This window comes from Camelus ferus, chromosome 16, assembly GCF_009834535.1.
Source record: "Camelus ferus isolate YT-003-E chromosome 16, BCGSAC_Cfer_1.0, whole genome shotgun sequence".
NCBI lineage: Eukaryota > Metazoa > Chordata > Mammalia > Artiodactyla > Camelidae > Camelus > Camelus ferus.
Genome location: NC_045711.1, coordinates 7,891,147 through 7,963,235, shown reverse-complemented (window position 1 = coordinate 7,963,235; position 72,089 = coordinate 7,891,147). Strand labels below are relative to the sequence as shown.

Below are 72,089 nucleotides of genomic sequence, written 5' to 3'. Positions count from 1 at the left end.
CGTTTGGACTTTGGAGAGCAAAGTTGAACAGGATGGCGTAGTCAGCTCCGTGCATTGTCAGTAGTAGCTTGATTAGAGTACTGGGATGCATAGGAGTGATCTGGGGAGAGTCAAAACAGGGAAGGCAGAAAGCAGACCAGTTAGAAAACCTTTGTGATGGTCCAGGTGAGAGTGCCGGTGATCATGGGAAAGGAATAGAATCAACAAAACTTGGCAGTGAATTTCATGGGCTGCGGTTATCAAGGGAGAGGGGTCTGTAAGGTTTTTAAGCCTAGGTAATTAAGAGCTTATTGATATATCAGCAGAAGTAGAGGCAGAGCAAGGAGCAGGCATGGGGTGGAGGACTTAGTTAGCACTTAGTCTGGTTAGCATAGCTCTCCATTTCTCCAGCGGAGAGGCACGTGCCAGACCAAGTCGCATTGCTGCCTGACTACAAATTCGTGAAGCATTGTCTGAGTTTCCAAATAGTGCTGTCTTGGGCTCACAGATGAATGTTCCACTAGAATTATGATTGAATTTATAACTCACTTCATTTTATGCCAACACACAAAATTGCAGACACACAGGCAATATACAGACATGATTTGAGGTTGCTAACCTTCTGCCTAGAACAAGAAATAAATATTTTAAGAATTCTAATTGGAACCTTTAATAGGACTGACTATATGCAAATCACATATGGATTCAGTTTTAAAGGTCAATTTTAAACTCCTCAAAAACAAGAACATAACTATGCGATTATTTTTGTACAGTGCCTAGTATGGGAAAAATACCTCTGCGATGTTTTCTGGGAATGAAAGTGTTTTTTTCCTCCCATTAATCTCTACCCCAAAGTACTACTCACAGACAAAGGTACATACAGAAAGTTCCAGTCACTTCACATGTGGAGAAACGCCTTTGTCTTACCAAGAGCTAATTTTATATTGCCCTGTGAATTAAAGTTTTATTTGGTTTCTTTTTTTTTTTTTTAAGCAGTCCCACTCCAATTATGGATTTCTTTAGAAATGTCATGTTTTGGGCCTCGTGCAATATAAGCAAGGCTTCCCATTGGGGTTTTCCAAAACCATGTTGATTGGAATACCTCCCATAAATTCCCAAAGGATAATACCGGTAACTGTGCGTGTGTGTGTATGGAAAGTCTTTGCCAAATAAATGAACAAATAAATAAAGAATGACTCCACATTGAAATCAGATATAAGTTTTTATTTACTCGTTTATTCTGTTAAGTGCAGGTAAAGGGGATGGAACCCAGGACCTTGTGCGTGGTGAGCATGCCACCACTGAGCTATCCCCTCCCCACCGAAATCAGAGATAAATCTGAAAACTAAGATCATTATTCAAATGGAGTATTTCAAAGTGTCCACGTATTTAGTGCCAAGAGTACTAATTACCCAATTATGATTGATAATTACTCAACGATTATTGGCACTTTCCCAGTATTCTTTGGATGGTGCGTACCATGTAGACCCAACAACAGGCTCTATCTAATAAACAAATTTTTATTGAACACTTACTTTATGTGCTATAACTTTTATAGATTTATTATGTCACTTAATACTTGTAAATAATCCAGAGGTCAATATCAGATAGTTTCATTATAAAAATGGCGAGATTAAGGGACTTGTCTTGGGAAGTCACCATTTGGGAAATGGTGGTGCCCAGAACCAGAACCAAAGCCCGTTTGACTCCCAAGTTTACCTCCTAATCTCCGCGCGATATTGTGTCTGTGTTCAGATGATTTGCATTCTTTCTGTTGCTCATAAAGAGTTTACTCTCACCCCCACAATGAACTCTGGGGTTTTGAAAAAAACTATTTTGCCAGAAAAAACATGCAATCACCTTCCCACAGAGCCTCCATAGTGACCCGTTGATTGAGAGTAGGATCAACTTAAGAAACTGGAAACATTTTTATCCACTTAAAAAGTCTTTGATGCCCGCGATGTGGGTGGGTAGTGGGAAACAAAACCATTTGTCCAGCTGAACTGAGGTCAAAATAGAACTATTTATCTTGGGAACTTATGGAACAATGCAGAGAGCCAATTTCTGGCTTTCATTCTCTAGAGAGAAATTTTAAAGTCTTGCTTCACAAAGGAGATGGTACCTTGCTGTCTCCTTCTTGTTTACTTAAACAACTATACAGGAAACAGGCATTGTTGTCTTTGTAAAAGCAATTGTAAAACTTGGTAAAAGTAATGATCTCAAGACAGTGCATGGCCACAGAATGAGAACACGATGTTTCTTCCATCGTGTACACTGAAGTCATTAAGTCCATTCTGAATTCCAACTGGCCACTGTGCATGGTTAGTAAATCTGCCATTGATAACTTTGGATGACTTCCAATTTGAGGGGCTCAGTGGTCTCAGGGGAAACTCTCTCTTTCGACTTATTTCTTGCTATTTATATTCTAAGTTAAACTTAGTTTGGAAGACTTTCTTTACAGCTCTGATATGACTTGATCTTTCTTCCTGGGGTTACAGGGTAAGGTTTTGGATCACTTCCACAACAAAATGAACATTTCTGACTCTTCACTCTTGTGCAATGAAAATAACCATAAACTGGAAGTCAAGAAATTTGTGTTTAAATCTTTCTTTTCCTCTATGTGGACTTAGGCAAGACACCCAGCCTCTCAGGGTCCCATCTGTAGATCCTTTACTATTATTTCCTTTTATTCTATTTTAAAAATCCTACTTGGGCTCCTATAATTTCCTATATTATCATCAGAGAACATAGATAAAACAGTTTGGCAAAATAGCTAACACAACTATCCAAGCTACCAGGAAACCCCTTTTAAAAAAATATTCCCTGGGGCAGCATCTGTCAGCAAAGCCCTTGACCTCTTATTGTGGGCATTCCTCTGTTTCCCTGAGAGAAGAGCCACGGGCATCTGGCTCAGAGACTGATCACAGTGCAAAGGTTTCCTTCAGTTTGAATCAGAAATTCTTGGATTGCAGTGAGTGCACACTAATTTCCACTCTCGTTGACCCAAAGCTGATGCTGTAAGAAGTGTGGGGTGTCCAAGGAAATCAATAACGCAATACATGGCAAATTGAATTTGGAAGGCCAGAGCAGGGTCCAGAATTCCCTCTTTGGAGCCTTATTTTTCTATGGCTGATACGACAAGATCTAAGCTGGAGACCTCAGTTCACGGGGCCATGTGACAGGACACAGGAGCATCCAGCTTTAGGGAAGACTGATGGGAAAGCCCAAGGGTGAGTCCCTCCGGGAACAGGAAGCAGGTACCGCTGTACCAGGAAGGCTTTCAGACACAGAATCTTTCAAGTTTCGCAGAAGCAACTGGGCTCCCCAGAGGCTGTGAAGAGGGTGTCCCGTGGAGCATGCTTCTCCCCTTCCAGATCACAGAATCCAGAGAGGAGCAGCTGTGTTGCTACGTGACTCGAATTATCACAGTAGATTCCTGTATAAGCACCCAGCTCAGATTCTCATATCATAGATTAGAGCAGAGAAAAGGAGGAGTCTATATATTCCTCTCTTTCTGAAATTCCTTTTTGTTTTCTTTGTGGTGGGATCACAGTCTTATCACTATCAAATCTTTGGATTACCTGCATCAGAATAGCATAGGGTTCTCAAAAAATACAGATTTCTGGGCTCATTACATCATTGCATTAGGTATTTTGTGAGTGTGTGTGTGTATGCGTGTGTGTGTGTGTTGGTAGGTCAGGAATCTGCTTTTTTTTATCCATATCACAAATGAAGCTTGAGATCCTCTGCTTGACACTAATGTAGCAAGCTATTGAGTGCGTGAGCCCAACCACACTGCTCTCTAGTTAAAAACCATCAGTGATTCCCTTTTATTGAAGGGTCAGCTTCAGCTTAGATCAAATTACAAATGCAACACACTATTCCATGGTCCTCACGCCCACTGGTTTCCATTTTTAGATACTCAGGGTGATGCCTACTCACCGTCTGCTTCCCTGAAAAAGTCCTCCTCCATCTGTGGACCAGGCAGGCTTGAGTTTCCTTCCACTGTGTCCCTACACTGCTCTGTGCTAGGGTTTCTCAGCCTAGGCACTGTGACATTCGGGGCTGGATAAGTCTTTGCTGTGGGTGGCTGTCCTGTTCCTTGATGGATGTTAGCAGCATTCTTGGCTCCATCCACTAGATGCCAGTAGCAACCCCCGAGTTGTCAGAGCCAAAGATGTCTTCAGACATTGCCAAATGTCCCCTGGGGGGCAAAACTGTACCTAGTTGAGAATAGTGCTCTGAGCTTACAAATATCACAGCCCTCACCAAATCGTGTGGAATTGGTTTGCTTGTCTATCACCTCTGAGATTCTGGGAGTTTGCAAAAGCATATCCTTGTGCCAAAGCATAACACCTAATGCATAGTCAACATGTAATACACGTTTCCTTAGCAAAGGTACTTCACTGAGGTACTAGCTGTCAGCAGACCTAGATTTTGGCTAGTCTTGGCTGGATCTAGTGCTTAAAATGTGGTGACTGTGGACCAATCAATTAGCATCTCTGTTCCTCAGTTTCTCACATTTGGAAAATGAAGATAGTAAAGGAGACTCTCATGCCTTCGGGTTGTATGTGGACGGAATGCCACTGGGTATGTAAAATTGTAAAGTGCAGAAGGAAGCCTGGTTAAGGCGACGTGTCCTGACGGAGACGAGCTGCTGTCACATTTGCATCCTCTGGGCACAGAGTCAGGATAGGGCTGGAAGTTCAGGTCTACGCAAACAATACAACGCTCTATAGTAACACCTGGAGGATTCCTTTAATGTGGAGTATTCTACATATAAGAAACCTTGTTGAAATGATTGAACCTGCTGTTGGGAATGAGGCCACCTCAATTCCTAAGCATGCTGCTGTACAACGCACCGTGGAAACCCTAAAGGGCCAACGCTTGGCTCCCTGTCCCAGATCCTGAAAAAGACGCAGCCAGGCCTGACCCTTCTCGGCTCTAGGTCTGTCTGACGTTCTGCATCCTTAGGGGGCTGCCAAGCCGATTCTCTGAGTCCTATTCTGCTCTGTGCTGGGACTGTGGCTGCTTTGTCTCCTGAGATTTTTGTATTAGTGGAAGGAAATTAGCAGGTTTTGTATCTACAACTGCACAGAATGCTGGTGTTAGTAGGGAGTCAGTCTCATCCACTCTTCGTAGAGGTTCTTTTCTCCTCTAATGCACCCTACAGGATGCCTGTCCAGTTATTTATTACCTTCAAGAAGGCTCTTTCTCTCTGTTTCTCCCTCTGCTCACCTACTGTATGACGTCCTTTCACCCTGGGCGTTCCACTGCTGTTTCCTCTGTGTCTCCCAACACTGTGGTGGGCTGCTTTACATCTCGTCCCCCTCCTTTTTAGCAGAATTAATTAGTTTCCAGATTGAGTTCAGCTGAGAAAATGTGGGCTTGGAGACTTGTGTGTGTGTGTGTGTGTGTGTGTATGTGTGTGTGTGTCTGTTTACCACCAATCAACTCCCCTCCAGCTGCAGCCAGCCAGGGCATCCTTGTTAACCATTTCATGCCCCTAACATGTAGGCTTCAAGAGCACTTACAAAGTGTAAAATTCTATACAAAGAAGTCAAAAAGTCCCAATCACAGGTACTGTTAGGGCTGCAAGAGGGCTTGATAACCATCCAGTCTAGCTCTTCCATTTTAAATTTGAGAACACTGACCAGGTTATCCAACTCGTACCATTTTCTTTGGAGTTTCTGACCATCCCAAAAAGCCAATCTGAATCATTCTGTTACTTTTAAAATGCATCACAGCTCATCTCTATTTTCCAACTTTTTCTCTACTTTGTGATCCTCTCTTTAAGCTTAAAATAATAATTTCCTTTCAATATTGGGTTTGGGGATGTCTCCTCTGAAATAGGTGATAGAGTTTTTTTTTAAATAGTGGGTTTTGTGTATTTTTACAGTAGCACTTGGTTAAGAGCAATGAACAGGATTTCTCCTCTTCCCACTCAAGAGAACTACCTTTTTCCATACAAATTAAAAATAATACTATTCTGTTCCAAATTTTTTTTCTTACAATTTCTTTTAAAAATGTCTTAGGCAGATTACTGGGATTTGTTTGTAAAAAGACTGCTCTTGGGAAGGGATAAATTTGGGAGTTTGAGATTTGCAAATGTTAGCCACTATATAGAAAAATATATGAAAAAGCAAATTTATTCTGTATAGCACAGAGAACTATATTCAATATCTTGTAATAACCTTTAATGAAAAAGAATATGGAAACAAATATATGTATGTATACACATGACTGGGGCATTGTGCTATACACCAGAAATTGACACATTGTAACTGACTATATTTCAATTAAAAAAATTTTTTAATGACTGCTCTTAAGAAAATTTGCACTGCTCATTAGCCACTGCAATTTTTCTACTTGCTCTCCCCTCTCTGTTTGTCTAACTGCAGCACTCAGGGACAGTTTTACTGAGAAGCTTGGCAGTCTGCTGCAGCCTGAGAGTCCACGATTGTTCACTGCTGATCAAAACCAGGGTTTCCTTAGGAACTCAGATCAGTGGGGGAAAAATAAGTAAAATGAGGAAGGAGAGACTGATAGAGCATTTCAAAAAAAAATTTTGAGCACCTAACTTGAAGAACCAGGAAGCAACAGTCCCTCCTGCCACGCACACCATCCCTAATCCGTTCTACCTAAAATTCCTTTGCATTGTGGGCTTTCTTTTTCATTTTAATAATTGTATTTTAAATTAGACTACTAAGAAAGGAGGTGACATTTCTTATTCTTTTCAGAGTGGCCTGGGAAATGCTACATTGATGCACCTGAGGGGGGGGGGAAATAGGAGAACAAGATCTCTTGTCACTTTGTTTTGGAATCAATGCTCCAAATAATAACCAAAAGCAAAAATCCACTGGTGTGTCCGTGAACAGGATGCTGGGCCAGTCAGGTCAGCCAACAGCCCCCGAGATGTTCTCCTGTGGGCTCTACGCCGCAGCTGCAGGCCCCTAGAGCAATCGATAATGTAGGACAGAATGACCAGGACTATGATGGCAAAGAACATCAGAGTGAAAAGACCCAGCACTGTGGAGCCTTTGGCCAAGGGAGTCCTTGGATTCCAGGGAAATGCGAGCTGTGAGCAGGGCAGTTGCAGTCAGTGGAGAGAAATGGCTCCCTCTTCCCTCCACTGCTCAGCCCTCCTTTTCCCCTCCTCCTCCTACCAGGGCCTGAGACTCAGGGATGCTGCAGCTCCATCAGCAGCTTACTTCCCTCCTCCCCCTCCCTTCACAGCCAGCCAATCACAAAGCCCGGAGGAGGAGGTAACCAGGGAACTGCTTCCTTCAGATCAGGCAGAACTGAAGCTCAGTTACTCCCTAGGAAACCAATCCCATCCCTTGGCATCTAAATGGAATCTGCATTCTGATCTCTATCCAGATGCCTAAGGAATGAATCCTCCTGAGTGCCTTTCTTCTCCCTTTCCCCTCTCACACACCCTGGGCAAATTATCTCAGAAAAATGATGGTTGGGAATTGGACAGGCTGGCCACCTGCAAGTTATAACAGTCATGTCATGGAGGGACATGGACAACAGTCATGTGTGAGTCTCAGCTGGCATCTGGCAATGGAGCTAACACTCATGGGATTCCTAAACTGTCAGACATCACACATGTGGCGTAATTTTTTAGAACAATTCAATTTATTTAAAACAAAACAATTCACCCATCCTTCCACCCCAACCATCAATCTCTTCTCTGTATTTATGAGCTTGCTTGCTTTCACTGAGTAAGTACTTAAAAGAAAAAGCAAAAGACCCCCTGCGTCAAAACCCATGACTGTTTCCTAAAAGAAAGAGTACTTTAGGGCAAAAACAAAAAGAATACGATATAATCTCACCACATTGCTTTATGTTTCACGTTTTCAGTGTGTGTCTCTAAACTGACATGTGGAAATCACCAAATCTAGATTAATTTATCCAGGAACCAGAGATGTGAATTATAACGGCAAATCCCATTAAGAAAAAAATGGAGAACCAAAATTATTTGATTTGTATTGGATTTAGCTATTGTTCATATCGTGTGGCTCTTCCGTGGGGCCAAGGTGTTAGTTATTTATGAAAATTTCTAGATTATTAGAGAGACAGCATAGGAAATTAGGATGCCAGACACACAGGCCCGGCTAAGAGAATCTCTCATTTTACCACGTTCCATAAACCACTCAGCCTATTTGCTCCCTTATCCGTAAAAGAAGGATCTGTTTTACAGGATGCTGTATGAAATGAAATAATAAATCTGAAAGCATTTAATAAACTATAAGATGGTCTGCAGCTGTGAGATTTTATCAGTTTTGTGGACTTCTTCTCTAACCAAAATCCTACCAAAACTGTGTTAATCTGTTTACAATGTTTACAATGTTTACAATGTCTGGTGAAACACCCAAATGCGTTCCATGTAGGAGACTACCGTATATAATGAGGATGTCAGTGCCTGGCACAAAATGGGCACTCAGTTATTTTCAGTTCCCTTTACCTACTGCAAATACGTGCTTTGACGCTCTAGGTAACACATCACCAAACGTTTTGCCACATAAGTGATAACAAAACTGTAATTATGCTTCTATGAGCTTTTTGAAATTTTCTTGGATAAATGAATGGAAAGGAAATCAAAACAATCTTTATGTGATAAAAACTCTCGACCTACTCACACACTAGCTTTTCCCCTCACTTCCTTCTGTTTCTTCTTGCGCCCTCTACCGACTGCACATTTGTATTGATTTAGCAAATTGAACTGTTTTTCCCTCCAGTCTCTGACTGAAAGCCTGTGACTGTGATTAATATGTATGCTATTTTTCTCACAAAAAATGGGATCATGCTGCATCTAATTTTTACAAACTTGCTTTTAGCACTAACCATATATGGCAAACATCTTTGCATGTCAATAAATGGACCATCAATGGCTACATAGTGTTCCGTGGCAAGGATGTACCATAATATCTTTATGAGTGCACATGCAGTCGGCTTCAGCTTTTCTCATCGCTGGTTTTTGAGTTTCCTTATATGTCTCATGTTCTCCGTGAAGATGTGTTAGAAACTAGAGCCAACATTGATAACAATCCATAATTAATATTGGAGGCTAAAATGATACACTAGCATTCAAGATCATTATATACTATATTGTTAAATATTTCTCCTGCCCCTTTCGGCTCTCTGCACTGCTTATCCTTTTCTACTCAATCACATCAAGGTACATTTATCATAAAAGAAGTTGTGATATATTTTTACAATGGAATACTACTCAGTGATTTTAAAAAAAGAATAAAATAATACCATTTGCAGCAACATGGATGGACCTGGAGATCATCATTCTAAGAGAAGTAAGCCAGAAAGAGAAAGAAAGATACCATATGATACCACTTATATGTGGAATGTTGAAAAAAAAAAGAGAAGAAAAGAGAACACTAATGAACTCATCTACAAAACAGAAACAGACTCACAGACATAGTAAACAATCTTATGGTTACTGGGGGAAAGGGAGTGAGAAGGGATAAATTTGGGAGTTTCAGATTTGCAAATGATAACCACTATAAATAAAAATAGAGAAAAAACAAATTTCTTCTGTATAGCGCAGGGAACTATATTAAATATCTTGTAATAACCTTTAATGAAAAAGAATACGAAAACACATATATATATGCATGACTGGGACATTATGCCATGTACCAGAAACTGACACACTTTAACCGACTATACTTCAATTAAAAAATAAAAATTAAAAAGATACATTTATCATAAGAGCAATCACTTAAAATGATTTGAAATCTTGTTCTCAGTAAGACCCAAGAAGCTATTTCATCTCCCCAACGAGGGTTGGTAGTCATAAAGACGGACAAATCCGAGGTCTGGAAAGCCTGGGTGAAAATTAGAAATATGTTTGCCATGTTGAACCCCCAGTAAAAGAATGAATGTCCTATATTTTACTGAAAAAATTTCAATTAATGAAACTGAAGAAAAACTTGAAAGGTCTCTCAAGATTCATGGGGAAAAGAATAACTGAAAATAATGAAAGGGACAGAAAAGAAATAAGGAGTCCAAAAGGTATAGTTATGCAAAGCACGAATTCCAGAGCAGGAAATGAAACCAAGAGAACACAAACAAAACTTACACAACAACAGAAGAAGAAGTTTTTGAGTGAAAAATATTTAAGTTTGAAGCTCTAAAGAGGTTCACTAAAAATAAAGGAAACATATGCTTAGGTACACCCAAGCAAAATTCTTGATTGTAAAAGACAAATCAAACTTTCTACATGAATTGAGGCTTTTAAAACAAAAAATTGTATTTTCTAGAGAAGAACACAAGTCAAGCTATTCTCCCTAAAGCTAAATGCTAACCCTCACTGTTTACAGAATTTTGAGGCTGGGTCAAAATTAAGAACTCAAGAATAGTAAAGACATAGTTTAAAAGAACTAAATTGAACAATAAAAGCATGGCTTTGAAGCATTTTGCACGTGTGATAATACAATCCTTCAAAGAGGAGATGCATGTTATAAACCACAGCAGTAATAAATAATCTAGGTTATCATTCAATGATAGGCTTCAAAGGTTCATGAAAGGCAATACAAAATCACTATATTTTTTCTTTTTGATGAGATTAACATTTTTAATTGAAGTATAGTTGATGTACAATATTATGTAAGTTACAGATCTACAATATAGTGATTCACAATTTTTAAATGTTATAGTTCATTTATAATTATTATAAAATATTGGCTATATTCCCCATGTTGTACAATATATCCTTGTAGCTTATTTTATACCTAATAGTTTGTACCTCTTAATTCCCTACCCCTTTTTGCCCCTCCCCATTTCCCTCTTCTTCCCTGCTGGTAACCACTGGTTTGTTCTCTATATCTGCTAGTCTGCTTCTGTTTTGTTATATTCACTAGTTTAACTTATTCTGAAGATTTCATGTATAACTGATATCATACAGTATTTGTCTTTCTCTGTCTGACTTATTTCACTTAGCATAATGCCCTCCAAATCCATCCAGATTGCTGCAAATGGCAAATTTTCACTCTTTTTTATGGCTAAATAGTATTCAATTGTATATATATACCACATCTGCTTTATCCATTTATCTGTTGATGGAGACTTCCTTTTCACCCATAGGAAGTTTGTTTCCCTATCTTGGCAATTGTAAATAATGCTTCCATGATCATTGGGGTGGGGTGCTTGTGTCTTTTCAAATTAGTGCTTTGTTTTGTTTTGTTTTGTTTTTTCAAATATACACCAGGAGTAGAATTTCTTGGTCATATAGTAATTCTGTTTTTAGTTTTCTGAGAAACCTCCATACTGTTTCCACAGTGGCTGCACTGATTTACATTCCCACCAACAGTGTATAAGGGTTTGCTTTTCTCCACATCCTCGTCAACATTTGTTATTTGTGTTCTTTTGATATAGCCATTCTGACAGGTGTGAGGTTTTGATTTGCATTTCCTTGATGACTCACAACGTTGAGCATCTTCTCTTGAGCCTGCTGGCCATCTGCATTTCCTCTTTAGAAAAATATGTATTCTCCTCCTCTTCCCATTTTTCAATCAGGCTGTTTGTTCTTTTGATGTTGAGTTGTATGAGCTGTTTATATATGTTGGCTATTAATCCCTTGTCAGTCACATCATTTGCAAATATTTTCTCCTATTCAGTAGGTTGTCTTTTCATTTTGTCAACTTTTTTTTTTGTTCTTGATGCTAACACATATGATCTGTGTATTCAAAACCCTAGCCATTAGTAGAATGTTTTCTTCTATTTTTCCTTCTTTTGTAAGACAGGTAGGTGGATAGGATGTATGTCTTCTGTTTTAGTGATCTATGGGTGCTTAATGAACCACCCTGAATCTTGAAGGCCTAAAACAACAGCCATTATTCATTTTGCTTGTGTATCCGTAATTTAGGTAGGGCTCAGTGAGGACCACTCGCCTCTGCGATATGCTCAGAGGGACAGCTCAATGAAGCATGGAAAGGTTGGGCTACAGTATCTGCTTTCAAGATGACTCACGTGGCTGACAGGCTAGTGCTAACTGCCAGCTGGGAACTCAGCCAGGGCTGTGGGCCAGGGGTCTCAGAGCCCCTCCAAGGCGTTGTCTTCATAGGCTGCTAGGGCTTCCTCATGTCATGGTGTCTGGGTCCTGAGACAGATTTCCAAGGGAAAAGGAAGCTAGTACTATCTTCTATGATCTGCTCTCGGAACTCACAGAACGTCACTTCTGATGTGGTCAGAAGCTCACCCTGCTTCAGAGTGAGGGGGCACAGACTTTACCTCTTGGTGGTAGAAGCGTCAAAGTCACATCGTAAGAGATTACGTGGGATGAGAGATACTGTTGTAGCCATTATTTTTTTTTTTCAGAAAATACAATTGTCTACCTTCATATCACCAAAAGGGAAGGATATTTTAAAATCTCCACATACATGGCCTTATTTACCTTAGTAGGTATGAGAAATGGCTGGGCTCAGAAAGATCTGGATTTGAATCCTCACTGTGACATTTACTTTCTTTGCATCTGTGGACATTTCACTTAGCCTTTTAAAAAACTATTTGTTAAATGGAAATGTTGAGACACAGCTCACAGGGTTTGCAAGTGAGAAAACTGCTGAGCATAATCCCTGACTCATAAATAGCCAATACATGATCATTTAAACAAAGACAAGGGTGACGGTGACACCACTGTTTACATTGTTTCAGAAGTTCTAGTGCAGATCAACAGAATTTTTATGTTAATTCACTCAACTGGTATTTACATGCAGATGTATGTTCATAACTGGGGATGCAGTGGATAGGTCTCTGCAGCGAGTTTGTGCTCTGATGGAGAAGATAGATGTTCAGCTAAATATAGATCAAGACTGATGCTGGAAAGCAAATAGCATTTATTTATTTACTTTGTATTGTTTTCCTCCTGCCCCCACTGGGGCACACAGGTTCAATCCAAGTGGAAATACACTTTAAAAAGAAAAAAGAAATACACTTCATATAGCTAAAAAGCAAAGGGCTGAGATAGCAAATAAAAGAGACTGGGGAAGAGAGTCTGTGGAAGGAAGATTTCGGCTGCTACCCGAAGGTGGAGAATGAGTGAAGAGGGTGGGAGGAGTAGTTGAGGCAGAGAAAAGAGTGATGGCTATGTTTCCATGGAGATGGAGCTGCAGGAAGGGCCAATCAGATGGCAGAGGCCTCTGTAGGCCATGGGAAGAAGTTTGAATGTTATTTAATGTACTGTGAAGCCAGTGGATGATTGTAAGGAGGGGAGTGACAGGGTGACTCAGCATTTTAATACAGCTCTCTCTGTCTCTGTGTGGGGAGTGGACTCCAGTAGGGAGACCCATCAGAAGGTCACTGGGCACTCGATTGAACAGTGACGGTGGTGGCTTTGGCTAGGTGGGCAGTACAGTTAGAAAGAAGTGAACAAATCCAAGCTATGTGGGAAACAGAAATAGCAGAAACTGTTAACAAATTCTACCTGAGGTTTGAAGGAAAGAGAGGAGTATCACTAAGATTTTTAAACCTCCAAATAAATCTGATCTATCCTCAGTAGTGAGACAGCGAGTAGAAGGGACCCAGATGAGAGCATCGTCTACAATCCCAGAGAAAGAGAGTCAGGTGTTGGATCCAAATTTGAGAGCTCCACTATAAAAGAGGATTCCAGGGGTACAGAAAAAAAAAAGGCGTCGATATTTATGCAGACTAATACAAGAATGGGGATCACAACCCAAGTGAAACCCTAGACTCCTGGTCTCAAATGTCCAAGTCCTGAACTCGGATACCTGCAGTGATTGGTCAGGAAGGGACTTGTAATACAACACTTCCAGTTAGTCTCTGGAATCCCCTTACTGGAAGGAAGGTGCTTGATGACTTTATTCTCTGATCCCTTCCAGGATTCAAGCAAATCTCATTTTATGAACGATCATTTTCATTTAGTAAAGTTCACCCGACGTGTATGCTTTTAACAGACAAAACTATAAACTCATCTTTCCTAACACCTAATTTGCATGTTTTATTACATTTATATTAGCAGGCAAAATACACTAGGGACCCTTGGTCTGCATGGATGTGTGACATCATGATTTGACTAACTGGATAACCAAGTCATTATCTGAGTTATTACCTCTTTGTACCTCAATTTTCTCATCTATAAAATAAAAATGGTGGATTAGTTAATATACGGCATATACATCAAATACTATCCTGATTAATTGAGTTAATGTGGACAATAAGCTAAAGATGAGAATTTGCATGTCATTTTTCTGCCCTACTGTAGCTGTTACTGCCATAAAAGCATAAAATCTCATACTTAAGGAGGATTCAGATATTGTCTTTCATTTACTCTTTTATCTGTTAATGTAGTCATTTGTTTGATAAATATTGATCAATGTTCAGTAAATACCTATCAATAAATGAGTACATGAATAAATTAATAAAAGAATGAATTAAAGGTGATATCTAAATCCTGCTTACAGTATTAAATTTTATAGTTTTATGGCTATAACGGTTCATAGAGAGTCTTTTAGGAATGGGAATCTTTACAGATATAATTGGGTTAGAAGTAATGTTCACTGCTTCTTGTCTATAGATCCTACATCAGTAGTAGGTGACCTAGACATGAGAAAATGGGTTCTAGAATCCAACAGAACTGGCTCAAAACCTCAGTTCTGCCTTTGACCTACCCATGTGGCCTTGGACAAGTTCCTTTACTTCCCTAAGCTTCAGTTTCTTCATATAAAATCTAGGGATTATAATAGTACTGATTTCAAAACTGGTATTGTTGAAACAGAGCAGGGCCCTTTGGGGCCTTCCCAGGGCAGATCCCCCACCCATGTCCTCTGCCTGCCTCTTGTCTGGAGAGAAAGTTTGGCCAAAGAATAAGCTTAATCGGGAATAAGAAAATACAAATAAAGGGAAATAGGCAAGCAAAACAAAATAATAATAGTTTAGTCATTAAACAAAGTCAAGGACATTTAGTTCCTCCTCAAGGGCTATAGATAATATTCTGAGCTGTATCCTTTGAGCTGTTCTGTAGCTACTGAAACCCCTATCAGGTAGAAAAAGTTAACCACATAATGACCAGACTGTAGCCATGACAGAAGCTGCCACCATTCTGAGAAGTGGCCTCAAAGAAATGGAAACACACCAACCCTGGAACTGAAGATTAATGCACTTAAAATAGTCAAGATGGTACAGATCAGACCACCACGTGACTAACTTCAAGATGACAATCAGAGGACGATCAAGATGACCATGCTGTTCTGCATGTAGCCCCCTCCCTCTGCCTTCACATCCCTGAAACTCCCCTTGAAAAGCTCTTGCCACTGATCTGCAGTGGGGAGTTGGCCTTCGGACACAAGTCCACCTTCTCTCCCCCATCCTCTTCCCAAACCCATTGCCAATCTCTGGAATAAAGCAAACTTTTCCTTCTACCAGACTTGCCTTTCAAGGGCTGAGCAGCCAGACCTGAGTTTTGGTAACATTGTAAGGATTAAATGAAAACCCTTAGCATACTTTCAGTCATAATGAGCACTCCGCAGACTTAATCTATTATTAGCCAACTTATAGGTTACTATTTTATGAGCTTTGGAGCCTGGTATCAACGACATACCCCTCTTCTGCTTCTCCATTGCCCTATCAAGAGGGAACCCTGGAGCATTTTAATAGGAGCAGACAATCAACAGCACAAGTTGAGTAGAGTAGAGCTGCAGTGATTTGGATGGCCTTTGAAACAGATTAACAGCAGCTCAGACATAGAATTTCATGTTAAATATTGAGACAATGCACTTCCTAATGTTTACTTTCTCTTTACAGAGCACTTTCATTTGTACTATTATATTTACATCACTGTTAAGTAAACAGGTTTAAAAAATCAAAGTGATTTGCCTGGTCCTTAAAGTCACCAGAACCCAGATCTTTTGATTGCGAAGCTGGTTTCTGTGATCCAAGATAGACTTGGGAATCCACAAATGAAGTTAGTTCTGTCCTGTAAAAAACAACCCGAGTGAAAGGAATCAGTTCTGATCTTTACACAGATGTTTTATCTAGGGTACCCTATATTTCATTTTTCAGTTGCTTGGTGCCTAGCAACTTTTACTAGCAAGTAAGAACAGATATTCGTTTAGTCTCCAAATTAAAAACAAAAATAAAAACACTGATCAATCACAACAGATAATTCATGTGCTTCCTGTGCAAAGTTCAGCATTTGTGAATATTCAGCATTCATTCATTCATTCATCAGAGTATCCCAGAACAGTGTTTGGCTTTTTATTCCACTATTAATGGCAATTATAGTACTACACTTTTATTAGAATTATTTCTTGTATTTGTTTAAATTACACACATTTCAAGTATACAGAGAAAGGCAGAGAATATTATGACATTCACGAACCCACCACCTAGCACATACATTAATATTGTACCTTATTTGCTTCATAATTTTTTGAAGAAATAAAATGTTATACTGAAGTTAACAGGAATCCTCCCCACACACAGTCTCCGTTTTCAGAGCATATGTATGGTCCTTAAACATTATAAAATATCTTACTCTCTACTCCTTTTGCAACTTGCTCTCTTCACTTGTCAGTGTCTTCAAGATTTATTCATGATTTACAGGTAGATTCTTTTTTAATTTCAAAAACTGTGTAATAAATAAGCCACAATTTATTTATTTATTTTCTAGTTGGTGGATAGTCATGTTTTCCCCCTTTTTAGTTGACCCCTAAAACAATGCACATCCTTACACAATATTCGCAGCTCTCTCAGGCATACTGGTAGAAGTTGTGCCAGACAATGTGCACTCTCAAGTTGAACAGATCTTTTCAAGCTGTTTTTCAAACTGTCACTTACACTTTTTAACCAGAGTATTTTATGGAAGAGCTATCATTTCCCTGTAGAGTCACCAATGCCTAATTGTTAAGTTTTTGCCAATTTCATATAAATTTTGTGTAAGTTTATTTTGCATTTATCCACTTACTGTGGAAATTAAACAACTTTCCATGTGTTTTTTGTGCTATTTGGGTTTTCTCACTGTGCATATTTTCAAATGCGTTCTTTGAGTTTTTCTCACTGATGTCTAGGAGTTCTGTGTGTATTGCCCATATCGATCCTTGGTTGGTTTTGCGAGCATCAAATGTCTTCTACCAATCTCTGTGTTGGGTTTTAATTTGTTTATGGTATGTAGTTGAACAGGAATTCTTGCTTTTTTAATGTAGACAAGAATTAATCTTTCCTTGTATGGTTTGTGCTGCTTTATGTCTTTAAAAAGGTTTTAAACTCAAGTCACAAAGGTTTACTCCTATATTATCTCCTAAAAATTCCAACATTCACCTTACACAGTTCTTTTACAGTTCTTTTATACATCTGGAATTGATGTTTGTGTCTGATATGATACAGTAATCTCATTTTTGTATAACGCCAGTCCATCTTTTCGAACACCATTTTTCAAGTTGTCCATTTTCTTTCACATGCTAACTTTCAATAGGCATGTGGATTTGTTTCTAGGTGAAAGTTGTTTCATTGTTTTATGATTATTTTCTTAGATTTGGGTCCATATCACACTATTTTCTGCATTATTCTAATATTTGATCAGGGATGTTTCCTCTCTCCCCTCCCCCACTTTAAAAAACTGCTTTCCTACTTTTTCAAATTGCTTGATCCCTATCCCTTTCCTAGAAAAGAGTCTTCAGATGTTCCACTATGATTATGAACTTGCTAATTTCTCCTTGTACAGCCTTTCATGTCTATGGGTTCTGAATCCTTGATTTCAATCAACCACAAATTGAAAAAAATTCCAGAAAGTTCCAAAAAGCAAAACTTGATTTGCCACACACAGGCAACTCTTTACATAGCATTTATACTGTATTAGTTGTTGTAAGTAATCTAGTGATGATTTAAAGTATTTGGGAGGATGTGCATAGGGTATTTGCAAATATTATGCCATTTCACACAGGGGATGTGAGCACCTGTGGATTTTGGTATCCTTGGGGGTCATGGAACCAATCCCCAGAGATACTGAGGGAAGACTGTGTTGGTGACAATTTTTGCCTTACTAACGCTGAGATTATGTTGTGAAATGAAAATAAATTTTAAGCATTCAGAATTCCTGAAGAATTGTGTCTTTGTCCTTTAACTCATGAACTTCTTTCTACTAATTTTTTTCTTGCCCTGACGTCTATTTTGTCTGATATTTTTAGAGTCACATCAGCTTTCTTCTGTTTAAGGCTTGCTTGTGTATGTTTTCCCTGTATACCTCTGCATTTTCTATGTTATTATATTTTAGTTATTGTCTCATGTAAACATATATAGCTGGGTTTTCTCAGAATTTCTATTTTGAATAGTTTCAAATATGCAGAAAATTTGAAGGAATAGAACAGAAAGTATTGCTACCCTTACCTAAAATCATCAGTTACTTATATTTTATCACTTTTGCATTTCTCTATGTAAATTACACAATTTTTTAATTGAACAATTTGAATGTACATTGCAGGTGTTATGTTACTTTGCTCTTAAAGTGAATGACTTATTCTAAATTGCATGCATTACATTATATATGTGTGTGTGTGTATATAAACACATACATGTGGACACACATTCATATACACACATTTTAATCATTTAAATGTTTATTGCCAAGTAGCACTTCATTGATGGATACATCACAACTTGTTTTATCAGTTCACCCATTGAAAGACATTTGGGTTGTTTCCAGTTTTTGGCTATTACAAATTAAGATGCTATGAACATTTGTATATATAAGGGCAATGATATATTTTTTTCCTCTTGGGTAAATACCTAGGAATGGAATGGTTAGATTGTGTGGTATGTGTATGTTTAACTTTTAAAGAAATTGTTAAGCAGTTTTCCAAAGTGTTTGTACCATTTCCATTCCTGTCAGCAAGGCATAGGGTTCCACTTTTTCCATAACCTTGCTGAAGCTTGTTTTGGTCAATCTTTTGAATCTTAGCCATCTAATAGGTGCATATTGGTACTTCATTGTGATTTTAATTTACATTACTTAATGACTAATAATGTTGAGTATCTTTTCATGTTCTTGTTAGCCATCAGTATATATTCTTTGGTGAAATGTCTGTTTAAACCTTTGCCCATTTTCATTGGTTTGTCTGTTTTCTTAATGAGTTTTAAGAATTCATTTCATTACATTTTAACATGCAAAGGAGACTAAATTAATCAGTATCTCTTAACAATTTTCTACACAAAACTCTGGCTTTGCCCTGTTTGTTTGTTTGTTTGTTTGTTTTTTGTGTTTTTTTTGCTGTTTAGAATTTTAGTCCCACTTTATCTATCTCCTCCTCACTCATCCACCTCACCACCTAACCTTTCTGTTCTCTTCCTGTGGAACTCCAGTTAGAAATGCTTCACCTTTTCAATATCACTTACTTCACTGTTCATGATTTTACTTCTTTTCCTCTCTGTGTTCCTCTCTTGGAATTTCCTCGTGGCCACCTTCTTATTCCTTCTCTTGAACTTGAATAGTTGTGGCAGGACAACCATTTTACCTTCTCTTTTAAGTTTCTAATTTTAGCAACTATTACAGTTTTCATTTGCAGAAGGTGGTCTGGTTTTTTATATTCTTTTTCAAAGTCATTTTTCGTGTATGTGTGTGTGTGTGTTTGTGTGTTCCATTTCTAGACTTTCTTTTACTTCTTTAATTATCACAAATACATACTGAATAATTTCTGTCACATTGGTCTGTTATCTATCGTTCTTTGCTTCTGACAGTTCTGTCTGCACATTTTCTACCTCTCTCCCATAGAGACTCACTTCCTCGGGTCTTTGTAATTCACTTTTGATACATGCATCTGCTGTGAGTGTTGTTTCCTCTTGCATAATTCCATGTGTCCTAGTTGTGAGAGTGTCACTGGTTTTGATTCTGGCAGGGTCCCAGGGGTTTCAATGGTCCTGAATCAGCTTTCATGTTAATTTATCTCCTTGCAGCTCCCATACAGTGCAGAAAATATAAATTTGAATTCCATCTCTGGCACAGGCATAAGGTGTGGTTTCTTTCAGTTGCCTTTTTCTTTCTTTCTACCTAAGTCTTTAGGAAAAGCATGAACTGCCTTGAGGGCTCCATGGTCTACTGGCTGGGACTTTTCTGGTTTCCTTAGAATGGAAGGGGCAGCTCTTAGAGGATCTATGAAGGAGTACCCTGGTCCAGCTTCTCACCAGCAATGGCCCAGCACCACATTTTTAGTCCATTTGTGAGTATTCATGAAACCAATCTCAGCTCTTAGAGCTTCTATCAGTTAGGATTTTAGGAAGCCTCAAGTATATTATTCCTCTCTTCGCCACCTGCAATGTTGCTGGAGAGAGCATTTTTCACAAAGGACAGAGGCTGGCCTATTATAATAGACAGGTCTTTCTAGACCACTTTCCAATCCTTTTCCAGACTTTTGCCACAAAATAAAAATTATTCCCTGATGTAGCTTTTTCCCCCATTAGCTGTAATAAAGTAAACATGGTTGTAAATCTCAAAATACCCCAATAAATATACATTTACCTTCTGAATTTAGTAGGTAAATATACTTCTAAACATGTGTCATAAATATAATTTAAATTTCATGCTTTATATTTTATATCTTGCATAATGCCATTTATACTTTAATGCTTATCTTCATGAATCCATTGCTATATAGTGATAAAGGTGCAGCTTCATTAAAGCACCCCTTTAAAATGGGATTCCTTGGCGATATTTGAAAATGCATCATAGCAAATGGTTTTGATGAAATTCCTTTTTTTAAGTGATTGAATCTTAGTTTAAATATTTTTTGTAAGGATGAAAGAACTTAAAAGGCATTATAAAAAACAGTAGTCTTTAATGTCTTGTGTATTTTGTCTATGGATATACCACATCCCTCTTCCCATCCTCATGAAACAGAACAGAACCAGCGTTGAATAGAATAAAGCAGAAACTTATCTATGTTGCCACGTCTGATCTCTTATTGGAAACTGGCATCAGTGTAGGTTTGCCATCAACTTCAAGGCTTGCTTGCAAGTGCAGAAGAAGAAACATTTCAATATAGTAATGTAAAACAAGGGGAAAGTTTTATGAACATTTACTTCAATAAGCACTGTGCAAACATGTTCTGTGTTTATTTTATGTGGTCACCTCCTCCATGATAACTGGTTGCACAATTCTTTCCCTATTTTACAGATTAGGAAACATGGGTTGCCAGAGTTTACTGGCACCCATGTGCTGTTACATTGATTTGATGTTTAAACTGTCTGCTTTATTCAAACCAAAGTACAGTCTGGTGGTGAGAAATACAGTAATACCAAAGGGACGTGAGGGAACAAAAAGATTAGTTGCAAGACACCTAAGTTACGCAAGCTGCAGAAATCCTGGAGGGAAGGCACATAACTTTTAGATCATCTTTCACAACCAGTTGGCAAATCACCATCACGGATTAGTTCCCTAATCCTTTTCGTGCTATGGTCCCCTTTGGCCTTCGGGGAATCCCATGGACCCCCACTTAGAAAAAATGCTTTAAAGTGCAAAACAGAAAGAATGGAAATTTTATTGAAATATGGGTCTAGCATTTGACCCCTGAGATTTTCAAACATTTCTGCTTTGTCCATCTCACCTCCCAAGTCTACCAAAACGCTCGGAGACTTTCCATAACCTTCTTCAGAGAAGGTAAAGGAGAGACATCCAAGCAGACTGGGGAGGGTCTGGGATTGGGGGGGAGTGCGAAATGGGTTACAGACATGTTTCTGAGATGACATGCGTGTCTTCCTTTTCCCATTTAGGAGCCTCCCCGTTTCCTAGCCCCTTCATCCTTTCCCTAGATCAAGTCCAGTGTTTCTCTGGATTTACTTCTTTTCCACCCTCTTTACTTCTGCTCAGCCCAGTCCACTTCTCCAGGCCCGCCCCCTCACTGGCCCAGCCTCCCTTAGGCTCCTCCCCCAAGTCTCGCCTTCTCCCAGTCTCTTTTCGGTTACCTGCCAATCTTGCTGGGCCAGCCTCTCTCCCCGCCCCCGACAACACACCAAGCCGGTCTCCGGCCTCCCCTGCGGGCGGTGGAGCTGCGGCTGCGGAAGGATGGCCACTGGGTCCGGGGTCTTCTCCCAGGAGCAGTTCTGGCCGACCTGCGCGGAGCTCCAGCAGCCTGCAGTTGCCGGGGGCGACTGGGAGCTGCTGTTGGAGACCTTGGGCCTCAGCGTGTACCGGCTAATGGACCAGGTAGCGGTCCGCCCGCTGGTGGACTGCGGGGCGGCGGCGCGCCGGGGTGCCCCCTGCCCGCGGGGAGTGCGGGGCTGCAGCCCGAAGTCCGGGCCCCACGGGTCTCCTGGAGCCGGGAGGAGCGAGCGCTCGGGCGGTGCCTCCAGCTGACTTTGCCCCCTGCGGGTCGCGGGGAGTGGGGAGGTCATCCAAATTTAGTCTCAGGTCTGAGGCCCAAAGTAGGAAGTGCTTTGTTACAAGTTAATGATCCGGTTAACAGGCAGGTCGGTGGAATCTTAGCCCCATTCAGTTGACTGCAAGAGACTGGGAGCCCCCATCCCCGGTGGATGCTAGTCCTGTGTGCGGCCTGGGGCGGGGGAGGTGGGCTGGGGGGCGGGGGAGCGTAGTACGGATTATCCCCAGATTGAATGGATGTTGAAAAGAGACTGAACGTTTCAGAGAGTGGATGTGCAGGGTGACTAGCGTGGGGGGAAGAGTGTTGTTGAGAAAGGACCTACTGTCATTTCTAGTAATTTTAGTAACTTGCTTGCTTTGGCGGCTGCGCCCTTATCGCACTTCATAACTTTAGTCTGAAGCTTCTGGGAGAAAGTTTAACTGAAAGGCTAGGAGGAATGGAGTTGGGGGCGTGTCTGGAGGCCTTTGGAGCCAGGTAGCCAGCCAGGTGGATTGATGGCTGGTCATCTGTTGCTCCCTGCGCCAGAGTAGCTGCCTGGCAAGTAGGTGAAAAGTCTCCTCTACAAAAAGTAGGTGAAGTGGAGGTTTCCTGGCAGAGGACCAGTGTTGCAGTGCCAGTGAAGGGAGGGGCTCTGCATGTCTGTGTGTGCCAGGGCCACTGGCTACAGCAGCATAAGCACAAGCTCAGAGTCTAGAGCAGGTAGAATTCATTTCCGAGTGTCATTTCAGCAGTTACCTTGGTGCAAAAGTGGACATGTGTTCAGACAACATCCGTTCACCTTCTGACCATTCGTTTTCCACACCAAACACATCAGGCATTTGCCAAGTGTTGTCAATTCACTGCTCAGATGTATCTGATGTCTGGCCCGTTTCCCTTCCTTTTTTCCCCTTGACCTTTGCCACTTTGGGTGACACCTCTCACCTAGAATTGCACTGACCTCTTAACTAGCTTCTTGGCCTTCCTGCTCCCTGATTCCTTCCAGCCTACGCATTACCCTATTGATAGCAGAACTAAAAATAATAGTAACTACTGTAATAGCTGACGCATTGCAGGCTTTCTTAGGCTCCAGGCACTATTTAAGTGCTTTGCAGGCATTGACTTACTCAATCCTCGCATCAACCCTAATGTAATGCACTGTGATTGTCACCTTTTTACCTCCATGGAAAAGAAATTTACTTCCACGGAAAAGGCTAAGTTGATTGCTCAAGACTGGCTTGGCTGTCTAGCTCCAGACCTGTGCCGTAAACGCCCTCCTGCACTGACTCTCTGTAAGGGGGCAGACACTGCCAGGTGGGCTATGCATGCAGAACTAGAGTGGTCCCAACTCACATTTCCAGCTTTATCTCCCACGGCTCATCCACACACCTCCTGTCCTCCAGTCAAGCCAGACCTCTCACCCCACGTTCCCCTATGGGCTTGTGCTCTTTTGATTTTGCGCCTTTCATCCCACAACATCCACTGCCTGAGCTGAGACTGGCTTTGTCTTGTGTATTGTTTCCATTGTGTTTTGTCATGTAGCGGACCCACCTCCCTGCTGCAGAGAGGATGGGAGTGGTATTCAGCATAGTTCCTATCCCCACCAACCATATTGTAAGATATGTCTGTTTCCACCTGTTCTGGGCAAGAGGGCAGTCATGGCACATTGATGTAAGTTACAGGTCTTCCCAGAGAACTTCCATGAGTTTGGAGGCCATGCGATTCCCATAGGTGTGCCTTTGAGTCTCACCAGCTAGGTTGGAGGGCAACTGCCCCATGGCCACTTTGTTTCCATCTGTATTAAATGTCAAGAGACCCTGCTGGGTCAGGTACAAGCCCTTTCCTTGAACCATCAGTCCATATCCAGCATTAGATGCTGCCTGACCCACTTTGCTAGAGCCTCGTTTTCTTTCCAGGTTGACTCCCATCCTTTATTTTCCTTCTGGAAGAGAATTCCCTCTAATCTCCAGTTGGTAAATCTTGTCTTCTGAGTACCACTCCACATCAGAAGTGAATTCGGCTTGTCCCACACTCTTCCTAGACCTCCACTCCTCTCCCCTAAAGCCCTTTGCCCTCTTCTGTCTTGCGGGTCAGTGCTGTTTCATCACCGTGCACGTTGATGCCATTACATGCGTCTTCCTCCTCCACCACCCACTTCCCTGCCCTGGCCCCTTTACCAACACCTGTGCTTATGGCCTTGAGCCTCCTGGTCCCTGACTGGAAATCAGACCAGAAGACCCAGGCCCTTCTGTCAGTCTTCACCTCGATAATACACCTGACTATTGTCCCAGGTGATTCCAGGTCAGGTTTTTCATTGCAGTCTTTGCCTTCTGGCTTTTTAAATTCCTCCGACTGAGGTACATAGAGTGGACTTGTTTGGGGCCCCGTAATGTTGAGGGACCAGCAGGGGGTCCTACTGATCTACCCAACTTTTGATAGTGCTGCATTAAGACCTTTACTTCAATCCCATCAATATTCATTTTATTTATCATATTTCTTATCTTAATAACCATCTAAGGATTTCTAGTCTTCTGGAATGTGCCCCTTGATTCTACCTATCTACCCCCATTTTCCTAATAATTACTCTGATTTTCTTGGCATCAGTAAGACCCATAAAGAGACACTGAGCCAGGTAATCTGATTAGGCTTCTTGGAGTGCTCGATTTTGCATCAGTAAGGTTACATGCGGTACCCAGGCAAAAGGGACCCTCTTGATCAGTTTTTGCCAAAATTTTGCTAGGCAAGGGGCATATTCATTGGATGAATGCCTTGATCATGACAGAGGAAGTCCAATATAGCTTGCATACAAAGTGTTTAAGCTACTTCATCAAGGGTGTACCAGTTGGATTTTATAGGATAGGACGAATTAGTCCCCCCTTTAGGACTTTACAGTGGTTTTTATCCATTGGAATCAGGCTGGCTTTTCCCTCAGGAATAACCTGCTGTGTGTCTGGATCATGTGTAACCATCGCTGATTGTTCAAGAAGCCACAGACATCTGTGATCATAATTGAAATGAAGCTGTAACAAAGTTACTAGTACATGTTTTGTAAAGACTGAAATGAGTATAGAGGTCTTGAAAGACTTTGCAATGTAACAAATAAATTATATTTAAAAATAAAAGATGGTGGCTTAGTTTAGTACACAAATAATTCTGAATCTTGTTCTTGGACAAATGGCTACTTTTGATAATCAACATTTTGATACTTTTTCATTTTCTCTTTTTCTATTAAATCACATAATTCCAGATTTAGAAAGTTTCTTTGAAACCATTCTGTCCAACACCATCATCCTTTCCTTTACTTGTTTTTTTCTACTTTGCTGACTCTTTTTCTTTGTTGTCATCTATTCTTTTTCCTCTCCATGTTGCAATAGTAATAAATAATCTTCACATGGTGCTTTAATATACAAAATGCTGTTACATGTAAGTTTTCATTAATCCCTCTCAACAAATCAAATAGGCAGAGACAGGCTATTTTCCTATTTTATAGGCAGCAGTAAGACCCAGAGCTGTTAAGTTTGTCATGCAAGACTTCATAACGAGTAACTAGAAAAGATCCAGTCTACTCTGATAAACTCAGTACCAAATACACAGCATGCTTCAATTCAGAACTACATTTTCTGGAAGCTAAGCAAAACTAGTACAGAGCTGCCACGTGCTATCCCGCATGGTACTGTGAGAAGAGCTTAGGTCTGGGGGCAGACAGTCCTGAGTTAAAATCTCTGCTCTGCCCCACTATCATTCATTTATTCATTCGGATATTGATCGAATGCCTCCCGTTGTGGTACTGCCCTCACAGGGACTAGGCACAAGTAGGGAATAGGAAATTGGAGCTGCTGTTTCAATGAATGAGCTTCTTGAGGAATGAACCATATTCACTAATGAGAATAAACCCATAGTATATAATGAAATAGGAGGTGGAAATGCTACAAAGAAAGTAAGGGGGATAGAGGGAAAGAGAGATGGCATGGCATGGGGAGTATCCAGGGGTGATGCGATTCAGTTTAGTTAAAGGGACTCTGGAAAGCTCCTCTGCCCAGAGGTAACATTGGAGTGGAGATAGAAGTGAAACGACAGACTGCGTCCAGCAAATATCTGGAGGAGAAATGTACCAGAGAGTGTTCTCGAAGCTCAGTCACTTTCGAACCACCTGGGGAGCTCTGAGGACATCACCAAGTCCTACCCTAGAGTCTCAGATTTAATTGAGCTGGGGTTAGGCGGGGCTTGCGGGGTCCTTTTGAAAAGCTCCCCTTTCATACAGAGGTTGATTTTTCTGGCCTTTTTACTTCTGAGTATGTTTGAAATGCGTCATAATAAACTGTTTTTGCTATTGTTTTAATAGTAAAGTTTCCCAGGTTAACAAACATACTGGGTTTTAAACCCCTGAAGTAGAGGGAACACTGCGTGCTCGGTCCCCAAGCTGAACTAGGCTTGCCTTGTCTTCTGGGAAGAGCCAGAGGGCCACAGGACTGGGGTGAGGCTGGGACTGGGCAATGGCCAGGGGCCAGGCCCCACTTACTAGCTGGATATTATTGGCCTTTTTTTTTTTTTTTTTCATTTTGAAATCTCAGCTTCCTGATTTGCAAAACAGGTATAATACTTACTTTTCAGTCAAATATTAAATGAAACAACATAGGGCAGAGTGGTACCCGACCTTGAGCACGCACCAGAATCACCTGCAGGGCCTCTTAAAAATCACCGTCAAAACCTCACTCCATTTCTGATTCAGTGGGTCTGGGTGGGGCATGAGAGTTGGCATTATATTTCTTTAATTCTTTTTTTTTTTTTCTTTGCAATCTGTTTTAACCAGTTGCCAAGTAATGCTGAAACTCCTGGTCCAGGGACCACACTTTGAGCACCACTGGTGGGGAGCATCGAGCATGGTGCTCAGGGGGTTCTGCCATTAAGAGAGAGGAGGGGGCCCTAGTGATGAGAAGCAGTGGGAATTGAAAGGTAAGAGTGAGAAAACAGAATATCTTAAGACAAAAGCAATGTCTACTTTAAGGCTGACTCTTCCTTTTTAAATTAGTGACCACTCGGGAGTCATTGTGGTCCCCTGAACAGTGCTGAGAAGTCCCCCTGACAGAGGAGGGCTCTGGGTCACTTACAAAAGCTTTCCCAGTGATCTGCAGTCAGGTCTCGTGGGAGCCTTAGGCTGGTCACCTTGCCAGTAGCCACCGTGACGTGACAAGAGATGGCGTGAAACCAGGGTGCAGAGGCTCACAGCAGATTTAGACCAAGAAAATGTTGGACTGAAAAGATCTGGCTGATGGCTGGACTTCTTCCATTTTTAAACTAAGTGTCTGGCACTGTGAGAAGGGCCTGCCTTTGTCCTTTCATACGTCTTCTAATCAATGCGTTTGTGAGGAACAGACAGAGCTCTGCCATGGACTGTTCTTTCCTGTGCTGTTGACCTATTAAAATACAGCAACTTTTTCAGGGGGGCCAAGAGGAAGTTTGGCTCTTGGGAGGGAAGCAGAGATCTGACTGCCCTGAGAACAGATTCACCTTGACGGTGGAGAAGCTTCCTCTCCCATTCCCCAGGTGGGGTCGCAGTCTGATTTGCATCCTGGGCTTCTTTACTTCTGGATGACAGGACTAGTCTGCTCCCTTCTGCCTCTCCCCTAGGGAAGGAGTAGGTACCAGCATGACTGATGGAACATTTGTTGCACCCAGGACACCTGTGCAGCCGTATTTACCAGTGGGTAGGGCCACCGTGTCTTAAAGCTGAGCACCCACGTGTGGCAACTTCCTGCCACTGCTTGAGGTCACCTATCTCTCTCTTCCATCCTTCCTAGGCATAGAACTGGATAGACATGTCAGAGCCTCAGTTCTCCCTCTCTTCACTTCATCTCGGGATAAGACTGTGGTATGAGGCAGTGTGAGGATGCTGGCCCCAAGGCTTAGATGGGGAGCATGAAGGGAGAGGGACGAGTAGGATCCCTCACTTCTGTCTCCAGGTGTAACCCTCTCTTTCCCCAGGTCCCTGCATGAGGTTTACGGGAGTGGGCTATTAATAAACCGAAACTTTGATTTTCATTGGGCTTTGGGAACCCTAGCGAGGAGAGGTGACTTATAGGAAGGATTTGGACATTCTAGATCCTTGGACATAATCCTGTACCAATGCCTGGGAGGTTCAGGGGCTGGACTGGGGTAACTCCAGGTGGAGGTCGCTTTCTGCTTGGCCTTCTAACTTGCTGTTAACATCAGAGTGTGGGCAGAAGGAGAATTCTAGCTGGCTCTCCAGTGGGAGTACTTTGGTACTTCACAAGCTCACCACTCCCCAATGTTATTTTGGAAGACTATTTTACCCTCCCTGGGAATTAGGCCAATGAATATATTTTTGTCAGAAATCCATATAAATATAAACTTTGAACTTTAGCCTGGGACTTTTAATGTGTTATTAAGACACCAAAAAAGACCACCTTATCTTGCCGTTTAGTTTAGGAAAGACACCTTTCCATAGCTGCCTTTGGGTTGTCTGCATCTACCCCAAGGAGAAGAAAGCTCCAGGATACAGGTTCATGACCCATCCAAGCAGTCTTTCAGGACCTATCATGTGCCTGCATTGTGCTAAGCCCTGGTGATACCTGACAAAGTTCATACCTTCCAGAACCTGTATTTACAGCAATAAAATCGGCACTTTTATGTTATATAGATCAGATTTCCTGACTATGATTTTTTTTTTCTCCTTGAAAAACTCCTTTTAACATTTCTTCCAGAGCAGGTCTGCTGAACTCTCTCAGGTTTTATTTGTCTGAAAAAAGTTTTTATTTTTTCTTCATTTTTGGAGGACAGTTTCATTGGAGATAGAATTCTGGTGGCTTATTTCTTTGAAAACATCACATTTCCACTCCGCTTTCTTTGGGCAGGGTGGTTTCTGACTCAGTTTTGGTGGGGTATTGATCCTGTATGGTGTGCTCAGGATGGTCAGATTTACTCTGAAAGATGGTCTGAACTTAAATCGTAAATCCCCGTGTGATTCAAAATAAATATATTTGGGGCTTATGACACTAAGATTCCTTTCTTACATGTGTAACTGCAATACGACTTTATAGTAAATCGGAGCTTCCCTGGGTTGTATGTTTTGGAAATGGTGGTGGCAATGGTCTAAGACAGGCACTGCCAATTTTTTTTTTCTGTAAAGATCCAAACAGAAATTATTTTAGGCTTTAATAGGCAAAATGGAGGTTATTTATTACTTAAATAACTACTTGAAATGTATAAAACATTCTCAGCTTGTGGACTGTTTAGAAATGGCCAGCATGACAGACTTGTCAACCCCTGGTCTAAAGTATTGTTTTGATGCCCAGTTGCTCTGTGATGTTAGATTTTATGAACCTAAGACCCTAGCTGAGTCTCTGCTTCCCCGTCTATAAACGAGATAATTCCTGCTCTGCCAAATTGTGCAGAGAGGATGCATTTTGAAGCACCTAGTAAATTAAATGGTGTCTGTGAGCCACGGCAGGGTGACCTTGTGTCCCGGTATTACCCACCACAGCCTGGTTCACACTTGCCCTGGTGAGACATTTTACAACACGCCTTTCATTCAGAAGTGTTCTGCTTGGAGCGACGTGGTCACCACAGCTGCAGCTACATGCACTCCGAGGGCTTATAATTTACCTAATAAATAAAGGTTGAGGGGTCAGCGACAATTTGGAGGCTGTATCACAGACCTTGAAATCTGCTGTCACATCGTTGGCATCAGGTTCAGGTTCTGTGGCAACTAATGACTTCAAGTCAAGTTCATTATGTGTCTGACCTTGGGTGAATTTCATAACGTCTTTTACAAAAAGTTTTAACAGCTTTATTGAAGTGTCATTTACGTACCATAAAAGTGACTCACATTAAGTGTACGGTTCAATGATTATGGAGTCATGCAACCTTCCCCACAGCCTAATTTTGGGGCATTGGTGTTACCCCCAAAGAAACCTCTTGCCCATTTGCAGTCACTCCCTGTTCCCATTCCCGATGCCAGACAGCCACCAAGCTACCTCCTGTCTCTACAGGTTTACCTTTTCTAGAAATTTCTCAGAACTTCTTTAAACCTCAGTTCCCTTGTCTGAATCAATGAGTTTATCGATGGTCCGTACCTCATATTGTCATTGCCTGGATTAAGTGGGATGAACCCTGCAAAGCACTCAGCCCAGGGCCTGGTATTCAGTAAGCACTCAGTCAGCATCAGTTATCAGCACTACTTTACCTAACTCTCTGCAGTCCTTCTGGAGTAAACCTACCATGTGTTCTCAGAGAGATCTCAAATATATTTTGTGTGTGTATGTGTTTTTATTACATCTCATTTTTTTAACTGAAGTGTAGTCAGTTCGCAACATGTCAATTTCTGGTGTACAGCATAATGTTTCAGTCATCCATATAAATACGCATATTCATCTTCGTATTTTTTTCATCATAGGTTACTACAAGGTATTGAATATAGTTCCCTGTGCTCTACAGAAGAAAGTTGTTGTTTATCTGTTTTATATATAGTAGTTAGTATCTACAATTCTCAAAGTCTCAGTTGATTCCTTCCCACCCCTCTTTTCCTCCTGGTAACCATAAGTTTGTTTACTATGTCTGTGAGTCTGTTTCTGTTTTGCAGAGATCTCAAATACTAAATCAGATTTAGTCAGCTGTCTTTCTTCATAGGATCTTGGTACACACTTCCCAGCGGCAGCTGCAGCTTTGACACCTGCCGTTAGGAGTGATTCTCGTTGGTGAAAAATGCTAACTTCTCACACCATCTGAGGCTGTTACTTGCCACAGAGAGCTGGAGTCGGACAGCTTCCTCAGTGGTAGATTGGGAAGGCTTCCTGGCCCTTGAGGGGTGGAAATGAGCCCTTCCATGAGACAGAAAGAGATTTCAGTGCACACTTGACAGCACATTTACAGGATTAGAGAGATGTGATTCATCAAGGCTGTCTTGTAATTAGTGATGTAAACACCATAATTGAAGAAAATGAGTGATGCCTCTCTCCAGGTCAAGTGGCAGCGTGTGGGACACTGGGGATTACTAATCACTCCTCCGTGGGGGTTCCTCCCTGTGTGGGACCTGCAGCACTGTGACATTTTGACATTTCTCATATGTACACACATTTGCTTTTACAGAATGTATTCTGCTTAGGCCAAGTAAGTGTCCTATTGGCAGCAATGTTTTTCTAAATATTTTAACCCAATGAATGCAAATGAAAAAACTGCAGTTTTTGGATGTAATTTCGGTAAGAAAAACCACCATTGGGAAGAAAAATAACAACTTGATTTTTAAACAAGTTAGCCAGAATGACAAAACATCTCAAAAGTTAGTGATGACAGTAGCAAATTGCTAAAGTATGTATCTGTATCCCCTCCATGTCTTCACTGGTAAAGTGGAGTTCATGAGATGCTTAGTTCTCAGGATTACATTGAGTATTAATCTCTAAGCACAGTGACCAGCTTAGAGCAGGTACCCTATTTGTGCTAGTTTCCCCCTAAATGTGCAGTGTGTAACAGCTCTGAATCATTAGATCTTTAATCTGGTAGAAGGAGATCATTATTACACCTACCTCAGTGAAAATGGTGTCTAATACTGACTAACTACTTTTGTACCAGGCACCCCAGGAAGAACTTTAGGTGGATTATCTAATTTAATCCTCAGAATCATTCCCTTAGGTAGAAACTCTCATTAGACCCACTTTGCAGCTGAGGAAGGCAAGTACGTGGAACAGTTTAGACGGCACCTGGGCTGTGACCCCCAAGCCCATGTCATAACCAGCACGCAGTATTTTCTGGCTATGGGATTTTTGAGATGACTCTGGGGTAATACATGGAAAGACAGCACAGCCACAGTTCACAGAAGGAGATAACATTCATCCTTTCTCCATTCCTGCCTTTTCCTTGATTCTTGTCTCAAGACCCCAGCAGCAGTGTCTAAAAAATTCCTCTTCTGGCTGTTGGATGTCTATTGGACAAACAAGCCAGGCTCAGGGACTCAGGGGAGTGTCTCAGTGTGAGGTCCATTCTGGGTGGTCTGGGACAGGAACAGTGTCTTGGGGACTGGAAAGAACAGGTCTCCATCCAGGTGTAGCCACCAACAGTTTCTTCAGCTGACTCCTGGCGAGTCAATGACATCTTTTACGTAAGAGTCTAAGTCTCCCTCCAGCTCTAAGATTCTTTGTCATCTTTACTGTAATCATTAGCTTGTGGTTTAGAACAGCGGCTTGGAGAAAATGTGCAGAGACAGTAGAATTAAATTAGGAGACATTGTGGTGGGGGGAGAGTGTTGCGTTCTTTCTGGCTGTCCCAAGTGCTGACTGTTGTGCTCAGGCAAGTAATGTAGCCTCTCTGAGTTTCACTTCCTCATATAAAGGTGGAGACCACACCAGTGTCCCTGTCGATATCACAGGGCTTCGTTAAAGATTATACGAGATAATGAATGTGAAACTGGAAACTGCACTGTATTTAGAGAAACAAATACTAGCATTATTGAAAGAATTTATAGCAGGTCGACGAGACTGGAAGACTTCCAATCTGTTGCGATGACTGCTGACAGATCACCAAGGGAAGTACCAGCTGAAAAGCCAAGTACCAGCCTATGCCTGATGTTTCCTCAAGGCCAAGAACACAGTGGGTCCCAGGAAGTCCATAAATTTTTTTCTGAGTTACATAGTAGAAGGAGTTGGTACTTTCTGTTATAGAATATGTGCATTTCAAACACTCTGTGCAAAATTAAATATGCTTCAATTTAATGTCCATTAATAGTGCCCATTATCCCTTACTTCTCTTCTTTGACAATACATTTTAGTAATGTTTATGTAAGTCTGTACTATTTTAATGAATTTAACACAGAATCCTATTTCCTTGTAAATGTTCATAAGTCTTACCAGCACTATTTTTTCATCCTACTTTTCTACTTTAAAGTGATGTCAAATAAGAAACAAATCTAGACTTGGTAAGCAAGGATTTTTATTCAAGAGGATTATTGCCAAGGTTGGGGTTGTTATAATAGGAAGAATACTTTGACCATAAGCTCCATGAGTGTCTCAGGAATGAGGCAGGAAGGTCTTTCTTTTATAGAGAGCAGTTAGCAAGGTGGAAGCCATGTGTGGGGAAGGGAGATGAAGGTGGCCTGGCTGGAGACTAGAAAAGAGAGTGTTTTACCCAGAGGCCAGTCTGTTCTCAGGAGGAGCTGGCTACTGGTTCAGCCTGAGGGTGGGCCAAAGTTTAGAGTCCTGAAGGGGAGAGAGATGCTTAACCAGTTTGGTTAACAAGCACTTTATTCTGATTGATCCTTGGAATAAGCAGTTTAGCCAATCATTGATGGGTCAATGAAAGGGAATGTAGAGGTGCTGAGTCTGGCCTTGTGATAGCTTAACAAGGGGTGCGTCTGTGAGTCTCATCTAAGTCATGGGGGAAAGTGGGTCTTTTGTGATAATCTGTTTGCTGGAACACAAAGGGTGAGGGTGTTTTTTAACCTCTCCTCTTCTCCAGGATCACAGGAATCAAGTAAAATTCATTGTCAGTTAAGTACCACTTGTAATCATTAGGATTGCTTTTAGCTGCAAGTAACAGAAAACTGGACTTAAACAAAGCGGGGTTTTATTTTTCTCACCTAAGAAGGAGTTCAAAGGTCAGCAGTTGCTGGCATTGGTTTAGATGATCAAGGATACCAGTAAAGCTCTTTGTCTTTTTTACTCTGCCTTCCCATGTTTGTTGCCTCTTAGTCCCAAAATAGCTGCTGTAGCTCCAGACATCCTATTCATACTCAAAACAGGAAGGAGGCGTCTTATAGTATCTCTGTCTGCACAGAAGACCAAGAAAGTTATCATAGGCCATAGGGGTTCTCTAAGCAGGAAAGAGAGCATATGCTATAACACATCTTCTGTTTCTTCTGGTAATTATATTCTACACGTGATATTGACTGATTCTCTACCATTGAGTAATTCTTTTACTGTCTGAAATGCAGGAAATTAAATATCCTATAAATGAGCATTAGAAAAGTATGCAGCATGTTTTACTTTAGATAAAAAATTGAGCCTTTCTTAGAAGTGGTTTTCGGGGGGAGCTTCAGGAAAAGCCTCTTGAGTAAGCTTGTTTATTGAAATGGTAGTAAACTTGCAGACATATCAGCAACAAACGTTGCAAAGAGTTTATCTCTCTAATTTAAAGGAGACTTACATATCAGTAGTAAAAACATTGCCCAAATAAATGCACAACTTGTTGTTTTTTTTTTTTTTTCCTATTAATTTGATTGTGAAAACAGTGGAATCCAGTCCTCATGATGGGCTCCTTTGCTACTAGTGAAAGTGTAAACAGGTAAAAACTTTCGTAACAATTTGTAAAAAGTATAACAAACCTTAAAATGTTAATGTCCTTTACCCTGAAATTTATTCCCAAGGAAGTACCATCCTCCTTTTCCTAATGAAAATGTTAGAATTATGGACCAAGTTGGTCCGTATGGAATAATTGTTTCAGTAAGATTCGTATTTGTCAGACTACATGGAAACGTATATAACTTACAAGAATAATTAACTTAGGTGTGATCTCTCCACAGCTTCATGCTCTTCACTGCATGTTGTTAAAAGTAAGAATGCAAGCTCTTTATACCGTATTACTCCCATTTTGTTACATATAGAATTATTATTCACTCAAAAGTAATACATCAGATATTACCATTAGGCATTTATGGATTATGGGGTACATGCCATTTTAAATTTCTTTATTCTCTTTGGCATTTTCTAATTGTCCTTAATGCATATGAATTATTTTTATAATTATTAACAGTTCCCTTAATTTTTTTTTCAGAGACATAATACAAACATGAGTTCATTTGCTGAGATCTTCTAAAATAAATGATAGGTGACAAAGTGCTTTGATCCAAGAATTTGGGTGAGGCTCCTCAGTGCCTAGAAAGAATACTTTATTGATAGACTAGGGAAGGTGTCACCAAGCATTTTGTCCTCTAGTGTCTGGCATCTCTCGGTTCTGCTAGGAAGGGAGTATTTAAAGGGAGCTATCACAATAGTTCTTTCTCCGGTAATCATGTAAATCACTTTGTTCTATTCTTCTCTTCCTAGAAGGCTTTCTGTTTTTCACTTCTGTGATATGTGCAGGACTGAGGTCACTAAGGGCCGAATCTACATTCAGGAGGGGAGGGGAACCAGTTCAAGGAAACAGTGTGTCTTCATTCATCCAGATATCCAAAGTTAACTCATGTGAAATTGGAGAGATTATCTCAATACATAATTATCCCTTTTGCTCAGTATGTGTAGAAAACGGGGCCCCACTCTTCCTGAACAGAAGCTAATTGTCTCCCTTCCAAGGCTGATCAAAACATGTGGATGTAGGTGTGTGGTATGTGTAAACCCTCACCATCTTCCCATCTGTGAGGGGAGGGAGGGGACAGGAGGGGATGAAGATGTTTCTCCCGAGTCCTGCCCTTCCTGTGGGACAACCATGGCACAGCACGTAAGGGAGTCAGATCTACCAGTCTGTCATTTGCTGGTTGGAAACCCTTGTTCTAAAGCCACATATTTGTAGAGCTGAAACATCCTTATGACTTCAGTTTCCGTTTTACCTTCCACTTCCTGCCAGGTATTCTTAAATACATCTGAGATCCCTAAACTGGGATGTGCTTATCCCTGGGTTATGCCAGGAGACCCTTGAAGCCTCAGGATCTCTAGAAAGATTCACCGTGTTTACCCCTTGACTTCATGTAAGTCCCTGGAAAGGTGTTTTAAAAGATAGTTTCATTCATGTTCCATTAGCCAATGACATTGCGTTAGCAGGTAGAAGAGTGAGTTTCTGAAAGTTTCATTTTTGTGTGTTTGTTTTGTTTGCTTTTGAATTGAAATTAATCTAAAGGCCATCAGTTTAATCTTAACCATAGAGCCTTTAGGCAAGGGGAGGGTAAGAATTGTTAGTTACCAACGTGCAGAGAGTGAAGCGTGTGGTCATCCGACCCCAGCCCAGAACCCTCACAGACAGATACGGAGGATACAGCTCAACGTGAAAACAAGGGCATTCTCTTGTACTTAGGAACCTAGAAATGGGCTTTTTCTGACTAGAAGGGACCAATATGATTTGAAGCTGGTGTTTCTTTCCCCCTTTCATTCTTTCATACACGAGTTGTTCATAGAAAAAAAGAAACAGTTGTTGAAAAAGTCTGTCTTTAAGTTGGTACAACAAAGTGTTGGGTTTCTTTACACCCTGTGGGTATCCAGAATAGTGGTCTGAATCTTGAGCGCTAGCTGCCTATGTGACGCCCCCACCTGGATGTTTGATAAGCATCTCAAACTCTACTTGCCCAAAGTAGAACTCTTGGTTATTCCACAGTTATAAATCACCTCTTCTGTAAGTTTTCTCTGTCTTAGAAAGTGGGGCTCCCTTCTACCTGGTTGTCTAAGCAAAAGGTTCTAAGTGTTATCCTCAATTCTTTGTTTTCTCTGTCCCCACAGCCAATCTGTCAGCAATTCCTGTTGACATTACTTCCAAAGTATGTTCCTAAATCACTGACTTCTGCCCATCACTGTTGTTTCCTCCCTGTCCGATCACCATCATCTTCTATCTGGACCATCGCACTGGTCTTCTGACCCAGCTCCTTGCTCCCTTATGATCTACTTTCTACCAGGTGGCAAGAGTCATCTTTTAAATGTCACTCCCCTGTTTTGTTGGTTTTCCATAGTAGTTAGGAAAGAATCTTTGCCCCTTTCCCCTGGTTTATAGAGTCCTTTGGGCCCAGCCCCAGCTCCCCTCTCTGACCTCAGCTCCTGCTGCTCTCCCACACCACAGTTCTCTGGACCCCCTGCTTTCTGTTCTCTCAGCAAGCCAATCCACCCACCTGGGGGCCCTCTCCCAACCAGGAATGGGCTTTCTCTTCTTCCCACAGCCGGTTCCTTCTAATAGTGAGAACAATCTTCTCTGATAACTCCCTCATAGAGGCATTTCCTGGACACCTGATAATATAGGACCCTCCACCAGCCCTCCAAAACCAGGCGCCATTTGTCATATAACCCTTCTTTTATCCCCTTAATTACCTGGATAGCATATAGCTCTCACCACCAAGAGTGCCTAAGGCCAAATATAAGACCCCCGAGAGCAGAATCCACATCAGCTTTTACACCACTGTGTCCCCAAGACCACAGAGCAGATGCTCAATAATGGTGCTGCACAAACAGCTGTTTTTCATGTGCTGTGTCATCGCCACGTGGGAATCAATAGGTTGTCCCTGCTGTTCTGTTTCTACAGCAGACTGGACTTTATGAGTATAAGGTCTTTGGCGTTCTGGAGGATTGCCCACCAGCTGTACTGGCAGACGTCTATATGGACTTAGACTACAGAAAACAGTGGGACCAATATGTTAAAGGTGAGTGACAACAACAAATTAGAAAGTAGAGTCTATTAGTATTTGTTCTAGTCATTAGAAAGCGATAGGCTTAATTTCTACTGTGTTATGTTTCATTTTTAATTTTGGCATAAACATTTTAAAGTGCCAGGCTCAAATGTGACTTTGCTATTCCTAGGACCTGCTCCTGGCATACTCTTAGATTCGCTCTCTATTTTGCTCTGAGGGCTACTTTGCTCTTACTGTAAATTCATCATCATCCTTTGTACCTAGGGGAAGCCATGGAAGGCTTCTTGGAGGAGGTGGTGTCTGAGTTTTGTTTGTTTATTGAAGTATAGTCAGTTATGATGTCAGTTACAGTGCCAATTTCTGATGAATTTCTGGCACAATGTCCCAGTCATGCATATACATACATATATTCATTTTCCTATTCTTTTTCATTAAAATTTATTACAAGATATTGAATATAGTTCCCTGTGCTATACAGAAGAAATTTGTTTTTCAAGCTTTGTTTTACAAGTGGAGTCAAAGTTTTAGAGACAACAAGAATACATATATGTGAGGGGGTGAGAGAGTGAGGGGGAGAGTGGTTTAAGGGCATTTATGTTGCAAGGAGCAGCATGAGTTGAGTGAGAAACAGCATGAGTAGAGTGAGGAAGACATGAGTAACAGCACGAAACATTAAAAAAATGGGAGTCCTCAGGTGCTGTTGGGTTGTCAGGGTAGCAGAATCTGGAACGAGAATGGGAGAAGGGTCCACATCCCCAAGGGCCTAAACTGGCCACCAGGCTGCAGTTCTTAGATTTTTACCCTGTAACTGATGGAGGTTACAAGAGGCATTAGCTAGGGGATCCTCCTGCCCCCAGAGCAGGGAGCAGCCTCTGCTGTCCCAGTCACAGTGGAACAGGTACGCAGATAGCCCAGGGGCACTGAAGCCCTGACAGACCCTCACTGTGGTCAGGACTCTGGGTTGCAAGTAACCAAAAGCTAACGAGTGCCAGTGTCAGAAAAGGAAAAAGTGTTCATTGGTTCATGGCATTGAAAATCCATGGGTATCTGGCTTCCCAGACAGCTGCATCCAGTACTTCATTTCTGCGTCTTGACTCTGTTTTCTCCAGTGTTGACCTAATTCTCGGGCAGATTCTTATGTCCTGGCTGAGATGGCCATCAGGAGATGCAGGCTTACACTCTAACCACATACACAGCCCCAGGGGAAGAGGAACTTCCCTGACGGCTGCCGGAGCCCCAGACTTACCCTTAGCACCTCAGCATGGACCACATGCTTGTTTCCTGGGAATGTTTGTCATGGTTCTGGGTCTCTTAGTGTTTTCAAATACTCTTCCAATCTACGGGAATTGTGATACCCTCCTATCCAAGGGAGAAGGCAGATGTTCTCTGTCCATCTCCTGAGCAGCTGAGATCCAGTCATGTGCTCCAGACCTAGGCAGAGCCTCTGATGTTTGTTCCTTGGCGTCAGCAGCGCCTGCTATGGAGTATGGTCCAGAGGCAGCATCCGTTTAGCTTCTCAGGAACAATCCTGAGGTTCTAAACCTAACTCTGGTCCTCCCAGATCTTCTGTGATCTACCTCAGAGCCTTTATTAAACCACTTTTTGGTGTAAACTTGCTAGAGCTAAGCTAAGACTCTGACCAGAGGTACCATCCTTGAACCAATCCCTGTGGCCATGGCTGGCTCAATTTCCCAGTCCTGATATTAATGCTGAGTCAGTCCTGCTTAAAACACATCATGGAGAAGAGGGGAGGGGTGATGCCCTGCAGGAGACTGAGATACGGGTCCAGGAGGAGGGGAGTCAAAGCTGAGCAGCAAAAGCAATAGATGTCCACCCCTCCCTTCCTTTCAAGGGCGTCCTCAGCCTCTTGTCCCGATGGGCTGGCAAGCTCTTTACTCCATGGTCTACTTCCAATAGGGTTTCTTTCTTTCAAGAGCTGAATTAAATAACACATTTCCTCAGTCAGCATCTCCTCAAGGGCCTCCCTTGGTTTCTTCAGCAGCCTTGGCTTGGCTCCTTCTCTAAAGGGTCAGTTAGAAGCTTTCTGCACAGCTTGGGGGCAGAGGCTCTGTATGCCCTCGAATTCCTTTGCTATCTCCCTGCAGGAGCTGCTGCTCATTGCACTCAGTAGCATGGTGGATATCAAGGAGATTTGGTCACTGTAGCTGTGATTTAAAACGACATGGGAGAGAGGCAAGAAACTTCAGGTTAATCACATTTATGCCACTTTCTAGCAGTTGAGGAATGACACTGAATTTTCTGGAACCTTCATTTCCCAGCTGAGCTCACTAGACTGGGTGACTCAATCCCAGGCTACCTGTCAATAAACCTGAAGTGGGGAGAAAGGGCTTAACAGTAAAACTCTTGGTGCTCTAGCGACATCTGGTGGTTACTATGATTTTTTTTTTTAAATTGAAGTATAGTTGATTTACAATATTGTTAGTTTCTGGTGTAAAGCATAGTGCTTCAGTTACACAAATATATATATATATATATATTCCTTTTCATATTATTTTTCATTATAGATTATTACAAGATGTTGAATATGGCTCCCTGTGCTGAACAGTAGGGCCTTATTGTTTATCTAGTTTATATATGGTTGTTAGTAACTGCAAATCTCGAGCTCCCAATTTATCCCTCCTCCCTCCTGGCCCCCGGTAACCATAACTTTCTCTTCTATGTCTGTGAGTCTGCTTGTATATTGTAAACCTGAAACTATTCTTGGATGCCAAATGTTGTCTCGTTGCATTGTATTTGAGAATGTTGTTTATGTTACATGATGAACAAGTTTTGTTGGGTTCTTTTACTTTTACTGTGTTTTTATATCTACTAGACTCTGCCACTGGGCAAAAAGCTTTTAGTGGTAATGAATCTATCTGACTTTTTGTAGAACTCTATGCCTTATGAGTTAGTGGTTTATCATTCCCTACAAAGTCATCATGTCAAACCTTCTTGTTAATTGAAGCCTAAGGGGCTTCCAGATGCGGTAACTTCTTTTGTTTTTGTTTTTGTTTTTTTAGAACTCTATGAAAAGGAATGCAATGGACAGGCAGTGGTCTACTGGCAAGTGAAGTACCCTTTCCCCCTTTCCGACAGAGATGTATCCTTTCCAAAGACACACCATTACTCAGCTTTCCAAGTGTTTCTGTGCCCCATGGCCATCACCCAGTGGTCTTATGTCCAGCAGGTGTGGACATCATCTTTGATTCTTGCAGAGGCATCTGCTGCTAAAGCTGCTGCTTCCCGTGTGTCTTTCAGAGACCTCCGAGTGTGATTTCTGAGCCTGACCACGTGGAACATCTGTGGTCACAGGAGGGTAGCTCATTCTTTCCTGAGAAGTTTTCTAGGGCTTGAAATTATTGGGCCGCAGAATTGGGGACCTGAAAACAACTTTTCATAAAGAGTATTCAATACACTCCCTCAATCTATAGAGAGGAAGTAGGGACCCAGAGAGGTAAATAGATGGAGGCACACGGACAGGTGCCTAGAGGCAGAGTGGGGGCTGGAACTCGGCACCACATTCCCGACTCTATCCGCCTCCCGTTTTGATGCCCCCACGGTGTTCCCTCTTTGACCACTGGATCTGGACACTGGGTATATGTTTCTTCCTCTCAGTTTCCATACTATATTATGAAACATTTGAGTGGGATGTGGGGAGTTTTAGCTAACACTCCAAGGTTCCAAGAAGCCCCCTTAGGACCAGCCTGGAGGGTTCGATGGACGTTCATTTGTGGGGATGGCGGAGGTAGAATGTAGGTGTGGACAGATGAGATTTTGGCTCCACTGTCTTCTTCAATTATCGCAGCTGAGTGTTTTACACTGAATTTCCATGGAGGATCCTTTTAGCAAAGGGTCTCAGGGATTTAACAAAAAAAACAAAAAAAAAAAAAACTCTTAGAAACCACTGAATTGGTTGATCCCTGGGCTTTTCTAGACCTAACATTCTGTAAGTGTGCATGTCCCTAAATAATTGTTCTCTAGAAAGAGAGGCGTTGGGGGTGTGCTCGTGGGTATTGTTCGTGTGTGTTTTGTGTGCACGTGTCTACCCCGACCCCAGGGAGATTATAAACTCCATAAGGGTTTATTTCTGGCATGATTCCCACAGACAGCTAGATAGTTGGTGCACTGCTGGTAGGTAATTGAACAATCACGTTTTCTGAATCCCTTAGGTTTTATGTGGCTTCCTGTCATCCTGTGGACAACTGTGCAAGGTTGGCGCAATCATCCCCATCAGACGGTGAAGGAAACTGACGCAAAAGGAGGCTCAGAACTCTGCTCAGTTTCTCATCAGGTTCCCCCCACTAGTAGGCACAGGTCTAGCTGTCTCCAGGGAAGGTGATCTGGATCAGGACAGCCCCACCTCTCTGAGCTCACAGGGACACTGCAGGCAGGAAGGACGGGGAAGTATTCTCAGGAGTGGACACTGGGGGCTCCTTGAAGTTCTGTTGCCTTGGCCTTCCAATGCCACACAATCCCATAATGAGTATCTTAGTCTATGTGTGTACACATATGTCTCTCCAATAAGAGCTGTTCAGTTGTTGAGAATAGAGAACAGTGTAGTGGAAAAGGACATCAGTTTTAGAGGAAAAGGCCCCAGATTAAGTGTGAGTTCATTTCATCATTTGCTGTGTGACCTTGGAAAAAGCCATTCACTTCTCTGGGCCTTCTCAGTGAACTGATAGTTCTCAAGTCGTAGGCTGTGTGGCATGCTGGACCTTCCAGCCCTTCAAAGACCTCTGCCAAATTGTAAGCAATACATCAAGTTAGTTTTTCCTCAGTGGGGTGTCAGGCGATGTCCATCACACGAGCTGAGCAAGTTGTGGGACAGAATTTGCCGTGAGGAAAGGAGAAGGCTTGGGAGAGAGGAAAGCCAGAGTCAAAGCTACATCATTTCTTCTCTAAAACATTTAAGAACTTGACTCATCAGATGTAGAGAGTGGGGACAGTAGACCCCCTTGTTGGGTGCCTGGGTGAGGTGCAGACAACACTGTGTGCTCTTGAGGCACCAAAGTGGCGTGGGGCAGCAGTCAGGACTATTGTGCTAAGTGTTACTGTGGACTGTCTGGATTGCTTGCAGCTTTTAATTCCTTCAATTTTGATACCTGAAATCCTGCCTTTGGAAAGTCTAATGAACACATTAATGTGCAGCTATGAAAATCTCTCCAGATCTTGTAGCCTATCTGGGTTCAAATTCAGATTCCATCACTTCAGCTGGGCTGTGGGACCTTCGATAAGTTTCTTTACTTCTCTGAGCCTCAGTTTCATCATCTGTAAGATGGGGATACTCAGGATGGGGCTACTTATGCCGAGCTCACAGGGACTGTCTCAGGATCAGAGCTGGTGCTGTATGTGAGATCCATGATGTTTGTGTAAGGTGAGGTCTCAGTACGTAGTGACTTCTGCTGTTTTAGAATTGAATTGTATTCCCTCTCACAGCTCCATAGACAGAGTGGTTGTTCTGTGAGTGTTTATTGAGATGAAGCGGCTTTGTGATTTTTGATGAACCAGACCCAGGGAGGACATCTGCCTAATAAACAGTCATGTATTCACGTGTCTTCCTATGATCAACAGGTGTAAGCAACCTTGCCTGACCATTCTCTGTGCACAAGTCAGTGATTAGGGCTTAGTGGGAGGACAAACAGCAATGGCCCCATTGTTTCTTGAGTGCTTATCCTGCTCCAGTCTCTCTCCAATGCCCCCACCAAGCCTGCCTGCTGGGCAGCATTACCCACTTTCCCTGCGTAGGGAAACTGCATCTTAGAGATGTTGAGTAAGCAACCCATGATCACACAGCTGATAACTGACCAATCCTGATACCTTGTAGTAGTGCCTTCTTGGAGAAAGGAGGACTAGGTACCCCACATAATTAAAAGCAGCAAAGAATCATTCACAGGAGGGTAATATATGCTCTGAAATGAGAACACCAGGTGGGAGGAGCCAGAGTTTTGCAGGGCAGGGAGGGAGGTAACAGTGCAAGGGAGCAAAGGCCAAGTGGAGGAACAGAAGCACCCCCCTTTGCTTCGGGCTGGCGGGCTTTCCTCCCGCACATCTGAGATGCTGGCCTGGATGTCGAGCCTTGACTGGGGGTGCAGTATGTCTACCTGCGGCAGCGACAAGAGCTGGACTTTGAAGGGCAGAAGGTGCACGTCATCCTGGCCCAGAGCACCTCTGTGCCTCAGTTTCCCGAGAAGTCGGGTGTGATCCGGGTGAAGCAGTACAAGCAGAGGCTGGCAATCCAGAGCGATGGCAAGAGAGGGAGCAAAGGTAAAAGAGGGCATGTCCTGGTGCACCGGCCGCGGCCCCCATGTGAAGGCCACACTGACTGCCAGGCACGCAAGATGCACGGTGCTTATTCCCCGAGGTCAGAGACTGGACACGGGTGCCAGAGAAATAAGGGGGCCTCAGTTCACCCCAGGAACGTGGCTAGAGTGCCGGGGGGTGTTTAATTCTGACTCAGTCCCTTCTTTACTGACTCGCATTGTCCAGGTGAAACCAGAACATCCGCGTGGACCAGAGGTTTGGAAAGTTACTTCAGATCGGTTCCGCACATACACACGTGGAGCCTGGGTGGGCAGGAGGGCCGGCAGGACGGTCTCTGAGGACGCAGCGCCTGCTCAGCAAAACCCCAGGGACTCAGGACCTGCCTGCCTTGAGCTCCAGCCACAGGAGAGCAGCTGCGTGGGGCCGTGCTGCCACCTGCTGGAGCCTGGCTGGAACAGCCTTGGCCCTGCTGCTGTGGCAACATCTGAATTCAGTTCTGATGAGTGTTAGATCTGTCACCTAGGACACCTCAGCTCACTCTTCTGAGTCTCCATTAAACTGAGGTTTAATTCCATCAACTCCTTAGGATTAAGACAATTAATGAGAGGAATAATCAAATGAAAGATTATATTCAAGTGTCTGGCACTTGCCAGGCTTTTAGTAAATAGCAGCAAACTGTGCCTTGGCGGTTTTCCAACATGTTTATATATAAGCCTCCCTTAAGGCAAGGCAGAGAGTGGGTCCACCTGAATTCCCTGTTACCCGCCTCTTTACTTTCTGGACCTGAATGTAAGGGGGGCAGGTTTGCAGGGTTTGTTGATGTATCTTGCTAACATGCTTCCTCCTTCTGAATTGTCCTCTTTCCCTCTCTAGTTTTCATGTATTACTTCGATAACCCAGGTGGCCAAATTCCGTCCTGGCTCGTTAACTGGGCTGCCAAGGTGAGATCTCAGGAGGCAGAGGAGTGTCTTTGAAGTGTGTTTGACAAATACTGACATCGCCCAGGGGGCTGTCAGGCAGAAGGGACACCCTGTCTCAGGCCTGACCAGGCTCTTCTACGAAGCGGCTTGGTTGAGTGACTATGGTTAGGACAGGGGTTGTCAAACTTCAGGATGGAGGCTGGGACAAAATACAAAGAATCTTTAGCTGGAATGGCAGCCCCTCCCTGCTTTGCAGCGAGACCCACCAGGATCACTCTCTGGAACCTCCGGACAGTAAGATGCTCCTTGTAGGAACCATGGTGCCTGTGGGCCCTGTATCTGCTGATGGAGGAGTTAGGCTGACCCGACTCTGGAGACAACCAGATGTGTCCAAGCCTGGGCAAAGCCTCTTGTTTTGTTCCTGTTGTTTAGTTCTGAGGAGAGGGAACCACAGTGGTACTGCCCAAAACTGTGATAACCATTCAGCCTGCTTTGCAAGGTCCTACTTACTGGCTGGAGGGCTCACCAGAGTCCCTGGGAGAGTGAAAAAGCCCAGAGGCTTTGAGTCAAACACACGGTGTTTTGAGTCCTGGCCCAGCTTCTGACTGTGTAATCGAGGGAAGCCATTGATATCTTCCCTTTGGAGATGGGTATTCCCACCCTGCAGAGAAGGAGTAAGTAAGACAACATTTGGGAAAGTCTTGGGCGATGCTCACCACCCAAGGATGACGTATCTTGTCTTCTGCCCCTGATCCTTACCATTCTCTAATTCTGTAAAGCAAGTCTTTGCTGTCATTTCTTTAGAGAATCTCACTGCCCAGCCCAATGGTGTCCCAGAAATATCTCAGTTTTTTACTAGAAAAAGCCAAAATATACGACAGTGGCTTCCAACAGTGGCCCCTGCCGGCTAGTATTGCCTGTGACCTTGTCATCATCTGTGGTGACGTTCTGTTGAAATGTGGTCAGGGGCCCTATTGTCATATGTATTATTCCCAAAGCCTTTGCCTCTGCCACATCTCAAAGAATCAGAGTCATCACTGTGACGACATAAAAGTGACAGTCTCCTTTCCTTTGCAGAATGGAGTTCCTAACTTCTTAAAAGATATGTCAAAAGCTTGTCAGAACTATCCCAAGAAAACCTAAGAGATGGAATTGGGAGCCTTGTGCCCATGAAATGATGTCTCCAGAAGTGCCACAACTACTGACGCTCAGCCTGCCTGTCACTGTTCCATCCTCAGAGGCCCGCACACCCTCCAGCACGTTGTCCCCAAGCGTGTTTGCCTGATGCCTGGTTTCCATTCCTCCCCCACCCCAGGATGGGCTGTTAAATTTGGGTCAGATTAGGGAAACCTTTGCTTGTTTATTCTTAAAAAGGGAATTGCTCACTAGGGAACACAGTCATTCCATTGTGCCACTGTAGGGGGATGGTGGGTGGAGGACTGACAACACCACCTAAGATTGAAAGATCTCAGCATATGGTCCATTCTGTATGTGATCTCTTGCAACCCCAAAGGGGCTGCCAGAAGTTGCATCTCCTTCAGAGTTGACGCTGCACCAAGACTGGATGTCACATGTGGATGTCCATTTGCCTTATGCTTTGCTGACTTGATCTGGCTGGAGGTGATAATCCACTAGGTCTCTCCCCAGTCCCACTTGTGGGGGATCATGAGCTGTTTTGATCTCAGACCATTTTGAAAAGCATTGCAGGCCTGACCAAGCACATAGTGTGATAACAATTTTTTCCCATAATCCACGTCTAAGTTTTTCTCTTTCCCACATGCCACTGGGGAAGGGCTGTCCATCCCTCCCTCGTCCTGCATTTTACTGGAAACTGAGGCATCAGGACAGTTAGCAGAAGCCAACCTGCTTTGCACACAGCATTGAGATAAAGTGTCTTTATATGCAATAAATGAATTTCCTTCTAGAACATTTGGAGCTGTTGAAGGGATAAGAGTTCACAGCCAGGGAAAGATTAATTAGTGGTGTGATGTCCCTACACCTTTTTCTCAGGAATTCTATCTAAGTTATCTGCCTCTTCCACCACCAGAAGTCTCCTAGTTTCCTCCTTTTCTCCTGAATTTTGGAGGAAAAATTATTCTGTGACTAAAGGCACAGCCTTATGATCTCAGGGAAAAATTTTACCCACTGTGTGTGATGGTACTGAACCTTGATTAATAGACACAGAAATTCTGGATGTAAAGCTGGAAGCAGGGGATTTATTAAATGGGATACCTCAAACTGTATGTTTTCTCTCTGGAAAGGAAAGTGTATTGAACACCAAGTAAATACAGAGTGTCTTACTTTTGTCTTGTCTGCAGTTTCCTTCCTATCTTGTTTCTCCTGTGGGTATGAATCAGTTAGGTCTCTTCAGTTTGCAAGTAAGTCACGTCCAACCTAACTCATGGACTTGAACATAAAAAGGAATTTTAGGCTCACTTATATGCAGGGCCAAGTGTAGAGAATCCTTAGGTGGGGGTTGATACAGGAGCTCAAACTGACGTTAGATATCAGCTCTGTTCTTCAAACTGTCACTGATGTTGGGCTGGTTTGGTGGAAGGATTGCTGCTAACAGCAAAAAGTAGGCCTGCATCTTCCCAGGCTCATGCTGCTTCAGAAAAAGGCAGCAATTACTTCCAGTCGATCCCAAACCATCCCATGATTTCCTCTAAACCATGTGTCAATCCCTGCCCTAGTCATTGTGGTCATATGTCAAGAATTATGCAAATAAGAAAAGATTTCATATTTATCAGCAAGATATCACTATTAGCAATGTAGCTGGAATTTAATTTAGGGAAACTAAATCTAAATTTTCCATGTAAAAGAGGCCAAGTTGACATTTTACATGTAGAGTCATTGAAACACAAGCACTAGGATTTAAATCGGCATGAAATAGTGTCATAAAAACCATACATTTAACAGTGTCCAGTAGTTTGCTGAGAATGCTGAGAACACTAAGAATACTGAGTTTATAGGTGAGGCAGGTAAAAACAGTCACAAAGCTTGCTGTAATCAATAGAGTTAAGACCTTTTGGTATTCATGTTCGCTAAATCGGAAAATACAGTCTTACACAGCATTGATATCCGAGATTACCTGGGGGACTGAGAACCCCTGAGCTGAGAATAAATGCCAGAGGCCCCCCTGCAAAATGTGAAGGTTGTACTGGATTCTTCAGGGTCTACCTCTCCGCAGGGGCTGAAAGTATCGTTTGGAATTTGAAACTCATAAATATGTTGTTATTCCACTAGCTCCTTGTTTCTCTCGTTTTACCCATGTCTGTCTCTGAATGGACAATAAGATCTTTGTGGATAGAAACGGTTTTTTCACTTTGATGACTGGCCCCTAGGAAAGTGTGTCAGAGGCAGTCAAATGGTAACTAAACAAGTGACGTCAATAATTTGGAGAAGATTGACCAAATGACACGTATCCAGAAGGCTAAAACCATCCAGATACAGAGGTTTGATATGATTACAGTAAATCTTCCTTTAATATTTAATAATTTAATTCAAGCCTAATTATTTCCTCCAAGTCATCATTTTAAGCGTTCTAGATTTCTCAGGTTCCCATTGGACCCACCTTGAAAGCACTCATGTTCTTTGTTTGCTAACAAGTGGCTTTGCTGGTGTGGCTTTGCTGGTGTGGCTAGAGGTTACACTTGAATGTTACAGAAATGGCGCCGTCCACACTGAGCCCAGCTGAGATTAGTCACGACGTCTGGATTTTACTGATGAAAGTAGCACGACGGTCAGTGCTAAATTTTTTCCATAAGCGAATTATTCACACTGCACAGCAGTTCAAAGTTAATGACCGCCTTGGAACGGAGGAGTTCCAGCCGAGGGTCACTTCCCTTGAAAATGTTCCCATTTCTCAGTGAGGGTCCTGGCTTGGCTTCCTGGCTGGGATGGATGCCTCACCCAGAATCCCCATCCCTACTGCCTGCCCTTCAAAACTCCTGCTTCCCAGCTGGATTTGAAAGACAGAAAGCAGGAAGAGACCATTCGGTTCTCATGTTTCCGGGAGCACCACCCAGGTGGCTCAGAGAATTGTCTTTAAAAGCTATGAGGTGTGTGTTCACTTAACAGATATTTCTCAATGGTCTGCTGTCCCTCTGGCAAGGGGACAGGCATGGCAGTTCCTGGGATGACTGAGACAGGCTTGGCTTCTTCCCTCAAGGAGCTTATGATCTAGTGAATAAGACACTGTGGACAATCTGTTGAGAGGGAGGTGAGTTGTGAGAAAGGGCAAGTAAAGGGTGCTAGAGTCTAAATTTGGGGACAGTAACCACATTTGAGGGTCAGGGAAGAACAGGTTGGAGTTGGCTGGATGAAAGGTGGACAAGAAAACTGTACCACGTGGAAGGAACTATTTGCACAAAACTCCTCGGATGGGAGAGCCAGTTACATCTGAGGAACTACCAAAGGCCAGTAGTTCTGGAGCAATGAAAGGGGAGGCAGGCATCTCACATGTGGCTGGAGGAGGACAGTCAAGTGTGCAAGATCCCGAGTGCCAGGTAAGGATTTTGGATTTCACAGCCAGAACACCAGTAAGGTCTGAAGGATTTTAGACTGAAGAGCGACTTATTAAGATGTATTCCTTCCAAACAGCTGCTCATTTCCCCTCAGGGTTCTCCACCATCTCCAACATCCCTCCAACACCATCATGGGGGTGCCCTCCAAGGTGCCCCAAGCCTTGTCACTCTGAATCCTCCCCACTGTCCGGCAGCATTCTGAGTAGCCCACCCCAAACCTACTTTCCAACGGGGAGCATCAGACTCTGGAGTTTAATCAGAGAAAACAGGGGGCAGGGAACACCCATGCCCATGGCCCTGACTCTCCTGGCCCTTGTATTAGGCAGTTAGATAAGTAGGGGCACCAGACAGATAAGGCAGAGGGGAGGGAGGATGGTCCAGAAGATGGCGATATGCCTCCCTGCAGTATAAGGGGCTTTACTTCCTCTAAATGAGTGACAGCAAGGATCTGCTTGGGACCAGACAGCCATGATTGCGTGGTAGTGACAAGGACCTAACTGGACGTGATCCAGTCCTCATTGTAATACAATTAGCATTCTGGTTTAGCACCTCCCCCCACCACCGTGGGCTTTTCTGTGCAAATCATGAGTAAGGACATGCGCAGAAGGGGACAGACATACCTGAGCTCTCCGGGGGGCAAGAGCTGTCAATCAATCAAGAGACTGCCTCTAAGCAAAGGTATAAGACAGAAAACCAAGAAAGACTGGGATGGCCATCCTTTTTTGGATCAGCTCACCTTCTGCTCTGGGAGGTATTTTCGTTTTGCCAATAAAATCTTTAAAATCTTGACTACACAGTGCTTTTGTCTCCCATCTGAATTCTTCTCTTTCAGGCAAGACAAGAACCAAAGCCTTCCCGTCTTAGGGTAACACTGGCAGTTGTGAACATGCCCTCCAGTGTGACTGCATCATGCTGCCCATCAGAGCAAAGCCCCCGCAGGAGCCAGAAGTGGCAGAGAAAAACATAAGCAGGTCTGCTTTCCCCAAAGTATCTTTTCCCATACTCCTCCCCAACTACAAGGAAAAATATAACTATAAAACTATATATATATATATATATAGTTTTTTTTGCTAAAGAACCCAGAAACACCTTCTTTGTTTAGGTTGGTTTGTTTAGAACCAACAAAATGGGAGGCCTTCAGAAAAATTCTTTATATTGCTAATCTATGAATATTTTTGTGTACATCTGCTTGCATACGAATGTGCTCCATTCCCTAAGATATGATAATGCACAACAACTAAGCAGCATTTATGTGAGTGTCAGTGCAAGTTCCCTACCTGATGTGCTGGGTTCAGTGCTGGCAGTGGCGTTCATAAAGGGGGACAAAGTCTTCCGTGAGAGAATTAGCAGTATACAGAAGTCAGGGAATCTGTGCGTAGTTTATGATAGTGAGAGAATGTGATCACCGCCCTACGGAAAGAAAACGTGGTATTTTAAGAGTCCATCACTAACTGCAATTAAAAACAAGGCCACGGGCCCCAAACGGAGTCACTTATGCTAAGCCTCATGTCCCAACTGAGCCTTCATTACAGTTTCAGCTCCCCTAGAAATGGAACCTCAGATCAGTCAGTCAGGAATGGCTTGATCAGCACTAGTCAATTTGCCATCCCCTAAAGATAGTAACCTTGCAATTACCAATCTGCTTTTTTCCTAATATATCTTCCTTTTTCTTCCTCCTTTCTGCCTGTAAAATTCTCTCAGTCTGTACAGCCCCTTGGAGCTCCTTTCTATTTGTTAGTTTGGATGGAATTTTTTTTTAAGCAGTTCTGTGGTCAGAAGTTGACCACATTGGAAGCTGATATTCAGAGCTTGATAGGGACTTTTTTAGGCCTTCTCCTCTATGCTAAAATGAAGCTGTGTACCTGGGGCGGGGGGGGACTCTGAGGCCTTTGTGGAAGGATTTACTAACACATGCCATAGACGCACAGCTCTAAGTCTAGAACATAGGACTCTTCTGATTTGCATGTTAGTTGAAGACCATCTTCCTGATGTAAGAAGGGAATTGAGGATAGTGTAGTTGGATGGATGGGTCACCACCCACATCATCCAGGTTGCCACTCGATTCTTTGAGGAACTAAGGACAACCCCACTTGTCTTACAAATCAAGCCTTTGTAAGAACAGAAGTGTATTTCTAGAAATAATTTAAAGCCCATTTATCCTTTTTACCAATCCTCATATGTCACCTTTTCCTCTCAAAAGGCTTGCAGATATTGGAAAAACCTGAACTCAGGGAACAAAAGTCCTTCTTGGTGGAACATGCATTCATTTATTGTGCTTTTGAGATGTAAATATTCTATGTGGTCTTCTCTAGGAAGCAAAGTAATTCTTATCAGAAGGATAAAAAAAGGCTATTTTGAAAATTAGGCCTATGAAAACTCTTAAAAGTCTGTTTTATAAATATTAATAAAAAGCTCTCTAAGCAGGGAACCTTAACTTATTCCATATGCCAGAAACACAGTGGACCCAACTGTTCTTATATAAACTAGTGAGTGTTGTATAATCATATCTGTTTCAATGGTTCAGATTCTTAAATGAAAGCTATAAGATCTCTATTTGCCTTTGTTGGTATGTTTTTGTTCATCTAAGGTATGCTATGGATAGTGATTCTTTGTGTACCTCTGAATGATGCTTCCAAAATTATTTTTAAAGGCTGTAATTGGCTTAAAGATGAACAAGCATTATATAAATCAAATATACTGTCAGAGACATAAGAAGTAACCCAAGTTGTTTTCAAATTTCACATGATCTAGGATAATCTTTGGTAAATTAAATAAAAGACAGTTTAGCAGGAGAGCTGAGTGGTACTACAGAAACAATAAAAAGTTCTTTCACTTTAATCTGGTTCTACGCCCAAACTTCTAACCAAGAAATAATTCAGCTGTAAGAACCAATTAAATTGCTATAAAACATTCCTTCATCTGTAAAACATTTCTTTTTTGTATTTGTTCGTTTGCCAACTAAACATTGTCACTTGACATCTGGCACTACAAGAATGAAATCTCTAGCTACTGCAGTCACTGACCTTCAACATACCCTGAGAAAAGCTCAGGGTTGGAGGTCAGGAATGAGGCACTCTGTGCTCTGGGACGATCTGGCAGAACAGGCCTTCAGATAGTTAAGAGATTTTCAGGAGAAAATTTTATGAGCCCAATTTCTTTCATCTACTCGTATCTCAAAAAGCACTAAAATCCTGAATGGAGACATGTGTTCCTTGTGACTAGCAGCATCCTTCTTGTGACTAGCAGCAAGCCTTTGCCAAAATGTGTGCTTGACAGCACGTACCCCCCTTCACCAAAATCACATATATTCTGACCTCCTCCCCACCTCTTCAGAGCAGTTCATCAGAGCTATCTGAGAAGCTGTCTCTCAGGTTATAGTCCTCATTTTGCTCCAAATAAAACATCTCACAACTCTCACGTTGTGCAGTTTTTGCCTGTTGACAATTTGGATGACCAGTGAACGGACTCCAAGCAGAATTCTCCTTTGCCTGAACTCTACGAGGAACTGGAACTTGGTACCAGCTAGACCATGCAACTAATCAGAGAGTCCAGACAAATGTGGGTGAGTTTCTCCTGGTTCTCTTATCTCCCGTATTGGTTGATGATCCTGGGTTTTATGGGTGGTATATAACTGGTACCTGGTCCCCCAGCTGAAAGATGCTGGGGGGAGCTCACCCAGTTGAAAGAAACCGGGGTTTGCTCAGTTGCAATGGATCAAGGAGCCTTGGTTGAGTGGTTAGGTCACCTTTCCTCAATCCTGCAGCCTTACTAGATTTATTGGGATAGAACTGAAGATATTCCATGAAAGCTTTGCTCCTAAGAAGAGTGATTAGACTCCTGCCAGTCACTTGTGGCTTTCTCAGGCAACTGAGAAATTTATGGGAGTGATGGAAGCAGAGTCCTCCTACCATGCAGTGGACCCATAGGGGAAACCCACTCTTTAATGAAAAGACTTGCTTCTACAGGGACCACAAATAAGAATTGGCCATTCAGTGGTCTGAGCATCCATGGTCAACTTAGACCACCAAAGGGAGAAACTGAGATGTGTTAGAGGGTCTGAGATGACTCTAGGGTGATGTTTAGAGGAGTTAAGCTCACAAGCCAGCACACTGGCCCAACACTCAATTTTATTAGTAAATTTTATCTCCAACAAATTAAACTTTAAAATGGGAAATAGACCCTCTCAAACAGAGAAATGAATGGCGTCAGAAAGACAGCCTCTGCCTAACATCCCTGCCAGGCTTATATACGTACAGAACTTATAAGTACTTGCTTAATTGGGAATTAAAGGAAAATTTTGGCCTGAAAATGGACAATACAGTCTCCTTTACTGCATACACAGTTGTTAGAGAAAACTAGCTTGATATGGCATCTTTCCAGAATTCTGACTCTGAGGGAAAACTTCCTTCTAAGAGAACTTGTTTTTCTCACCCTGTGCCTAGAGATGTAAATGTTCTTACCAGGATTCTCAGAAACACTTATCTTTTCCAGACCATCTGTAATTTCTGAGACTGAGGGGAAAAAAGGAGAGAAAGAGGCCTTTTTAAATTCACCTTACTGAAATTGCTATTTATAAACTAGTGAGCTTTATATTGTAATATCTGACTGGAGAATGAAGCTATGAGGTCTCTGGTTGTGTCTGTCCATATGCCTATGTGCATGTCATTATCCAAACTGATTTGTAAATTAGCTGTATTTAATTGGAAATTAAGGAAAGGAAATTAAGCACTTATATAAATTCCCAAAAGACTGAACTTTGAGAACAAATAAATGTTTAAATTATTTTTAAGTTACAAATGTTTGTCTCTCAGTTACTTTTTGGTTAATTTCATTACTTAAAAAAACTTGTTTTTCTTCCCCATTCTGATTCAGTACCTTTGGAAGACTTGTATGGATTACCTAGAAGTCTACACATTAGAAAGGTACTATTGATGCACCTGGGGGAGGGCAGACGGGCAGGAGGCAAAGCTGGACAAGAAGAGAAGAGCTGCTCATCTGCAGAACAGGATCCTGGAAGTTAAGAAAAGCTGGTTCCCCCGGGGACAGGTATGTCGGTTGGTAGGGGAGCAGCAGCACGTCAAACCCACTTTCTTCTGTCTATTTTACCTAATTCCCCTCTATTGGCTCATAAACTGAGAAAAGGCCAACGGGGACCAAGCAGGACAGAAATGATACTTAGAGCTCAGTGAAGGACTTAACAACAACCTTTGTTCGATGTCAAACTGCTTAGAAGGGGCTGGTTCTGTTTCTAAGTGGTCGTGGATTCTGCTTACCAGTGATTCTGGTGCTTCATTTTCCCAGGGAAAGTGACTACTATTCTTCATTAGGAGCCTATATTCCAGGCTGGGTAATTGAATAATCACTGGATTGCAGACAGCATCCAAGCAGGAGATCTCCCTCCACCACACTGCTTGCCTCATGTGCCCATTCCAGCTCCTTCAAGCTCTTGTAAACAGCATTCATTTTCCATTACAAGCTAGGAAATGTGGCTGTGCAGCAATGGTGCTGGGTCACTGGAGAGGGCCTGCCAGGGAGCCTGCTTCCTCACATCTCATTTTAGTTTGTAACTTGCCGGCGAGGTTGGGTCATCACTAAAGCTCCATGTCTTCCCATCCCTAACTTATAAAACAGCCAGCGACCCGCTGGAGGACTAGCAGATCAACCAGATGTTTCCTGAGCAAAGACAGCATGCACATCATCTTGTGAGGGTGGGGAGGGGTGTGCTGGCGGGACACTCACCCTGTCTGACATCATCGGGTGGGAGAATTTCAAAGCAGAGCATCTTGGCCAGGGAAGAGCTCAGCTGGCAGCTGTGTGCTGGGATTAACTGACCCAGATAACTAGGGAGAAGGAATCAGCAATTTATGTGTGTTTATTCCCCAGGACTAATTAGACCCTCCACTCCCTGAATCTCATGGGCTACAGAAGAACCTCCCCCATGGCTCCACATACGCAGTCAGGATCATGTTCACCACATTGCTTCTCATCCCAACTCCTTGTTTTCCCTGACTTGCAGCCGAGGCTGAAGTGGGACAAGCTCAATTGATTGCAATGAACAATAGTAAAAAATTATTATTATTAATAATAAATCAAATAATCCTCCTTCCCCCCCCAAACACAGGGAGCTCAAATCCTAAAATATATGATTTCAAATCATCTCTTTAATTCATCACTAGCTTGTCAGATTCAGGTTGCTAAGACCAGTAAAATAAAATAATTTTTTAATATAGGGACATAGACAAGAAATTGACAGCTTCCTCTCAGAAAGACCATTACAAGTAAACGAAATAAATGAATAAATAAAGTAGAATGCACATACCATTGCTATCACTATGATCTCGTAAAACAAAGGTTAATTTAACCTCCTTGACTCACATCCCTCCAAGGAATTTTCCTCACTCTCATAATCAAATACAAACTACTGAGACCTAAAAAGTTCCATATGACTCAGGATCTGACCCCTGCCTACTGTCTAAGCTCCACCTCCTCCTTCTCTTATTGTTTTCCAACCTTTCCTCTGTCCCACAAACATGCACTGGTCTTTGCATTTGCTGTTCCCAACATCTAGAATGCTCTTCCCCCAGATCTTGTGAACACTGCACTGCCTGAAGCAAGCAGCTTTCTGATTTGGCTCCCAGTGATATAATTCCTGGGATTCATGTCCTTGGGTGATCCCTTCCTCTGTGTGTAAGCTGGAGCTGGAACTAGTGCCTTGGTTCTAAAGAACAGAAAAGAAGAGATCTGCTCTAAAGAACAGCAACAGCGATGGGCTGTCATACAGAGATGAGGTTCCAGACGTCTGAGACTTCCTTCTAGCTCATGCTCTCTCTCTGGCGCCTCTCACTTGCTCTGATGAAGCAAGTTGACATTTGTGAGCTGCTCTCTGAGGAGGCTGATACGACAGAGAACTGAGGGTGGTCGCTTGGCTAGCAGTCATTCAGGACCTTTCATCCAACAGGTTGGGAGGACCTGAGTCCTGCCAACAACCTCCCAAGGGAGTCTGAAGCAGAGTCCTCCCTGTCCTATCAGGCTTTGCAGTGACTGCTCTCCCAAGGACACCTTGGCTGCAGTCTTGCGAGAGAACCTGAGCCCATCCCTGAACAAGCTCAGCCGCATCCAGGTCCCAGAGACACTGAAACTATGAGATAAGAAGTCCTGTTTTCAGCCCATACATTCTGGCATAATTTGATATACAGTGAAAGATGACTAAGCTGCTTCCTTACTCCACTCAGGTCTCTGCTCAAATGTCTCCCTGCTTAAAGTACTCTCTCACCTCCCAAACCAACCAACCCACAAAATTCATCACACACCATGCTCTATTCCCTTACCCATCTGCATTGCTCTTTATGGAGATTATCAGTACTCACATTTATATTATATATGTATTTATTTACCAGGTGGTTTCCCTACTCAAATGAATAAAAAACTCAGCGAACACCATGTCTGTCATTTTCCTGGTAAATAAAATGAATATATACTTGCCCTGATGGTGCTCAGGTTTATTTGACAAATACTTATTGTAGGCCTACTATACACCAGGTCCAGGGACCATAGGTTATTTATTCCTGTTCCCTGGTATGTGGGCCTATTAATTTTAATTTGTGGCTAAGCCTCATTTTTAAATTAAGCTGTTCTGTTTGATAATGCGCCTTTATATGCCTTTAACTGAGTATTTCATTAAGATGTCAGTATTTTGTCAAGGCTGGGGCTTGTATGTGATTAAAGTCCCAGGTTGAATGATCAAGATTTGAAAAATTCTTACTTCACTCCCTTTTCTATTCCTCTCTCACAAATCTGAATTAAGTGGTTAATGTCCAATCATGCTTTCTTCTTCTTCTACCCTTGGAAGAATAAAGTTCTTAGAAACCCCTCAGAAACTCAAACCCATAATATATTATCAGATGCTTTTGCTTAGCAAATTGGTTGTCCGAAGAGGTGAAGTCATCTATCACCTTCAGATTTCTGTTTGTTGAGGTATAGGATTAATGTCAAGGCAGTGCCATTCATAACCAGACCACATGGGCTGAAATTGCTGCTAGGTCATAAATGGTTTATTGTCAATTCCTGTCTTGATTTTGCATGTTTGTGCTACTGGCTGGTGTGCCGATCACTCTGTCTATAGTGTTACCTTCCCCTTAAAACCTGGTGCTTCTTCAAGAACACATTCAATGCTACATCCTCCAGTGGCAGCTTCCTAAATCCCTTCCTCCAGCTTTTACTCATGATGTTTGCACTGTATCTTGTCACATCTCAGAATAGCTTAAGTCATTTACTGCTGTGCTGTGTCCTAGCTCTGAAGAGGTTGAGTGGATTCTTGTATCCTGGAGGCTGCTGGGTCTCTGGATAAGTATTAAGATGATGCTGGCTTTCTGAGTCTCAGACTGTTTCATCCTCGAGTGGCTGACGCATCCAGGTGCTTTGAAGACATTTTCATTCTAACCTATGCTGTTGTGAGCTCCCACTAATGATTGGGGAGAGTCAGCAACACTCAGGGAGGATAAGGACGCATGTCAGGGAGGTACAAGACCACATATTTCACCCCTCTCTCCTCACCCTTTAAGTTCCAGCCATGCTGAGCATGTTTAATAATCTCGGTGCTCTGCACTGTCACTCATTCCTTTCCCTCTGCTTGACACGCTCTTCAAATCCTCTCTACCTTCTGTGTCTGATAAAGCTTATTCACCCTCTTGGGATCTCAGCTGAAAATATCACTTCCCGTAGGAGGAGTCTCCTGATTCCCCTATTATGACACTTCACTTACTACACTGTAGGGCAATTGTCAGATTACATGTGTGTTCCCTTCACTTAATTGTAAGTTTCTTATGGGAGAAGATGCTATCTTTCTTGCTTATTGTTGTATCTGTAAAGGTTAACACAGTGCCTGACATGTAACAGTTGCTCAACTTGTACCTATTAAATGAATTAATGAATGTAGTGTTCCCTGCTGTCATGGGGGCTGAAATGCTATAGTATGCACAAGATAAGCACACAAACAATCAGCATGTTAATGCCTCTCATTGACAATCCCCAAGGATTCTACGGAGATAGCATTGTTCCTCTCATTTTACAGAAAGGAAAATTTAGGCTTAGAAGTTCTAGCATTTCCCAAGATGATTTCCCAGCTAGAAAGTGGCAGAATTGGATTTGAACTCTAGTCTTCTGATACCACATTAAGTGCTTTATACATAATGTTGCAACGATATGCAGCAAGTGTTAACAAAACTGATACAAAATCTTTTCAGAAATGGATGAATTCATTCCTAGATAATATGACATTTCAGTGTGAATCTGAAAGACAAATCAGCTTCTTTAAAAAGGATGATTGTCGATTACCAAAATATAATCAAACAATCAATCTTCACGCATTATGATAAATTCAACTAACACATACATGTTTAATGCAAGAAGTGGAAGTTTACCCCACTCTTCCTCTCACTATGTTCCTAAGAGATAACCATCATAAATCATATCTGTATGTTCACACATGATAGGGTGGTTTTGTCTTATTTAATTTAAGAAGATTGACACTATAAATACTATTCTGCAGCCTCCTTTAAAAAAAAAAAACTTCAATACAACTTGAGCTGCCTTCTATCTGGTATCTATATATTTAAATACTGCACATTTACCTGCTTCCTTCCATTCCTTTGTAGGAATATTCCATAATTTGTTTAATCATTCTCCTATTGGGGCATTTAGGTAGTTTTCTATTTTCTCCTCAAATAAATAATTCTGCAATAATTCTCTTGTGTATACATCTCTGAGCTGTTGGCAAAGATGTTCAGTCCATCAATTTCTAAAAATAGGGTTTCTTGTGTCATGGGTTACATGTAATTGAAACTGTGAATGAAACTCACAAAAATGCCCAGGATGTGAAAAAGTTCAAACTGGAGGGCAAAAGGCATTCAAGGTGATGAAAGCCACATAAATAAAGGTATGTAAAAACCTTATGAAAAGTGTAAGTCACATTCCTTTATTTTTTCCAAGGAATTTCAGCATTTTGACCCTGCGTGTGAGCTCGAAGGGCAAATTCCAGCTCCTGCCAAGTGACCACAAGCTATTTGTCGGTCTATCTCTAACTTCTTTTCTGCCCCTTCAGTGATGAAGTCCCCAGCGGTTAAACATGCTCATTAGTAATCTTATCACTCGAATCCTTGAAAACCAATGTTTGCTGCCCTTTGGTTCTTTACTTTAATGACCCCCCTCATCGCACACAGACCCCTCATTGTGTTATTCACAACTTTCCAGCTGAAACCAAAGGCTTGATTCAACTGTAGTCAAAGAAAATGAATTCTGCACAATTCCACACACATACACACACTAACCCTCCACTGTCCACCAGCAACTCAAACTTAATATTGAATGATCATGACATGTGATGCTTCTAAAGAATTATCCCCTGGCCTGCAGTTTTCTTAAAGGGACAAATGTGCAGTCGCCTTTAATGGTGTTTATTTGGAAGCATGTGATGTTTACCCTTGGAAACCTATTATGCATTTCTCACCTTACATTGAACAAAAGGACATTGTCACTTCACATAGTCTGACTGCTTGCTTAAATTTAGGTCTGCACTCAAATGAGAAAAATGCTGGAGTATCAGTCATCTTGGAATCCAGGGGACTTATTCATAGAGCATGTGGTTCTCTCTTCATTTATGACTTTGCATAAAAGGGAGTGAGGACTGTGTGTTTGTGTGTGTGTGTGTTGCTCAGAGAACCATGGACTGCCTCTCCTGAGTAACTTATACAAGGTCAATATTTATCCAAGTGAGCCAAGAATTGTGCCACAACTCTCCGACAGCCAAATGCTTCATTTACAGTTTCTTCACCCATTGAAGGGAGCACGACAGATTGAGATGTTTGCGTAAAAACTGCTTAAAGTGGTTCTCACTTGGTTCCTGTTGCTTTAGAAACAACACGATGCTTTGGCTGAAATGGCAGATTTCTGTCACAGATATTGTGCGTGAGTAACACATAGTAGACATTAAAAATGTATTTATTAAATAAATGACTAAAGGGAAATAAGCAAACATTTTTGTCACTGTTCCTGAAGCAAGAAAGTGTTTCCCACTGAATGTGTTCTTTTTACACATATTAATTCAGCAACTGCTAGGCCTTTTGCATTGAATGAAGACAGAGTTCTTACTTGCAATGATCTTCCAGGCAAATATCTAAATAATTAAAGGCATCATAAGTGAGAAGTGCTATAATTTTAATAAAATTTTTAAAACAGTTTTCTGGAAATTCAGAGGAAGGATCAACTAATTCTGCTCACACAAGTTTTGGAACGATTAAGAGTCAGTGGGAGTTAAACAGCCTTGTAGTGAATGGAGAATGGAATTTTAAGAAGACATAATAGCGTGAACAAAAGAACCACAAAAGCCCTTCAGACTGCACAAATGGGATAGATGGGTTGCCATGAATGATTAGAGATCTTGTGTCAATAATAATAATAATAATAATAATAATAATAATAATAATAATAATATAATAATAATAATAATAATAATAATAATAATAATAATAATAAAGCTATAGTTTTCCATTAGACCTGGATTGTACATGGCCTTATGCCCTCAACCAGTGAGCTGTTACATTATTTTGTAAGTGAGAGGATACTGTTAGAGATTTCAGAGATAAGAGTGGATAGAGGAGATTCTTAGAGATAGGAGTGCCATAATCAGATTTCCCTTAGTGATGTATTTCTGGTGGCACCATCTATATCATCCACACACCATCTAGTAGAGAAGAATAGAGAGGAGACGGCAAGGGAGTTCCAACTTGCTTGTCAACTCATGTAGTGTCTCCTCGGGATGCTGCTTTGAGAAGGACTTTTCAACTTCATCTGGACTCATCAGGAAAGCCTCCAATAATAAGGAAGTAATGCCCAGCATTAAGGTAGGAAGGGAAAGATGAGAGAGTGGCAGTAGACATAGGCGAAGCATTTGCCATCCCTGAGTTAGCAGGATGTTGGGAAAGTCTAGACGAGGTATCAGAAGTCCCAACTTAGGGCAATCTCAGTGTATAAGTGGGAGGTGAAGAGAGCATATTAAATATTTTATACTACATATACTAAATAAGTTCAATGTGCTACTATAAAATATCATATATTATATATATATAGTCCTGAATATAGAGAACTGAATGAATCATGTTAGGTGTGAGATAAAATAATAGAGAATGACTTTATAAAGTTTGTAGCTTATGGTAGGGTCTTGGGGAAAGTAACCAACATGGATTATGACAGGGAATAGAAGCAGGAAAGTCAGTTGAGAGTAGTAAGGAAGACAAAAGGAAGATGATGATTTCAATGTTGACTATACTAAACTCCAGGAGCACAGAAGATATCCAGAAAGATATTCCATGAAGTGTTTGAAGTATGGGGTTAAAGCCAACATGACTATTCTGGGGTGGAGCTATGACCTTGGTTTTTATGAATATGGATGGCATTTCAGGAATTGCGGGGATACTATCAGTTGAGAAATCACGAGGAACACCAACATTTAAATAATGGACAGAAAAAAAAGGAAGGTCCATGTGGATGATTTAGAACATCCACAAAGTGTATTTACAATTTGAGAAAGACGTGAGGTTGTCTCTCAGCCTTCCATCACCACACACACATAGAAAAACAAAAGGGATTTCCATTTCTGAAAATGATAGACTAACTTCTTTCAGACCAATCATCCTGCAGGGAAAAACTAGAAAAGTTAGATTAAATTCTGTTTGACAGCATGGGAGAGCAACAAAGAAAGGGATGATTTAGGGACTAAAAAATCCAGGGAGAAGTGCAGATAGATGAACCTAATGTTAATATTTTCTATTTCTTCTTGAGGTTTTTGTCTATTGATATGTCACGGCAAAGGCATTGAGAAGCTATGCAGAGCTTGGGAAGTCTTCCTAGGGCTGTGAAGCAAAATGGAATTTACAACCTGCTGAGGAGAAAATGCTTGGTAAACACCACAGATTTTCAGTTCGTACCGGGGCCAGGACTACAGTGAAGCAAACTTTTAGAAGGCATTGACTTATTAAATCCTGTGCCCTATGGACCTCACCTCCTTCATTCTAGTCCTGACCATTTCAGGACACTTAAAGGGTTATCGACAAGTAGTAAGGAAAATCTGGTACTAGATTATCCTTCACAAAGACCAGTTCTAAAATAGATCAGTCCAAAACTGTATCGTGATCTGCCTCTACTATAATTGCCTACTGGAAGCAAAATTTTATCCTTGCTGGAGGTAAAGATTATCATTTAGAAATTCATATCACTATCACTACATTTTTATTTCTGACAAGATGCCTTTCTATAAAAATTAACCAGGTATGCATGGATGTAAAATGTAGTGATTAAAGGAAGAATAAAATCAGACAAAATTAGCAGACTTGTAGGAGAGTCAGATATTGTATTTATAAGACTTAGTTGGAAAAAAAAAACTGGGAGATTTGTATGTACGAAATTTTAGGTGAAAAGATGAAAACTTTTAACTGTGAACCAAAATATATTAAGAATATAATAAAATCAGGAAGCTGAAAAACTAAAACTGAAATTAAGTACTTAATATACAAACATAACAATAGAGTAAACACAAGTAATGGGAAAATTAATCATTGTGAAAATATATCTGTTGGAAATACGCAGAATAATGGAGATAACAGAAGAATGGAAAACACAGAAGAATCTAAAAAAGATATGGAAGAAGATTAAAAATCTAAATAATGGGTAATTGTGATATCATAAGAGTGAGAAGAGATAGTGAGGAAGAAGCAATATATGAAGAGACAGTGATGGAAAAACTTTTAAAATTGCTGAAAGACATTACAGTAGAGATTGAAGAAGTGTTACAAACAGGAATAAATACAAATAAAACCACATTTTAATTCATCACATTATTAAATGAGGAAACAAATAAAATACTAAAGCAATCAAAGGAAAAAAAAGACACGTTATGCTTAAAAAAAAACAAACCTAAGACTTACAGCTAACATCTCATTAGAAATTATGGAAGCCAGAGAAATTGAATGGCATTTGCAAAATATTATAAAGAAAAAAACTGCTAATATAGAATTCTATACACCAAGAAATACTCTTCAAAATGTTCACTTAATAAAATCATTATCAAAAAACACAATCCAATGGAATTCAGCAAACTCATAGTACACAAAATACTAAAGGATATCTTTGCAAAGAGTTAAAATATTACAGGTAAAAGAGAAAAATTCAGAAAAGAATGAATAACAACAGAAAGATTAAGTTTGTTTTTAAATCTTGATGAATGTTGAGTGTATAAGACAACAATAATAATGCCATATGGGGCTTAAAATCTTTGTATAATTAAAATAAATTACAACACTAGCCTGGAAGAGATCAAGGGGTAAGTAGTTTTAATTTTTTGCATTGTCTTTCAGTGATAAAAATTTATGTTTATATTTATATTAGACTTTAATGAGTCAGATATTCATGTTTTATTATCAAGGATATTCATTAAAGAATTTGTTAAAGAATGTACAGTTAATAAGGTAATAGAGGGTGGAAATGGAATAATAATAAATGAATGGAATGAGTGAAATGAAACAATACATAGACATTCATTTAATCCAAAACATGTCTGTAATCGCTTGAAATGGACATGGTATAAACATTCAAACTAAAAATAAACAAAGCTTTTTAGACTAAAAATGAAACCCCACTGTGTGCTGCTTACAAGAAACACAGTTACAGAAAGTTATAGAAATCAAGAGACTAATTATCAAAAGATGACCTAACTATAGAAATATCATGCAAAATAGACTTTAAGGCAAAATCAATAATAGAGATTTTTTTAAAAGCATTTCATTGTAAAAGTGATCACTCCATCAGAAAGATCACACAATCATAAATTTACATGTACCCAATGATACCACTTCAAAATTTATAAAGAAAAGAATGAGACAAATAGAAGGAGAAACAGACAAACCCAGCATCATAGTGGGAGACCATACTATACCTCCTTCAGGTGGTGAAAAACAAGCAGACAGATATTGTAAGAACACAGATCTGCACTATCCAGTTAGGAAGTTTGTACTCTTTCAGTACCAGATTTGACTGTGTTTTTGGTTCCGCTTCTGAGACAACATACAAGAAGTGCAGCTGTGTTTGATTTGCGTGTGTGCGTGCGCTTGTGTGCGTGTGTGTGTGTACGTGTGTGTGAGATTTTATAGAAAACTCTTTGGTCCCATGAAAGAGAGTAATGTATCCTGAAGAATGAAAACAGTTATCTTCTCCAAAAGAAGGGCAGCAGGCTAGTGGGTAGGGAAGGGGTTCTCCTTACTATTCTGGAAGGATAAACAAGAAGCCAAGTGCCTGGGCTTTTTCTCGAAGGGCCATTAAGTTCTTTAAAACAGACTACTGAGTCCAATTATTAGAACATGGAAACACAGTGAGAGCTTATGCATTCAGAAAGGCAAGTGGGAAAGATGAAAGAGGGGGCTGAGACAAAGATCTGGGCACCTGGGTGCCGTATCTGAGAGTGACCCCCTAAAGAGAGAAGGACCTTATGACAGTGTTGTGCTGGAACGCCTGGTTCACCCTGGCTCCCTGCGTGCACCTCTTCCCAACTCCAAGCCCAGTAACATCACATTGGTAGCTTAAAATCACCTGTGGGAAGAATATTTACACCACAGAACTGGCAAATGCTACTAATTGGGGCTTTTGTGAGGGAAGCTGGTTGCTAAACACTTACTCTTATACCACTGCTCGAGAATTAGCATCTGAATGCCCAGGGGCTATTCAGGACCAGGAAAAGAACTCCAGCCTCCTGGTCACATGACTATTTGCAGGGTAGGTTGCCTATTGGAGACTCAACCCGCTGGTGAATTTGACCCACTTCTAGACTCCAGCCACTATTTTATTCAGTCATTATGTACTTGGAAATATCATTCTTCTTGTGCCCAGAGTGGACTCCAATCAATTACTCTATACCTCAAAAGGTGGGAGACAACCGCCCACCCTATGAAGATGAGCCCCTCCTGTCTCAGGTGGCTCTCTGCACACCGAATGAGGGCAGTATGGATGAAGAAAGGACGTCTCCTACCTAAACCTGAGGACTGGACAGGAACATGTGAACATACCCTGAGTTTTGGATAGGAGTGTGAATATCCCTGCTGCAGCATTTTTGTTTGTGCAAGCACTCTCAAATCATCCCTTTTATTTCATATATGATAAGAAACAGAGAAATGTTCAATTCATCATAAAGAATTGGCTTGTGAATAAAAAAGCAAAAGGGGGAGGGGGACCGAGTTGGCAGAGTAGGAAGATGTGGAGCTCACCCCTCCTTCTATAAACACATCAAAAATACATCTACCTATGGAACAACCCTCACAGGAAACTAACCAGAACTGTCGGAAGGTCTACACAACCAAAAGCTGCAAAACAGATCCCCAGGTGGCTGGGTAGAACAGAAAAAAGAGAAAAAGGCAAGGACCTGCACAAGTGGGAAGGATCTGTAAGGAAGAGAAGGTCCACATGGGTGGACCCTTGCCATGGGGAGACTTCTTGCCAGGTGGAATATCTTTTGAGACAGTAATGTAAATCAACTATACTTCATAAAAAAAAAAATAATAATAGGTTTGTGGACTAGATAGGGATTCCTCAGTTGAGCCCTGGGAAGTAGTGATCTTCTATGTTCCTATGTCCCACACAGGTCACAGATGAATGTTACTCTGTTAATGACTCAGGACACATTTGGTGCAATTTTCCCTGTATTGAAAATGAAATTTACATACATGTGTAGGAAAACACAATACATCAGAACATGTGAAGAACAGCCGTGAGGGGAGCAGTGATTCTGATGGTGACAATCTTTTCTTCATTTGCTGAACTTTCCTTTGATGCAGGAGTTAGATCATAATGGGGTCTACGAAAGTGAGCTGTGAACAATAGGGCAAGAAAGTTGTGATCATGAGTCATGGTGATTTTTTTATCATCAGCGTCATCACCATGACGGCAACTTGGAAACCACTGGGTTTACAGATGCCGTGTTATGGAGGGCTGAGCCCTCACATGTTTATAGAACTCACGTAACTCAGAGATTTCTATGGGCAGAAACCAATCATCAGCATTCTGGGCTGTCTAGTCTCTATTCCTTTCTCATCTGGGGCCTGACAAGAAATAAGTATCAGAATTGTATGTACAACTTTGTTTGAAGATGGACTATTATTATCCTACTTTAAACATGAAGAAACTGAGTCCTAGGGCGTTTAAGTGATGTCCCCAAGGTCACCTTGCTTAAACCACTAAGATGTTAACCTCTTGAGGTATCACCTCACACCATTCAGAATCATTAAAAAGTCCACAAATGATAAATGCTGGAGAGGGTGTGGAGAAAAAGGAACTTTCCTACACTTTTGTTGGGAATGTAGTTTAGTGCAGCCATTGGGGAAAACAGAATGGAGATTCCTCAAAAAACCAAAAATAGACTTACCATATGATCCAGTAATCCCACTCCAGGGCATATATCCGGAGGGAACTTAAATTCAAAAAGATGCCTGCACCCCAGTGTTCATAGCAGCACATATACAATAGCCAAGACATGGAAACAACCTAAGTGTCCATCGACAGATGACTGGATAAAGAAGTTGTGGTGTATTTATACAATGAAATACAACTCAGCCATAAAAAAGAATAAAATAATGCCATTTGCAGCAACATGGATGGACCTAGAAATTGTCATTCTAAGTGAAGTAAGCCAGAAAGAGAAAGGAAAATATAGTATGATATCACTTATACGTGGAATCTAAAAAAAAAATGACACAAATGAACTTATTTATAAAACATAAACAGATTCACGGACATAGAAAACAAACTTATGGTTACCGGGGGAGGGGGAAGGGATAAATTGGGAGTTTGAGATTTGCAGATGCTAACTACTATATATAAAATAGATAAACAACAAGTTTATACTGTATAGCACAGGGAACCACATTCAATATCTTACAGTAACCTATAATGAAAAAGAATATGAAAACAAACATATATGTGTATATATACATGACTGAACTGTTATGCTATACACTAGAAACTGACACATTATAAACTTCAATAAAAATTTTCGAAAAATAAAAAAGATGTTAACTTCTGAGGTCTCCCCAGGGACAGAACAATTTCTCCTAGGAGGTTTTGCCTCACTCAGCTGCCAAGGAGGTAGGTGTTATGTGCAATCTGAATACAGCACCTGGATGGAGAAGCTTGCTTGTCTGATGATTTACACTTTTAAATAAAATAATAAAACCTTTGGCTGGACAGCTTCAGCCCAGCTGCGATGTGGTCACTGTGGTTCCAAAACACACTTGAGTGAGATTCCAGCTTAAACAGTATAATTTGCACATTCAGTTGTCGAAGTTCTGCACGGCGGTCTTGTGATCATACTCCTTGCCCAATGCCTGCCAAAAGCTGGCTCATGCTTTGGCTCCGTGTCCTGCTGCTCTTTGCTGGAAGCGGCACAGGGGAGGGTGGGATGCCTGCTCCTTTAGTTGCAAATCTAAGCTAAAAAGAGACAAGCTGAGTAAGTGACCTAAATCTACATCCTGATTCAACCATTATTTACTAAGCCCTCAGTATGCATCAAACATTTCCCAGTATCTTATTACAGTGGGTCATCCCTGGGGCCCTGTGGGGTAAGTATGATTATCCATGTTTTACAGATGTGGGAGAAGATTTAGACGTGCTGAATACTGTCAAAGTCATTCCGCTACTAGAATGGAAGGAGTCTGATTCCAGTTTCCCTGCTCTTGCTGCTGCATGAAGGTGCTTCTGGCTCACTTTACAGTGAATGAAGTGAAGAATGGAGGGGAACTAGAATGAAGATGATGGGCACAATAACAAGCATGACTACTAACATCTACTGAGCTCTCACTGTGTCCTGGGCACCATGGGAACACTCATGAGCATCACTTCATGTTGTCCTCACAACAACCTTATAAAGTGGGCTGTAGTGTTTCCCCAAGCTACAAAGAAGGAAAAATGATGCTCAGAGATGCTGAGTTGTTAGTTCAAGACAACTAATGCTGGCATTAAGATTTGAGCCCCAGGGTTTTGTCACTGTAGCTTGTAATTGCTGTAGATAAACATGTGACATGCAGGTTCTGGATTGGATTCTTCTCCTGCCCTGGCTCTTCATGCTGAGTGAGCATCAAGAGCGGTGAGAGAAGTACTTTGAAAAACAGGTCAGCCTGCCAACATGGCCAACGGAACCCACTCACCCAAAGTCCACGTCTCAACCCTCCCTCCATATTCCAAGGCTGGCTTAGCAAAACTACAGACAGACTGGGGCAGATGATGGAGTTATTTTAGACAGGCAGCTGTACCTGGCCTGGAGGTCAGGATGCCCAGGTCAGTTAAACCTGTGTCACTAAGTCCTTCTTATCCCATCTGATTGGAGGTCAACTGGGGAAGAAATGTGGGTGCCTTGCCAAGCCTTTGAAAAGTCACAACCCTGTCATTGAGGTATGAGAAGGACCTTTTGCTTAGCAAGTGTTCTGACACCCCTCCTGGAAGAGACCAGCCATGTGCCCTCTGCAGCCATGGGAGGGGTTGTCACTCCTCACCCCCCGGCCAGGGGGCAGTGAAAAATACTCCCAAAGTGACTGAGAACAGAGTCGTGCCTGGCAAGGGAGAAAGGGGAAAAGAAAGCAAATGACATATTGGGGATGAGTTTTATATCCACTTATTAACATACCAAACCCAAAAAGAGGTGGGCTGTTTTGTGTGTGTTCATTATTTGTGACACATTTTCCTTCCCCTTCTCATTAAAAAAAAAAAAGTATTTAAACAAAATTATGGCAACATTAGAAGTTTAACAAAGAAAATATTCACATTCTGCTTTGGTTCTTTACAGCCTTGCTATCCTTTGCTCATATATTTTCCGTTTTTATGTGACTGTAATCACAGACCAGAGTGAGTGTTCTTCCATGTTGTCCTGTTATTTCTTAAAAACATTTCTTATCAGAAGAGAACTGAACGTGTGAATGACCCCGACCTGTTACTTTTTCCTGTCTTCTCTTCCTTGGTACCTGTGATGTCTGAATCTTCATTCTAGAGTATGAGCTCATTCATAGCCATTCCAGAGGGTGCAGAAAGCCTGAAAATCCAGGGAAACATGTATTTGTCAACTCTGTATATTCATGACTCCCATTAAAAATAAAACAGCGGTTATTATGAGAAAGGAGAAGGTAAAAGAAAAAAAAGGTCAAAACAGTTTATTAAGATGAGATTTTATTCCAGTTATTTTCAAGTTAGAAAACCGAAGGTGAAGAAATGCACAAACAGGCTGACAAACAGCTCTGCCCTCTGCAGGCTTGGCGGCTGCCTGGGACAGCTGCTCCCAGGGGAGGGCACCTCTGGCTGTGCCAGCAGCCTTGCCAAACTGGGCGAGGTGTGGGGGAAAGAAATGCCTCGCATACCTTTGGCTCTGTTTAGTCACTGACTCAGGAAATAGGTCTGTATCACTCAGCTGGTAGCATCACTTCCTCTGCCCGGGAGGCCAAAGGTTCAAGTCCCACACCAGAATTGTGGCAGCTTCCCAAAAGCAATGCTTGCATTGTCATGGAAAGAGGGTGGCGGCACCCTGTGGAAAAGGGAGCTCTCTCTCTCCTTGGTTCTTCCAGGGAAATGGGGATCAGAGGAGCAGGAGTGTCAACACATCATGTTAGTTTGACCCACGAGTTACAAAGAAATCCAGTATGAATCTGGCACAACTATAGCCCAGTCACAGGCACTTCCCAGAAGAGAGGAAAGACTGGGTTCCCTGACCCACACTTCACCATCTCCTTAACTCGAAGCTCAGCTCAGCCTTTGTTCCAGCTACAGGAATATAGGGACAATGACAGCACAAAATGGTATCGTGTCCTCATTGTCAGAGTGAGGAAGCAGAGGTCCACAGTTACAGAGGACACCCACCCTGGAACTCAGGTTCACACTCTTCCAGAATACTCTCCTGAGGCACTTACACATAGCACTGCTTGACAGTTTAATATTACGTACAGAAGCAATTTATCATTTATAATTGATACCATTTACAATATCATTTATAATATTTATAGTAAGCTCAAAAGTTTAAAAACTATTATCACATTTGAAATTATTTGGAATTATTTGGATTAAATTCACCTGATAACTTCCCTTTTGTCTGTAAATTGGAAATTAGGGGAACAAACAAAAATGGTGGCAGGGAGGGTGTATGGGGAAGGCGAAGATGTTGATGGACTTTTTAAAATGAATAAGCCCACCCCAATAAAAAATAAATCCCTTAAGCAGGAAATATAATTCATTCTTGTGTCTGAAAAATTTCTAAGGCAGCCTGCAGGGTCTGAAATACAGGTTTGTGTCGTTTGTGTGTGGGGCAATATTTAGGCTTATAAGTTGCTGTAGGGCTAGATCGTCTTGATTTATTCTGTGCGTAACCCTGATTCCAGAGCCCTTTCTCCGGGAGTATCAGAGGCTGGGGGTTGGAGGGTGATGCTCTTCTGGAGGTGTTGTCTTTAGAATGGAGAGGCTATGGTCACAGGAGACAACTCTCACCAAAGCCATCCCTTTCTTCCTTCCCCTTTAAATAAGACACTGTGCTTGGGACCAGCTGTCAGGGAGGTAGGGCTTGCATTGGGACCCCACCAAGAGGTTCAAGTCTGGTGTTTCTGCTCCAGAGCATCTTTTGCCACCTTCCGGTTTCCAGTCAGTTATTAGAAGCTCTCTTCCTGCTCCTGTAAGCCCCTCTCTCCCACCTGCCAAGACTTAAGCATGCCCCAAGAAAGAGGGTGATGGTTCCAGACTAAAGAAAAGCCCAAAGCTGGAAGGAGGCTCTGATGTTTGGATCTCCCTCAGCCTCTGAGGTGCCTCTCTTTAGTTCTTTGTGTTTCCACCTGAAATTGTTAGCATCTTTCCTCTCTTTGTAAGGGCAGAGTTTTGTGTTTTCTTTAACAGCTTTATTGAGGTGTAATTCACATACCATACAATTTGTCCATTTAAAGCACACAGTTCAAGAGCTTTAGTATATACACAGAGTTTGTAACCCTCACCACAATCAATTTTAGAACATTTTATTATTACCCCCCAAAGAAAACCCACATCTTTTAAACCAGCACTCACCAGCCCCTCCACCTTTCCACCTCTAGGAAACCACTAATCTAATTTTTGTCTCTATGGATTTGCCTATTCTGGACATTTCATAGAAATGGAATCAATGATCGTATTAAGCATCCCACTTTTCATCCACAGAGCCTGGCAAAAACCACGAACCTAGTAGGTATTTGAGTAAGGTTAAAGTAGTTACTGACATTAGGTATATTAGATTACCTGGTTTTAGGATTAATATAAACCAGGAAGTTGGAAAGTAGATAGCCTTAGATGAAAAGCCTCAAACACCATACCCAGAGTGTGCTAATAGTTGGGATATTATCAAAATGGAAGGAAAGCTATGGTTCACAGCTTCCCCTCGGTCAGCTCCCACAGACACAGCCTCTTGTGCTCCCAGCCTGTTCAACGATACAACACGGATGCCATCAACAATTCAGAAATCAATTCCTTAGAAGACTGGCGTTCTCTCATGAGCTGGCACACCACTGTGTGTTAACAGGCAATAACACTAAAATCACTAAAGACCATGTAATTTATTCCCAACATGCTCTTATTCTTTCCAAAACATTAGCTTTGGAGCAGAACATTTGCTAAATGTTGTCTTCATTTCCAAAGCTTGGGGTAAAGATCATATGCAACCAATGGCTGAGAGATA

General features: G+C 41.8%; 1 protein-coding gene across 2 annotated transcripts; it reads left to right on the top strand.

Annotated features, from left to right (window-relative positions):
• The first annotated feature begins 21,908 nt into the window (after positions 1-21,908).
• Positions 21,909-48,046, top strand: PCTP (phosphatidylcholine transfer protein). Of its 2 annotated transcripts, XM_032498453.1 has the most exons (6): positions 21,910-22,147; positions 37,518-37,635; positions 40,644-40,723; positions 43,716-43,887; positions 44,758-44,825; positions 45,882-48,046. In XM_032498453.1, exons 1-6 carry the CDS (start codon positions 22,007-22,009, stop codon positions 45,945-45,947), a joined length of 645 nt encoding a protein of 214 aa, XP_032354344.1. In that variant the 5' UTR covers positions 21,910-22,006; the 3' UTR covers positions 45,948-48,046. The 2 variants fall into 2 exon arrangements, with proteins under 2 accessions (XP_032354345.1, XP_032354344.1); XM_032498454.1 differs by lacking the exon at positions 44,758-44,825 and having other exon boundaries at positions 21,909-22,147.
• The last annotated feature ends 24,043 nt before the right edge of the window (positions 48,047-72,089 follow it).

Excerpts from the sequence above, each read along its gene's own strand:
- PCTP (XM_032498453.1), top strand. The coding sequence starts at position 22,007 with ATGGCCACTGGGTCCGGGGTCTTCTCCCAGGAGCAGTTCTGGCCGACC. Across the intron at positions 37,636-40,643 it reads GTGGGACCAATATGTTAAAG|AACTCTATGAAAAGGAATGC; the intron begins GTGAGTGACAAC and ends TTGTTTTTTTAG. Across the intron at positions 40,724-43,715 it reads TCCCCCTTTCCGACAGAGAT|TATGTCTACCTGCGGCAGCG; the intron begins GTATCCTTTCCA and ends CTGGGGGTGCAG.